The 72,089-nt window shown below is 46.6% G+C and overlaps 3 protein-coding genes across 3 annotated transcripts; 2 read left to right on the top strand and 1 right to left on the bottom strand.

The window, feature by feature from the left end:
* Positions 1-19,996: 19,996 nt before the first annotated feature.
* On the bottom strand, positions 19,997-44,698 carry LOC118472293 (uncharacterized; the record flags this gene model as incomplete). Its single annotated transcript, XM_035960276.1, has 2 exons — positions 44,633-44,698; positions 19,997-20,455 (listed from the first exon to the last, which is right to left on the bottom strand). Coding segments are annotated over exons 1-2 (525 nt in total), but the record flags the coding sequence as incomplete, so codon positions are not given.
* A 35-nt stretch (positions 44,699-44,733) lies between these two features.
* LOC103631016 (thaumatin-like protein 1b) lies at positions 44,734-45,566 on the top strand. The gene is made up of 2 exons (XM_008652037.1): positions 44,734-44,791; positions 44,869-45,566. The coding sequence occupies exons 1-2, from the start codon at positions 44,734-44,736 to the stop codon at positions 45,564-45,566; spliced, it is 756 nt and encodes a 251-aa protein (XP_008650259.1).
* A 6,882-nt stretch (positions 45,567-52,448) lies between these two features.
* LOC103629247 (uncharacterized) lies at positions 52,449-57,147 on the top strand. Its single transcript, XM_020539300.1, has 8 exons — positions 52,449-52,497; positions 53,308-53,510; positions 53,621-53,870; positions 54,084-54,232; positions 55,088-55,300; positions 55,609-55,701; positions 55,784-55,888; positions 56,788-57,147. Exons 1-8 carry the CDS (start codon positions 52,449-52,451, stop codon positions 57,145-57,147), a joined length of 1,422 nt encoding a protein of 473 aa, XP_020394889.1.
* The last annotated feature ends 14,942 nt before the right edge of the window (positions 57,148-72,089 follow it).

Raw genomic sequence — 72,089 nt, forward strand, 5'->3', positions numbered from 1 at the left:
TGGATTTCACACCTTGAAATCCTACACCTATGATATTTTAAGAGATAGGGAACCTAAGACAAAATTAAAATTATTTTCTCTATTAGAAATGTTGGGTGATTGTTCTGATGATCAATGCTTGATTTGCTTCTTTGATTGATTGAAATAGTATAGACGGACATCTTAGCTTGTACCACCATAAGGTAATGAATTAGCTTTAGTAGGTAAATTACCAATCTGCTTAGCTAATAAATCCCCCAAAGTAACATGAATTCGTAACTACCTGCCTTGTGTACTATCCTTTCTTACCATATATTTCTAACTCAGATGGTCAATACCAGGAAGGGTGGTAGAATTGATCTACCTCCCAATTGACACACTCGGTGGATATATAGACAACCCCAACCGCAACTGCAGAGATGGATCCTCCACTGTTGCCTCCACCAGGTGGAGTTGACCCAATGGTTGCAGCTCAGATGAGGATGATGCAACAGATGGCGGATACTATGGCAGATATGCGTGCGCAGATGTAGCAAGAACGCCAGGAGATGCACCAAGAGAGAGAGGAGATACACTGGGAGCTGCGCCAAGAACGAGAAGAGATACGCCAGGAGAGAAGGGCGCAGCAGCAGCAATAGCAACAGCAACAGCAAGAAGCACCACTGCCTCCACCACCACCACCAGTTCCACCTCGTGATAAGCACCGGGAGTTTATGAGCCATAAGCCACCGACCATCGCCAGTTCGCCAGACCCACTAGATGCTGATGATTGGCTGAAATCAATTGAGAAGATGCTCAACATCGCCCAATGCTCTAACCGGGACAAAGTTCTTTATGCTTCTGGTTGTCTGACAGATCCTGTTGCTGACTGGTGGGATTCTTATGTTGCTGCCCATGATGCTGGTGACACTATTACTTGGGCGGAATTCAGCACACAGTTCAGAAACTACCACATTCCTGCTGGATTGATGAAGATCAAGAAGGAGTTTCTATCATTGAAGCAAGGCAACATGTCTGTTAGCGAGTACCGTGATAAGTTCATTCAGCTCTCCAGATATGCTCTGGATGAAGTTGCTGAGGATGAGAGGAAGTAGGAGCACTTTATTGAAGGACTTAATGGACCCCTACAGTATGCACTGGTTGCACACACATTTCCATCGTTTTAGAGACAAGCGTGTTCAACTGGGAGACTTGAAGAGGAAGGCTATCTCACAGGGGCAGGGTAGCAGCAGTGTTCGTCCTCGCTATGTTCTGCCATAGGGTACACCTACTCGTCTAGGAGGGGGACCATGTCTAGCTCAGTACGCTCCACAGGGGTCTCCACGAACACCTCCCACTCGCCAGGCTGCTCCCACTGGCACCTCGACAAGGTCTGCAGGACAGAAGATAGGCCCTACGTGCTTCATGTGCAGCCAAATTGGGCACTATGCTAATGCTTGTCCGGTGGGGAATTCTGGTACACCAGCTAAGAACAAGCAACAGACTCCTAGCAAGGGATACTCTATTGCCAGGGTTAATCAAGTCAGCCTTGATGCTACTCCTGATGGTGTTGACATCATACTTGGTATGTTTTACATTAATGCTATTTCTGCAACCATATTATTTGACTCTGGTGCTAAACATTCATTCATGTCTGCTCGATATGCCAACACAAATGAGATACCACTGCTAAATATGAGAAAACCAATGATAGTAATCACACCTAAAGGGCCTGTTGAGGCAAATCAAATGACACGTAGATTGACATTAACAATTATGGGAAGAGAATTTGGGGCTACTGCTATAATATTAGAGGCAAGCAGTATAGATCTGATCCTTGGTATGTTATGGTTAAGAAAGGCAAAGGCCATTATAGCATGTGGTAGGGGTACCGTAGAACTCACCAGCCCTAAAGGAGAAAGATTTCAAGCTCAAATTGCAGTAACCACCTCTTCCAGACGTGCGATGTACTTTATAGCTGAGGAGTTTCTTGGTGACAACATCCATGTGGTTAGAGATTTTCCGGATGTCTTTCTAGAGCAGTTACCAGGGATGCCGCCAGATAGGGAAGTTGAGTTTGTTATTGATCTCTTACCTGGGACTGCCCCTATATCTAAACGGCCATACAGGATGTCTATAGAAGAGTTAAAGGAAATGAAGAAGCAGTTAACAGAGTTACAAGAGGCTAGGTACATTCGATCGAGTTCCTCACCTTGGGGAGCACCGGTTCTGTTTGTACAAAAGAAGGCTGGATCGCAACGGATGTGTGTGGATTATAGATCTCTTAATGATGTTACTATGAAGAACAAGTATCCGTTACCCCCACATTGAGGATTTATTTGATCAGATGAGTGGTGCTAGGGTATTCTCGAAGATTGATCTCTGATCGGGATACCATCAAATGAAGATTAGGCCATCGAATATTCCCAAGACAGCTTTCTCGACTCGATATGGATTATATGAGTTCACGTTATGTCATTTGGACTAACTAATGCACCAGCTTATTTTATGAATTTGATGAATAAGGTGTTTATGGAGTATTTGGACAGATTCATCGTAGTATTCATCGACGATATTCTTATTTATTACAAGAGTGAGAGTGAACATGAGGAACATCTGAGATTGGTGCTACAGAAGCTACGAGACAATCAACTTTACGCAAAGTTTAGCAAGTGCGAGTTTTGGATTGGTGAGGTGCCATTCCTTGGACATATCATTTCTAATGGCGGAATATCAGTGGATCCTGCTAAGGTCAAGGAGATTATGGAGTGGAGCGTACCCACTACAGTTACGGAGATTCGGAGTTTCTTGGAACTAGCAAGATATTATCGGAGATTTATTGAAGGATTTTCTAAGGTTGCTAAGCCTATGATCTCACTTCTGGAGAAGGGAAGAGAATTTAAGTGGGACGAGAAATGCCAAGACAGCTTTGATCAATTAAAGAAGAGATTGATGTCACCACCAGTGTTGGTTATGCCAGATCTACAGAAGGGATTTGATATTTATTGTGATGCATGTGGCCAAGGATTGGGATGTGTGCTCATGCAAGAAGGACATGTGATCGCCTACGCGTCTCGTTATTTGCGGAAACATGAATTGAACTACCCCACTCATGACTTAGAACTGGCAGCCGTTGTACATGCGCTTAAGATTTGGAGACATTATATCATGGGAACTAAGTGCCAAATGTACATGGATCATAAGAGTTTGAAGTATATATTCACTCAGAAGGATTTCAACCTTAGACAACGTCGTTGGTTGGAGCTTATTAAGGATTATGATTTGGAGATTCACTATCACCCGGGCAAGGCGAATTTGGTTGCAGATGCCTTGAGTCAGAAGGAGCACGTTCACTCCGCTATTGTTGTCCAGCTACCCGATGAATTAGCAAAAGATTTTGAGAGACTCAACCTGGGAATTGTTACACACACTTAAGGAGTTACCATTGAATTGGAACCTACCTTGGAGCAAGAAATTCGTAAGGGTCAGGTTGGTGATGCTAAAATTCAAGACATTAAGGATCTGATTACTGAAGGTAGAGGTCCAGAATTCACGGAGGATGAGCAAGGCACTGTATAGTTCAAGGATCAGATATGTGTTCCAGAGATTGATAGCCTTCGTGAGACTATATTGAAGGAAGCCCATGATTCTAATTACTCTATCCACCCTGGTAGCACTAAGATGTATTAGGATTTGAAGCAGAAATACTGGTGGTATGGATTGAAAAGGGATGTTGCTGCACATGTGGCTAAGTGTGATGTGTGTCAAAGAGTCAAAGCCGAACATCAAAGACCAGCTGGACTTTTGCACCTGCTTAAGATACCCGAGTGGAAATGGGAAGAAATAGGCATGGATTTCATTGTTGGACTACCCCGCACTCCTGTTGGGTATGACTCTATTTGGGTGATTATGGACAGATTGACAAAAGTGGCTCATTTCATACCTGTGAGGACTAATTATACGAGAGCCAAGCTAGCAGAATTATATATGGCTCGGATAGTTTGTCTACATGGAGTGCTTAAGAAGATTGTGTCTGACCGAGGATCGCAGTTTACTTCTCGGTTTTGGAAGAAGTTGCATGAGTGCTTGGATACACAGTTGAATTTTAGTTCAGCCTACCATCCTCAGACTGATGGGCAGACAGAGAGGACAAATCAAGTGCTGGAGGATATGTTAAGAGCTTGTGCTCTTAAACATGGTGGAAGTTGGGATAAGAGCTTGCCATATGTGGAGTTCTCTTATAATAATAGTTACCAGGCCAGTTTGAAGATGTCACCATTTGAGGCTTTATATGGCAGGAAGTGCAGGACTCCTCTATATTGGGATCAGACTAGAGAAAGACAGTTCTTTGGGCCTAAACTTATACAAGAGGCAGAAGAACAAGTTCGAATGATAAGGGACAATTTGAGAATTGTACAATCAAGGCAGAAGAGCTACGCTGATAATAGAAGGAGACTACTAGAGTTTAAGGAGGGTGATCACGTGTATCTAAAGGTGTCATCGATCCAGGGTATGAGGAGATTTAAAGTTAAAGGAAAATTGTCCCCTCGCTTCATTGGGCCTTTCTTGATCTTAAAGCGAGTGGGAGAAGTTTCATATCAACTAGAACTACCTGATCACCTGGCAGATGTACATGATGTATTCCATGTATCTCAGCTAAAGAAGTGCCTCAGGGTACCTGAAGAGCAGCTACCAATGGAGGACCTTAGTGTTCAAGATGATCTGACTTATGCTGAGTACCCTATCAAGATTCTTGACACTTTGACTCGAGTTACAAGAAATAAGGTGATAAAGATGAGCAAAGTACAATAGAATCACCATGGGGAAGATGAAGCTACTTGGGAGAGAGAAGAAGAGCTTCGCATATTTTTTCCCCATCTTTTCCCTAGTCCTTCCTAAATCTCGAGGACAAGATTCTTGTTAAGGGGGGGGGGGGGTAGGATTTGTAAAACCCACTTTGTAAGAAAATCTAAAAGGAGAAAATTATGTTCCTTCGTATACAGGTGTCTCATCTCTATTTGTCATTTCATGTGAACACCTTATTTAAAAACAAAGGATTAATAAAAGTCATTAAATGGTGCATCATGCTGAGACTTTATTGTGTGTGTATGTTGTGACTATATAAAATAATGTCGATAAAAATATATTAGAAGCCAATTTGGAAATAAATATCAAATTGGAAACATTATAATTTGAGGAGGAAAAGCATTAGCCACCACCAAATAAATTTCTTAAAAATAAATCAATTCATCTCATGTCATATTCAAGTGGGATATTTAATTTGGAGACAAGTTTGCCACAGAATTCGAATTTAAATTCAAATTAGAGTTTGAATTGGGAAAATTAAAAGAAAATAAAATAGAAAAGAATAAAACATGCATATCTGGGCCTTGTGCGGGTATTCGACCCACTCCCAAATTCCAATTGTGCGGCCCAAACATCCCCTTCACCCGCGCGCGCGTATCAGCTGCAGGCCCGACTGGTGGGACCCAACATGCAGACTCACGCTGCACCGCGATCGCGCGCGCGTACTCACTGGCTTGCGGGCCCTCCTTGTCAGGCACCCACCTTCCCCTTCCTTCGCCGCTCGGCTCGGGCGAGCTCGGCCACGGCGGGCGATGCGGAATCCGTTGTGGGCGCGCGCGAAGTAATCTCGGGCGGCCATAAAAGGGGCATAGCCGGGCCCTTATCCACCCTTTACTCCGTCAACGCGCAATTAATCCCATCCAAAACCAATCTCCACCGCCGCCGTAAGAACCGTGGGGGCCGAGTGCCGCCGCATGGGGCAAGCCTTACCCCTCGCCGATCTGGGCGCGTTGTCGGGCCATGGAGCATCGCAGGTGCGTGGTGAAGCCGTCCGAGGTCTCGGCGGGGCGAATCAAGAATGAGGATAGGAGGAATCGCTCATCGGCGTGTCACCGACGACGAAAACCGCACCGTCCCGTGGGCAGCCTCTTCCTCGCCTCTATCCCCGGTGAATACCTCCCCTGGGGCTTGGTGTTTATGTTAGAAATATGCCCTAGAGATAATCATAGAGATGAGCATATTTCTTTGTATCCATGATATATATATTGCTTAATTGAATATCCATGGAAGGCACCTTGTATTGATTAGCAATTATGTGAATTGTTTGTGAGATTCTTTACTTATATGGTTATTCTAAATGATGTCCCTAGTCAGAGTCGATGACTAGCACATGTATTAGTTGATGACTACATTTCACAAGTCATGAACATGGAGATGTTAAATTAATAATGTGGGCGCATGTATGACATAAGGCTGGACCGACCCAACGTGAGATATTGTAATATAGTTCTCTTCTTGCAACATGAATATTGTATCCTTAGACCTGAGATTGTCGCATGTTCTCAAGATGTGAATTCACTTACTTAGGGACTATCAAACGCTATCCCGTAACTGGGTAGTTATTAAGGTAGTTTTGGGTTTGTCAGGAAGCATGCTATGAGGCATGGTCAGTCAAGATGGAATTTGTCCCTCTCTTTGTGAGAGAGATATCTCTGGGCCCCTCGAGTGATTGGATCAAGAAATGCATGGCCGTGCTAGGGTTAAGAGTTAACCATTGAAAGGATTCCAATTCACAGTATCGAGAAAGAGAGGTCAGCTTAGAGCCAGACCAAATATCGTGAGACAAAGGGAACAACATGTACTTAATGTCGCAATGGTTCGTCTAATATGATCTTTACGTACACATAGGAGTTGACATGTCTTGCTAGAGGCCGCTGTCAATTATTGGGCCAAGTAAGAGTACTCGGGCTATGTCTATTTGTACGTGAACCTATAGGGTCACACACTTAAGGGGAAGGAAGCCTAATTCGGATTAGATCCGAAATTAGACTGGGCTTTAGGGTTAATGATGGGCCTCGGCGTCAGAAGCCCACCATAACGCCTATATAATGAGGGGCGGGGGCGCGGTTAAGGTATAACCTAATTCGCCACCTGCAAATCAGCAGCCGCCGCTCGCCTCTCGCCCTCGCCAAGCCGCCGTCGCGAACCTAGCAGTTCGGTACGCGGCGCTTCCTCCCTGTACGTGTGGATACCTCGGAGGTGCTGCATCTGGAGCACTTGGACAAACCGTGCGAGGACGTGAAGGACGCTGGCGACTGCACGGCACTGCTCGACACGTTCGTCTACATCGAGACGTCTTCCGCTGCTCTGCGCGTCTAGTGGTAATTCCATGACCTATAACCGCAGTAGTTCTTGGTATTATAGGGATGAAAATTTTGTTTTGCGCTAGCGTAGCCTCCCCGTAATCCTACAGTGGTATCGGAGGCAGGTTCTGCGTAGTTTTAGGTCTGGATCTAGGTTCATGAGATGGATCTACTTGATGCACGGTTTGATTAGATCAATTGGTAATAAAGGGTTGAAGTAGATTACATCGGATATGACTGGAGAGATCAGTTCGTCCTTCTCTGTTGTATGCGCGACTTGCCCCTACCGGCTGGAATCACCATCGGGGCTAACTGCGTACACAACCAGCAGATTGACGTAACAGATCAACGTCATGAGTGTAATCTTCTTCGGGTCGAAAGTCTCGGATTTGGGTTGATTTGATCAACCGCCGTGGCTATCTGCTGAAGTGGCGAACGTATAGAGACGTGTTTGTCTAACCTGTTTTTGCAGGACATCTTGTGATCGGTATGGCTATTGTGTATATGATGCATGTTAATAAATTATTCATGACCTGCGTGTCGTGACTAGGGCAATACGGCTGGAGCCACATGTATTGTCCAAATTTAATGTAATGACCTGCGTGTCAACATGTGATGGTCCAAAGCGTATATGTAATTTGTTTACCAGCATACGTTAGATAGGTCTTGAAGGACTCATCACCTGGAGGATGGCATACCTATATCATGGAGATGGAGATCATCGTGATGGACAGATTATTGGAGATGGGGATCACCATGTGAAAACATGCCATACCGAATCACAACTGTTGTGTGAATGCCATTCTTATTGTTCTACTTGTTTATATTGCATATATGTCCTTGCGTGCGATGTTATAAGTAGGACGATCCCTCATAAATGTTTAAGCTTTAATGCCTCTCCAAACCTTGCACTATCATAAGTCTTGTACAATTGGTGGTGGGTCTATGAAATTAGGGTGCCACCAGTTTTCCTTGACTAGATAGGTTTGTATCGGATACGAACTGCAGAAAGGGTTGGTTAACTTAAACAAAGTCAGCTTAATGGTTAAGGACTTTGAGGCATAAGGTTGAGAGCCGAGACATAGAGATGTCACCCAACAACAGGAGTCATATATATGATATGATTAGCAAGGAGTTGCTTACCGATCTACCTTGTCTTCTAGCGGTGATGCTAAAGCTCACTAGTAGACTTGTTAGTTGTGGGTTCTGAATCACTAAGTATCAATCGAGGGATATTGATTTTAGTGGGAGTAGACTATTAAATGTTTAATATGATTTACTCTGTCATGGATATTTTTGTCTTAGTATTTTGCATTATTTTGTTGTAGATAAATGGCACCTAGCACACCAACATTTACTTTGCGATCAATTCTTGAAAAGGATAAGTTAAATGGAACAAACTATACGGATTGGATCCGTAACCTGAGAATTGTTCTCAGGGCTGAAAAAAAAGGAAGACGTTCTAGACACCCCACTACCAGAGGATCCTGGTGAAAATGCAACTGCTGCAGCTAAAACCGCTTACAAGAAAGCAATGGATACTAATCTTGAAGTGAGTTGCCTAATGCTTGCTTGCATGGAGCCTGAGCTGCAGATGCAGTTTGAGACAAACCATGAGGTACACGATATGATCGTGGCGCTCAAGGATATGTTCCAGACTCAGGCTAGGACTGAAAGGTTCAATGTGTCCAAAGCCTTTCTGGAATGCAAGCTAGCAGAAGGCGCAGCAGTTGGGCCACACGTAATCAAAATGGTTGGTTACAGTCAGAGGTTGGAGAAGCTAGGCTTCCCAATAAGCCAAGAGTTGGCCACTGACTTCATTTTGGCATCTCTTCCGCCCAGCTATGGAAACTTCATCACGAACTACCATATGCATGGGGCGGAGAGGGGCCTCAATGAACTATGTGGCATGCTGAAAACTGCAGAGGGGGACATAAAGAAAAGCGCTAGCAGCAGCGGCCATGTGATGGCGGTCCAAAACAAACCCAACTTTAAGAAGAAGGGTAAAACTCAAAAGAAGAAGGGCAAGGCAAAGGATACAGTATCCAAGCCAAATCAAAAGCCCAAGGCTGGACCAGCTGCAGATGCAGTGTGCTTTTATTGCAAAGAACTTGGTCATTGGAAAAGGAATTGCAAGCAGTACTTGGCCTCTATTAAGGATCGCGGCGGTAAGGGTACAGCCACAGCAGGTACACTTGCTATTCACATTACAGAAATTTTTCTTGCTGATTCTTATATTAATTCTTGGGTATTTGATACCGGATCGGTTGCCCATATTTGCAATTCGATGCAGGGAATGATAAGAAGTAGAAGCGTGAAAAGAGGAGAAGTTGATTTCCGGGTAGGCAATAATGCAAGAGTTGCTGCGTTGACCGTCGGGACGATGCAACTCCACCTCCCATCAGGATTTATTTTGGAGTTAAATAATTGTTATCTAGTTCCTAGTATGAGTCGAAACATTATGTCTCCTTCATGTTTGATGAAGGATGGTTATTCATTTGCGAGTGAAAACAATGGTTGTGTGATCTCTAAGAATGGCATGTTTGTGGCTTTTGCATCCACTATGAATGGGTTATTCATTTTAAATCTTGATGATGCACCTATCTGTAATATTAGTGCTAAAAGGCCTCGGCCTAATGATTTAAGTCCTACCTACATGTGGCACTGTCGTTTGGGTCATATAAGTGAGAATCGCATGAAGAAGCTTCATTCTGATGGGCTTTTAACTTCGTTTGATTTTGAATCATACGAGACATGTGAAGCTTGCTTACTTGGTAAGATGACCAAGGCACCCTTCACGGGTTTACCGGAGAGGACGTTAGTTTTATTGGAACTCATACATACTGATGTGTGCGGACCAATGAGTACGACAGCTAGGGGAGGATTCCAATACTTCATAACCTTCACTGATGATTTTAGTAGATATGGGTATGTCTACTTAATGAAACACAAGTCTGAATCCTTATAAAAGTTCAAAGAGTTTCAGAACGAAGTAGAAAATCAGCGTGGCAAGAAAATTAAAGCACTGCGATCAGATCGTGGTGGTGAATATTTGAGTCATGGGTATAGCAATCATCTAAAGAGTTGTGGAATTGTTCCACAGCTTACGCCGCCTGGAACGCCTCAGAGGAATGGCGTGTCTGAGCGACGTAATCGGACTTTATTGGATATGGTTCGATCAATGATGAGCCAGTCGGACCTACCTTTGTCGTTTTGGGGGTACGCTCTAGAAACAGCAGCTTTCACACTAAATAGGGTACCGTCTAAGTCCGTAGTTAAGACACCATATGAGATGTGGACTGGGAAGACTCCCAGCTTGTCTTTTCTAAAGATTTGGGGTTGTGAGGTTTACGTCAAGCGACTACAGTCGGATAAACTCACTCCAAAATCGGACAAGTGCATGTTCGTGGGATATCCAAAGGAAACTTTAGGATATTACTTTTACCACCGGTCAGAGGGCAAAGTGTTTGTCGCCCGGAACGGTGTGTTCTTAGAGAAAGAGTTTCTCAAAAGAGAGAAAAGTAAACAAAAGGTGTATCTTGAAGAAGTTCAGGATGAGCCAGTGGGACAAGATTCAACAAGTGATGCTAATGTAGCAGAACAAGTTGAGACGTCTATGGCAAGAGAATCACCACCACAACCACGAAGGTCAGCAAGGCTTCGCGAGGCACGAGGAGAAGTGCTATTGTTGGGCAATGGGGAAGTGTTGTTGTTAGACAACGACGAACCTGCAACATATTCAGAAGCGATGATGGACCCAGATTCCGAGAAATGGCATGTCGCCATGAGATCCGAGATAGATTCCATGGGAGAAAATAAAGTTTGGAACTTGGTTGACCCGCCTGATGGTGTTAGACCTATAGAATGCAAATGGATCTATAAGAAGAAGAAAGACATGGATGGAAATGTTCACATCTATAAGGCTCGACTTGTTGCAAAGGGTTTTCGACAAGTTCAAGGAGTTGACTATGACGAGACATTCTCGCCAGTAGCGATGCTTAAATCTATTCGGATCATTCTAGCTATTGCCGCATATTTCGATTATGAGATTTGGCAGATGAATGTCAAAACAGCTTTCCTTAATGGAAACCTAGATGAGGACGTGTATATGATACAGCCCGAGGGTTTTGTCGATCCGATCAATGCTGGAAAGATATGCAAACTTCAGAAATCCATTTATGGGTTGAAGCAAGCATCTCGGAGTTGGAACATTCGTTTTGATGAAGTGATCAAAGGGCTTGGTTTTCATCAGAATGAAGAAGAAGCTTGTGTTTACAAGAAGGAAAGTGGGAGCGCTGTTGTATTTCTAATCTTGTATGTGGATGACATATTATTGATTGGGAATGACATTCCTATGCTGGAGTACGTCAAGGCTTCACTGAAAAAGAGTTTTTCTATGAAGGACTTAGGGGAAGCAGCATATATTTTGGGCATAAGGATCTATAGAGATAGGTCGAAGAGGCTTATAGGATTAAGTCAAGATACGTACATTGACAAGGTTTTGAAACTGTTCAACATGGAACAGTCCAAGAAAGGGTTCATACCTATGTCACACGGTAAACACCTTAGCCAGATGCAATGTCCTGCAACGGCTAATGAGCGGGAGCGCATGAGTAAGGTACCATACGCCTCAGCAATTGGTTCAATCATGTATGCCATGATAAGTACACGCCCAGATGTTTCATACGCTATAAGTGCTACGAGTAGATACCAGGCTGATCCAGGTGAGGATCACTGGACAGCGGTAAAAGGCATTCTTAAGTACTTAAGAAGGACTAAAGATATGTTCCTGGTATATGGGGGTAAGGAGGAGCTTGTTGTAACTGGTTACACCGATGCTAGCTTCCAAACTGACCCAGACGAGTTAAAATCGCAATCAGGTTTTGTGTTCACAATAAATGGTGGTGCTGTTTGTTGGAAGAGTTCCAAACAGGAGACTGTGACTGATTCTACAACAGAAGCCGAGTACATTGCAGCTTCTGAATCTGCGAAGGAAGGTGTTTGGATAAGAAAGTTCCTCATCGAGCTTGGTGTGTTTCCTAATGCATCTAGCCCATTGAACCTCTACTGTGACAACAATGGGGCTATTGCGCAAGCTAAGGAGCCAAGGAACCACCAGAAAAACAAACACGTACTGCGGAAGTTTCACCTCATACGGGAATTCATTAGGCGGGGTGAGATAAAGATATGCAAAATACATACGGATTTGAATGTTGCTGATCCTTTGACAAAACCTCTTCCACAACCTAAGCATGAGGCACACGTGAGATCTATGGGTATTAGATATCTTCTAGATTAACTCTAGTGCAAGTGGGAGACTGTTAGAAATATGACCTAGAGATAATCATAGAGATGAGCATATTTCTTTGTATCCATGATATATATATTGCTTAATTGAATATCCATGGAAGGCACCTTGTATTGATTAGCAATTATGTGAATTGTTTGTGAGATTCTTTACTTATATGGTTATTCTAAATGATGTCCCTAGTCAGAGTCGATGACTAGCACATGTATTAGTTGATGACTACATTTCACAAGTCATGAACATGGAGATGTTAAATTAATAATGTGGGTGCATGTATGACATAAGGCTGGACCGACCCAACGTGAGATATTGAAATATAGTTCTCTTCTTGCAACATGAATACTGTATCCTTAGACCTGAGATTGTCGCATGTTCTCAAGATGTGAATTGACTTACTTAGGGACTATCAAACGCTATCCCGTAACTGGGTAGTTATAAAGGTAGTTTTGGGTTTGTCAGGAAGCATGCTATGAGGCATGGTCAGTCAAGATGGAATTTGTCCCTCTCTTTGTGAGAGAGATATCTCTGGGCCCCTCGAGTGATTGGATCAAGAAATGCATGGCCGTGCTAGGGTTAAGAGTTAACCATTGAAAGGATTCCAATTCACAGTATCGAGAAAGAGAGGTCAGCTTAGAGCCAGACCAAATATCGTGAGACAAAGGGAACAACATGTACTTAATGTCGCAATGGTTCGTCTGATATGATCTTTACGTACACATAGGAGTTGACATGTCTTGCTAGAGGCCGCTGTCAATTATTGGGCCAAGTAAGAGTACTCGGGCTATGTCTATTTGTACGTGAACCTATAGGGTCACACACTTAAGGGGAAGGAAGCCTAATTCGGATTAGATCCGAAATTAGACTGGGCTTTAGGGTTAATGATGGGCCTCGGCGTCAGAAGCCCACCATAACGCCTATATAATGAGGGGCGGGGGCGCGGTTAAGGTATAACCTAATTCGCCACCTGCAAATCAGCAGCCGCCGCTCGCCTCTCGCCCTCGCCAAGCCGCCGTCGTGAACCTAGCAGTTCGGTACGCGGCGCTTCCTCCCTGTACGTGTGGATACCTCGGAGGTGCTGCATCTGGAGCACTTGGACGAACCGTGCGAGGACGTGAAGGACGCCGGCGACTGCACGGCACTGCTCGACGCGTTCGTCTACATCGAGACGTCTTTCGCTGCTCTGCGCGTCTAGTGGTAATTCCATGACCTATAACCGCAGTAGTTCTTGGTATTATGGGGATGAAAATTTTGTTTTGCGCTAGCGTAGCCTCCCCGTAATCCTACAGTTTATGCGTGCATCGTGTAGAGGGCAATAGGAGGGAGTTTTGGGCTCGAATTTGGCGGTTTGGCTATCCGCGGCCAGGGCGCCGCCGTGGACATCGGGTGCCACCGTCTCGGGTTGAACGGAGAGAGGAGAGAGTGGAAGAGTCATGGGCATCGTTGATTCGATTCCCGACGGTTAGGATTAAATCCACCGTACCCCCTTCGCGGGATTTGATCATGGCCGTCGGACGATTGTCGATCAACATTGATACTGGACCACATTAAATCACGAGCGTTGATATTGGATCGGACGGTGCTAGTCGCGTACCGGTTCAATGTGTGGCCGATCTAATCTGGGCCGCAGATTTGAAATCGGACGGTTCGGAACCGCGCATAACCCTTCGACTAGTCAAATTGACAACTAGGCCCCTCTGTTTTCAGGAAACCAACCCGGGGCCCATGGACACTGTGCGCGGGGTCTCTGGTTTCTTGCACTGAGGCCCCTAACCTTTCTGAAAATTGGCGCCCAATCCATAAACCCAAGGAATGAGTTAATTAATTACATAAATGAGTTTTTAATATAAAAACAATTCTTATAACTTGTATAAATCATAGAAAATTCATATGAACTCCAAATTGATCCATTCTAATTTCTAAAATTTTGTAATATTAATGTTTATCACCTAATGTCTCTGTTTTGACATGAAAGACACATTAAAAGGTATCTCTTACTTAACCTTGTATTAAAAATATAAAACCTTTGGAAATTCATATTTTAAAATCTATAACTCCAAAATTAATGATTCCTATTCCTATGATCTCATTTTAATGTGTATATTATTATCATGTATTTTGTTTACATGTTTGGTGTGATATTAATTTTCTCTTTATACTATGCATGTTTGTATTGACGTAGACAAGCAAGTCGCTGAGGATCCTGGTACCCAACAGATAGAAGTTGATGAGCAGGAGCTCATTGCAGGCAAGTTGTGCCCTTGACCACTTCCTTTTTACCCAGTCATGTTCTTATTAATCATAATGATCTGCATAGGTAAATGTTGATGGGATCCAATAGGTTACCCTAGTTTTGGCTATCTTTATACCTTATTTTACCACTGAATATTTTTAGGTAGTATATGCTATTGCTTTATGTGGTTTTGGGTATGGAGATATACATCACTCATTGTTATACTTTTATTATCAGTTATTATTTACTGTTCATGATAAGATCATTATGTTAATGTGAACATGGAGAACCACCCGGGAAAACAGTGCTACCACAAGGGTGGTATGGGACGCGCTTGGCTGATTAACTAGGAAAGCTAGTGGGTAACTACCTTACCCGAAAGGGGCAAGGGCAGTTGGGGAGTGGTCAGTGTAGGGAGGTCCATGGGTTGATTTTGCTGGAATGGCGGTCAGGCGAGGGATTCCTGCACTGGAGCTTCCCATAAACTGTAGCGGGTTTTCTAAAACTAGTGGAACTTTGTAAAGGCCTCATAGTGGTATCCTGCCTCACTTTCTTGGTAGAGGTGTATGGGGTCTGATCAACTCCGTGGCAAATGGATAACACGACTTGTGGGTAAAGATGCACAACCTCTGCAGAGTGTAAAATTGGTATACTAGCCGTGCTCACGGTCATGAGCAGCTCGGACACTCACATGATTAATTTATGGAATTAACTTTAATTTGTCATTTCATTGCATCTGAGATTATTTTATTATTACTTTTACTTATTATTACTATGGTTTGGTATTTACTTACACTTAGTAACTGCTAATAAAACTTTGACCAACTTATAAAAGCAATGCTCAGCTTCAGCCTTTATTACATTGATTTGCCTTACACTTCATATGAACACTCACCTTTGGTGAGTTCATGCACATTATTCCCCATAACTTGTTGAGCGATGAACATGTGTGAGCTCACTCTTGCTGTCTCACACCCCCCACAGGAGAAGAACAGGTGGTCGAAGAGGAGCCGCCTAACACTGAGGCTTTCGACTTGATCTAGGTGGCGTCTCACAGTCAGCTTTGTGGCGCCAGGGAATATTATTTAGTTCGCCTTATTTTATCATTTATTTTTGTAAGACTTCCGCTATGTAATAAGTACCTTTATGACATTTATCTCTATGCACTATGTTATTATATGTGTTGTCTTCTCTGGCGCATATATGAGATGCACCCGACTTTGTTCCTTAAAGCCCGGGTGTGACATCTCATAAACTATATAATTAGAAATACCTAAAACAAATTAGTTGAATTAAAGTGAACCTTGGTAAAAGATATGTGTTGAGATCCTCCAAAGTAAATAATTGATGGATATTCATTTTTGAAGAAGCTTACAATTTTATCACACATTCAAAATACTATTTTCCTGTAAGGAGTAATATATAATTCATACTTGGAATATTGCCTAATAAATTAATAAATACATTTAAAATATTTACATCCCATGTTGGGTTTTTGAATTGTGTATTCAATTTGAAGTTTGAAACTCAACTTAGAGTTAAAAGTAAATTGGAAGTGAAGTTCAAAATCTAAAATCAAAAATAGAAAAACAGAATAGAAAATAAAGGTAAAATAAAAGAAAAAGGGAGTTGTTCCTGCGTTGGGCCGAAACCTGGCATTCTGGCCTAGTAGCATGGGCACTCAGCCAAGCTAACACACAGGCTCGTCGTGGCGGGCTCTCAGTCCCACACACGCTTATGATGCCTCCTCTAGCTGACATGTGGGCCATCTTGGTCAACGCCTCAGGCCCACGCACCGGATGCTTCCATAGTCCGTGCACATCAGACACTGCCAGGCGGGGCCCGCCAATCGACCACCGTTCGCACTCCCGTCTAACGCATGCTTGCGGACCCACTCGTTCAGCGGCTACATCACATACATCGTGTTCCGTTTCACTGATTCATGGGGTCAAGTCACCAGACGCTTCGTCCTTGTAATCACAACAAACTTGCGCCACGCCTCAATAGAATGTCCAAGCCGCCCTCCTATCCATTGTCAGCAGTCCGATCCCAATCCAACCCCATCGCTATCGGGAGCACCATGTGCATAAATATCGAACGCCCTCGTCCCCTCAACCCATAACTAGGGCGCATCCTCGTCAAGAGTTCCCCTTCGATGCTAACAGAGAGAGAGCGTGAGGACCGGAATTCGCCGCGATGTATCTTGCTCGAGCTACCGGTCTGTGGCCAAAGTGGGACCGTGGGAGATCACCGGGTCATGGAGAACTTGGGCGCGGTGTCGTGGGAGCCGGAAATCAACTGGGTTGTCCCCAATTCCTCGTGCGGATGCACTGCCGCCGGGCCACCATCCGCCATGGGCATGACTTGGCACAACACGATTCACGGTAAGAAACCTCTCGTGGTGTTCTCACACACCCCTTCTCCGTTTTGCACCTCTACGTACCTAGGTTGGAGCAACAAAAGTCGTTTGGGAGTCTTTGAGCTATTTCTATGTGTTTTGGAAAATATGCCTTCACGATTCACGATAAGAAAGGGGAGATTGAAAGGTAAATATGCCTTTGAGCTATTTCTAAGTGTTTTGGTGATTAACTGCTCAACACACCACTGTGAATTAACACTCCTGATATGAGCATGAGCGCATGTGTTTAGAAAGCAAATTGAAGCAATCAAGTCCAAAAAATTGAGGAAAATAAGAAAAGCACTTTTGGGCTTGAGAATGGGCATATTGCAAACCACTACGAATCAAAGTGATAAAGGTATGTTTCTAGCACTTAGTAAATTGTTTTAGGTGCTAACAATGTTCATCTAAGTGCTAGGGAACTTCTCAGGATGAGATACAAAGAAGGGAAGATGTTTGGATCAAGACAGGAGAAGTTGGGCCACATTGGGCACTACCTGTAACACCCCACTGATCCCACACAATGGATGATACCAAAAAAAACCTTTCTACAAAACTTATGCAGCACCTAGAGAAAGAAAGTATTGCAAAATCCGGCAGCACCTCCCTTGAAAGTAGCATAACAAGGGAAGCATATAGTTTATACAGGATATAAAAGAAAGATAATTGCCATAGTATAATCAAAATGCAACGGTAGAAAAGAACATTCATGACCAGACAAAAGATAGACATCTCAGCCCACCAAACTAAACAGTTCAACTACCATGAAGATTAGAATGTAATAATTCCCTAGACTTGACCCTTCCTGTTTAACATCATTAATAATCAGTTATTCCTTTATTTAAAAGTGTGGTGGCCGTGCTGCTACATCCCTTCTTTCCCAAAGCAAAGATCAGGTGCCTGCATCAGACAATGCAAGAGTGAGATGACACATCTCAGCAAGTAAAAAAACAAACAACAGTTGGACAATGCAAGCCAACCGTGCATAAGCAACCACATGGTTCCCAACTTCTTCCTTAAATATTAATTTGCAGCAAGTAAGCAAGTAATCAATCACTCAATGCCAAGATGAACTACAAAGTAAAGATCCACCTTATCCACATCACCAAAATAGGTTCCACACTTCACCCATGAATGCACATGGCTACAGATGCAACATGACTTCTGCCTTCATACCTCTAAGGATATGAAGCTGCATCATACCCCTTCTCGGGACACATATGATGCTCATTGTACCGGTACGGTCGGACCATAAGATCGCGACGAAAACTTCAATGCAATGGATGATGAATGCATTATGCATGTCAACAACATGAGTTCGTCCCAAATAAAATGTGCTAGACATATACTTCCACCCATTTCACATCAATAACCACATGGGTAACATGATCAACCCACACCCTCCACATGTATAATCAATAAAGCATGAATAATTTCAAACGATGGTACCCAATTAGGAATATGGATACGACCACAAGTAGCACAAACATAATCAAGTATGAGACTCTTCAATCAAAAGACGAAATAACCATCACTGTTTTACTTGCCTTTACCGAAGTTCGGGCAAAATCCCTAAGAACGATCCGGAAGTCCACCACCTGTTTTTTTTGACACCCAACTTAGTGCACCAAATTCTCATGAAAAAAAACTCAAAGACAACACCGCACCTACGCGCAATCTCAAACCCCGCCGCGGTAACAATTCTCCCCTCACTAACCAAACTGCAGCGGCACTGCTTAACAATTCCATAACTCAAAATTTAGGACAGCAGTGATGATAAACAAAAACTTCAGAGACAACTACATAAAATTCCCCACAAGTTTTGTATACAACTCATGATTGAATTCTAACATCTACTTACCTCTAAACGGTCCTCAAAATAAACCCTGCAATCTGTTTTTTTTTCTGATTTGAGCAGCGACATACGCGGATTCAAACAACGATAACTTTTAAAATATAATTCCGATTTGAGCGCATAAGTACTTGTTGGAAAGATAAGAAAAAGCCCTACATGATTCTCATACTGATTAACACTAATTACTCCCGAAACATCCCCAGAAACTGCTAACACTACTGCTGTTCATCACTCTGAAAAATCTATTTTCTGGACAGCCACATACCCGGATTCAAACGATGATAACTTTTAATTTATAACTCCAAATTGAGCGCATAAATACTCGTTGGAAAGATAAAACAAAGTTCTACAGGATTCCCAAATTGATCCCCATTAAATCTTCACGAAAAAAAACTAAAAACTGCTGGAACTACCGCTGTTCATCCACCACGCAAAATTCTGGACAGCCCCCCCTCTATCTAATCGCAAACGCAACATCTAATCAATTGAATCGCAGCGCAAATGAACAAGGGATGAACACAAAAGAAAAATCACCTTGGGTTCTCCCCTTTTCCTTCCTCCCTTCTTCCTTCCACCAAAACGATTGGAGATTCACACCAAAGGACGATGATCCGAGCGGCACGGAGTAGCACCTAGGGAGGAGGGGATTGGGGGGGGGGGCGGCTAGGGTTTTGGTGGCTGCAACAATGGAGGGAGGAGGAGGTGGGCAGGGGGGGCGGCTGCACATGGGGGGGGGGTAGTTAGGAGGGTGGCGGCTAGGGTTTGGGAGGGCTAATGGGCCGAAACACCAATTGCGGCCCAACTAACCCACGCGACAGCTCCCGACCGCAACGCAAACGTCAAACCAAATAAATTATACTGCCCTAGTTGCGAATGTTGTTCACAAAATTCCAAATCCCCAAAACGACAACTGGATGAGGGAAAAAACAAAAAGAACAACCCCCAACTTCTCTTCTTTGCAAACCGGGTATCACATTCTACCCCTCTTAAAAAGAATTCGACCTCGAATTCTGACGCTTCTATCGGAATGACACAAGAAAAGATTAGCGAATCAACAACACTTACCCACAACGAAAAGTTCCGGGTACTTCTGCCGCATCAACTCCTCAAGTTCCCACGTAGCCTCGCGCTCTGACTGATTAGACCATAAGACCTTGACATACTTAATTGATCTCTTCCTCAACACACGCTCCGAGAATTCCAATATACGCACCGGACGGCACTCCAGAGTCAGATCCTGCTGCACCGCAATTGGTTCCATCTCAATCTGATGGTCCGGATCCCGCAAGAACTTCCTCAACATAGAGACATGAAAAACCGGGTGTACCCCTGCCATGGAATCCGGCAGCAGCAAGCGATAAGCCAGGCTGCCCACTCGGGCCAAGATAGTGAACGGTCCAATGTATCTTGGGCTGAGCTTCCCAGAGACACCGAACCGAACAACTCCCTTAGTGGGTGATACCCTGAGAAGGACTTGGTCACCCACAGCAAATTCCAGATCCCGCCTCCTCACATCAGCATAACTCTTCTGACGACTCTGAGCTGCCAAAATATTCTGACGAATTTCCCGAACCTTTTCAGAAGTTTGCTGAACCCAATCAGGACCAACCAGGGATCTCTCTCCCAAAGTCTCCCAGCACAGAGGAGAGATACACCGCCTGCCATACAAAGCCTCAAATGGTGCCATCTTGATGCTAGCTTGGTAGCTGTTGTTATACGCAAACTCTGCCAGAGCAAGATGGTCCTCCCAGCTACCCTTCCATGACAGAACACAAGCACGCAACATATCCTCCAAGGTTTGGATTGTTCGCTCTGACTGACAATCCGTCTGAGGGTGAAAAGCGACACTAAGCGAAAGCTTGGTGCCCAATGCACTGTGGAGACTCTCCCAGAATTTGGATACAAATTTGGAGTCTCGATCAGAAACAATAGACTTAGGTACCCCGTGAAGCCTGACTACTTCCTTCATATACAAGGGAACCAAATCTGAAGCTGAATTCGTGGTCTTCATGGGAATAAAATGCGCAGACTTAGTCAAGCGATCCACTACCACTCAAATAGCATCCCTGCCACGAGGGGAACGAGGTAGACCCACCACAAAATCCATGGTGATATGCTCCCATTTCCACTCTGGAATTTCCAATGACTTCAGCAAACCTGCAGGCCGCTTATGCTCGGCCTTCACGCGCTGACATACTTCACAGGCGGCCACATACTTAGAAATGTCAACCTTCATCCGCTTCCACCAGAAGTTTTGCTTCAAATCTCGGTACATTTTGGTTTCGCCAGGATGGACGGTGTAAGGCGTTTTATGAGCTTCTCGCAGGATATCCAGCTTCACCTCTGATTTCTGAGGCACACAAAGACGGCCCCTGAAACGAACCAAATCATTCTCATCAATGGTGAACTCCCGCGGTTTACCATCACCAACCCTCCTTCGGGCTTCCTGCAAAAGACGATCCTGCTGCTGAGCCGCACGCACTCTCTCCATAAGAGAGGATTGAATAAGCATCTGAGTCTCCTCGCTAGCGGTGTCGACATAACACAAAGCGATCCCTAAACGGTCCAGATCAGCGATCAACGGCAAGGCCACCTTTGGAACCCCGGACCTGCTAAGGGCATCCGCCACCACATTAGCCTTCCCCGGGTGATAATGAATGGACAAATCATAATCTTTAATCAATTCTAGCCACCGACGCTGCCTCAAATTCAGCTCCTTCTGAGTAAAAATATACTTGAGACTTTTGTGATCAGTGAAAATGTCACAAGCCTCGCCATAAAGGTAATGCCTCCACGACTTTAGAGCAAAAACCACCGCAGCCAATTCCAGATCATGAGTTGGATAATTCCCCTCATGCTTCCTCAACTGCCTTGAGCCATAAGCAATCACCGTGCCTTCATGCATCAGCACACAGCCAAGGCCAATACGCGAAGCATCCGTATAAACTGTGAAACGCTTACCGCTCTCAGGCAAAGCTAGGATAGGGGCGTCCACCAACTTTCTCTTCAATGACTGATAACTGATCTCACAATCGCCGGACCAGACGAAGGGAACACCCTTCCCCAAGAGCCTAGTCAAAGGCTTAGCAATGCTGGAAAAATTTGGTACGAAACGCCGATAATACCCAGCAAGCCCCAAGAAACTTCGGATTTCAGAGACACTAGAAGGTCTCTTCCACTCCACTACAGCCGCAACATTCTTGGGGTCAACCGCAATACCCTGCTGATTAATCACGTGCCCCAGGAAAGCCACTTCAGATAGCCAAAAGGCACACTTCTTCAACTTGCCATAGAATTGATTCTTCCTTAGGGCACCCAGAACGAGACGGAGATGCTGATCATGCTCGGCCTCGGTCTTTGAATAAATCAAAATATCATCTAGGAATACGACCACAAAATCGTCCAAGAATTCATGCAGCATCCTATTCATTGCTTCCATAAACGCAGCAGGGGCATTAGTTAAGCCAAAGGACATGACTACGAACTCATAATGCCCATACCTGGTGCAGAAGGCCGTCTTCTCAATATCCTCCTCACGAATCCTCAATTGATGATAGCCAGAGTTCAAATCAATTTTGGAGAACACCTGGGCACCCCTCAACTGCTCAAAGAGGACCTCAATTCGGGGAAGCGGATATTTATTCTTGATTGTCACTTGATTCAAAGCGCGATAATCCACACACAGCCGCTTGCTTTTATCCTTCTTCTCAACAAACAATACTGGGGAAGCCCATGGAGACCTGCTAGGCCTAATGAAGCCCTTAGCCAGCAGATCCTCCAATTGCCGCTTTAATTCAATCTGCTCCTTTGGAGCCATTCGATACGGGGCCTTATGAATAGGCTGCGTACCCGGGATCAGCTTAATCTCAAAAGCTGCATCGCGCTCCGGAGGAATGCCTGGAAGCTCTGCTGGAAACACGTCAGCAAAGTCACACACCACCCGGATGTCCTGCACCCGCAAGGCAGCCTCGCCCTCCACCACCATAGAGAAAAAGATCCCCGACTTCCTTGACCAGCGATCAGGAAGCAATTGCGCCAACAAGGATAATGTGAACTTCGGAGAACTTCCCAAGAATACCACCTCCTTACCCGACGGCGCCTGCAATAACACTGTCTTCCAGAAGCAGGATATAACCGCGCGATACTGGGATAACCAATCCATACCCAAGATAACATCGAATGCACCCAAGGAAATCACCACCAGATTAGCCGAAAAAACCTCATCAGCAAGAATGACGGAACACCCCTGACAAACTGAACAGCTACTAATGGAGCCATTAGCAGAACTGACCAAAATTGGGTGACCCAACCTCTGCACCGAAAGACCAGCCCGCGACACAAAATCCTCCGAAACAAACGAATAGCTAGCGCCAGAGTCAAAAAGAGCATGGGCTGCAAAAGAATCAACTGAAATCGTACCTGTCACCACGTCTCCTTGCTCCCTGCCATCTGTAGCGGGTAGCACATAAGCTCCAGAAATACCCGCAGAAGAGGAAGCTCCCGGAGTGAAATTAACAGAAGAACCCCACTGAGCCACCGGAGGAGGCTAGCGCGGAGCTCCAAACTGAGACAGCACAGGGGTAGACGGCGCAGGAGTAGGCACAACCTGATACTGCGGAAAACCTTGCATCGACACGAACTGAGAAGTCCCGGGCACATGAAGCTGCTGTGGAGGAAGAGGAACTGAAAACTGCTGCTCAGCACTTGACATCATATTGATAGTGCCCTGAGAAGAGGAGGAAGCTATCGGCTCCCATCTGAGCTTCCCATTGGGATTCCTCCTACACACCACATCCTTGTGGTCCTGACTGCAGATAGAACACCTGCCACTCCACTGACACTCTGCACGGCGATGCGCATCTCCACAGCGGAAACACACCAGCCCCAACCCGGGCTTAGGAACGGCCCGAAACCTCTGAGTACTTCCTCCTGAAGTACCTGAGTCAGAAGATTTGCCACGGTAAGGATGGTGGCGCTGATGCTGAGACTTGCCCCTCTTGTGAGCGGGACCTCCAGTGTTGCCCCTCCTCGTGTCCTGGCTACGAGGTTGATCAACACCCGAAGACTTCTGCGACTCCATGGTGTACTGGTGTTGCATCTCCACACCCAGCGCCTGCTCCACTGTGGTACGGAAGTCCACCAATGGAAAGGCCCCCAGAGCATGCCTGATAGAAGGCTTCAAACCCTGACAGAATTGGCTCGCCTTCTCCATCTCATTATAAGCCACATGAGGGACAAAGCGGACCATTTTGTTGAAGCCCACCTCATACTCTGTGACAGACTTCTTCTCCTGCTTGTAGGACTGCAAGTCAATCTTCATTTTCTCCAGAAAGGTGACCGGGTAGAATCTCCTTTCGAACTGCCTAATGAAAACATCCCATGATAGGACTCCTGGTGAGGAGGAGTGTGCTGCCTGCACGCCTCTCCACCAAATCTGCGCCTCACCCTTCAGCAGCTGAGTGCCAAAGCGAACCCGATCTTCATAAGCAATCTCGAAGACATTCATCTTATCCTCCACATAAGTCAGCCAATCTGCCGCCTCGACCGGAGTACCACTGCCATCAAAAGAATCCAACTTCATGCCCATCCACTGCATCAGAGAAAGACCACTGACAGGATGAGGCACCCCGGCCCCGCCACCAGGAACAGCACCCGCAGGGACAGCGCCCCCGGGCACTTCTCCACCTCCAGCTCCCTGAGCAGCACCTGCAGGGGCGACAGGAATGGCTTGCCTCAGAAGGGCCAACTCCTGCTGCATGGCCTGCATCGCGGCTAACATTGCCGCTGGACTCATCGAGTCCCCACTAGGAGCTTGCGGACTACCCCGAGCTCTACGAGGCGGCATAGCTGTATCCACAGGGATGAGAATAATAAGTATATGAGATAAGCATAGCATCTCTCTAGATAATGTCAAAACTAGCACAGAGAATAACATAATCATATCAATAGCAAGACCGAAAACCCATCCTACATGTGCAGTGTGTCAATTTATTACTACTCCACTTGCTAGGACCTACAGCCTATTCCTTTGATACCAACTGTAACACCCCACTGATCCCACACAATGGATGATACCAAAAAAACCTTTCTACAAAACTTATGCAGCACCTAGAGAAAGAAAGTATTGCAAAATCCGGCAGCACCTCCCTTGAAAGTAGCATAACAAGGGAAGCATATAGTTTATACAGGATATAAAAGAAAGATAATTGCCATAGTATAATCAAAATGCAACGGTAGAAAAGAACATTCATGACGAGACAAAAGATAGACATCTCAGCCCACCAAACTAAACAGTTCAACTACCATGAAGATTAGAATGTAATAATTCCCTAGACTTGACCCTTCCTGTTTAACATCATTAATAATCAGTTATTCCTTTATTTAAAAGTGTGGTGGCCGTGCTGCTACATCCCTTCTTTCCCAAAGCAAAGATCAGGTGCCTGCATCAGACAATGCAAGAGTGAGATGACACATCTCAGCAAGTAAAAAAACAAACAACAGTTGGACAATGCAAGCCAACCGTGCATAAGCAACCACATGGTTCCCAACTTCTTCCTTAAATATTAATTTGCAGCAAGTAAGCAAGTAATCAATCACTCAATGCCAAGATGAACTACAAAGTAAAGATCCACCTTATCCACATCACCAAAATAGGTTCCACACTTCACCCATGAATGCACATGGCTACAGATGCAACATGACTTCTGCCTTCATACCTCTAAGGATATGAAGCTGCATCATACCCCTTCTCGGGACACATATGATGCTCATTGTACCGGTACGGTCGGACCATAAGATCGCGACGAAAACTTCAATGCAATGGATGATGAATGCATTATGCATGTCAACAACATGAGTTCGTCCCAAATAAAATGTGCTAGACATATACTTCCACCCATTTCACATCAATAACCACATGGGTAACATGATCAACCCACACCCTCCACATGTATAATCAATAAAGCATGAATAATTTCAAACGATGGTACCCAATTAGGAATATGGATACGACCACAAGTAGCACAAACATAATCAAGTATGAGACTCTTCAATCAAAAGACGAAATAACCATCACTGTTTTACTTGCCTTTACCGAAGTTCGGGCAAAATCCCTAAGAACGATCCGGAAGTCCACCACCTGTTTTTTTGACACCCAACTTAGTGCACCAAATTCTCATGAAAAAAAACTCAAAGACAACACCGCACCTACGCGCAATCTCAAACCCCGCCGCGGTAACAATTCTCCCCTCACTAACCAAACTGCAGCGGCACTGCTTAACAATTCCATAACTCAAAATTTAGGACAGCAGTGATGATAAACAAAAACTTCAGAGACAACTACATAAAATTCCTCACAAGTTTTGTATACAACTCATGATTGAATTCTAACATCTACTTACCTCTAAACGGTCCTCAAAATAAACCCTGCAATCTGTTTTTTTTCTGATTTGAGCAGCGACATACGCGGATTCAAACAGCGATAACTTTTAAAATATAATTCCGATTTGAGCGCATAAGTACTTGTTGGAAAGATAAGAAAAAGCCCTACATGATTCTCATACTGATTAACACTAATTACTCCCGAAACATCCCCAGAAACTGCTAACACTACTGCGGTTCATCACTCTGAAAAATCTGTTTTCTGGACAGCCACATACCCGGATTCAAACGATGATAACTTTTAATTTATAACTCCAAATTGAGCGCATAAATACTCGTTGGAAAGATAAAACAAAGTTCTACAGGATTCCCAAATTGATCCCCATTAAATCTTCACGAAAAAAAACTAAAAACTGCTGGAACTACCGCTGTTCATCCACCACGCAAAATTCTGGACAGCCCCCCCTCTATCTAATCGCAAACGCAACATCTAATCAATTGAATCGCAGCGCAAATGAACAAGGGATGAACACAAAAGAAAAATCACCTTGGGTTCTCCCCTTTTCCTTCCTCCCTTCTTCCTTCCACCAAAACGATTGGAGATTCACACCAAAGGACGATGATCCGAGCGGCACGGAGTAGCACCTAGGGAGGAGGGGATTGGGGGGGCGGCTAGGGTTTTGGTGGCTGCAACAATGGAGGGAGGAGGAGGTGGGCAGGGGGGGCGGCTGCACATGGGGGGGGTAGTTAGGAGGGTGGCGGCTAGGGTTTGGGAGGGCTAATGGGCCGAAACACCAATTGCGGCCCAACTAACCCACGCGACAGCTCCCGACCGCAACGCAAACGTCAAACCAAATAAATTATACTGCCCTAGTTGCGAATGTTGTTCACAAAATTCCAAATCCCCAAAACGACAACTGGATGAGGGAAAAAACAAAAAGAACAACCCCCAACTTCTCTTCTTTGCAAACCGGGTATCACACTACCGGACACTGGGCACTAGCTACTCCCTAAAAAACGTCGAGGCTCGTTGGCTAAAAATCACCGGACAGCTATATGTGCACCAGAAATGTCCAGTGCCCACCCCAAAAAGGAAGGCATCCAATCAGGTGATTCGGTGGCCATTGCACAGTGGTTGTCTGGTACACTCGCAAACAGAAGGCAACCAGGGCCTTCCAAATGGGATTTCTATGGCTCCTTGGACCGTTGGGGCTATAAATGGACCCCTAGGCGCATGGAGCAGTACACTAAGCAAACTTTGAGCACACTACAACTCCGAGACTCCGCGACCACGCCTCCAAAGTGTTCTAGAGAGATTTCAGTGCATTTTCTGAGTCGTTACTCTATCGTTTTGTTGTTGCGCTCTCTTCTTTGCATTTGTGCATGTTGATGTTGTATTGTGCTCTTGTGTGTGTATTCTATTCCCTCCCTTATTCTCGTTTTGATTGTGATCATTTGTGTAAGGCTCGAGAGACCCCAACTTGTGGGATTCCTCACAACCAGGATTTTGTGAAACATAAGGAAGAACCATGATACTCATGTTTGATCTTTAAATTACTTGAGAGGGGTTGAGTACAACCCTCGTCCATTGATACACCATAATATGGAGTAACCAAGCATATTACGCTTGACCGAACCACGGGATAAAAATTTTCGTGTCTCTTGTGCCATTTACATTATTGCCATTTTTATCTCTTCTTCTTTTCAATTCACCACTTTGTTTAAATTAAAACTTGAAAGAGCAATCAAGTGAAAGGAACTTCTCCCTTCTCTGTACTCTCAAACTTTGTTTTATTTCTCTCTAACTCATATTTTAGACCAAGTTTGTGCGGTTTGAGTTAAGTTTTGCAGGATCGCCTATTCACCCCCTCTTGATGCTCTCATTATTAGATGGGTCCAACATGATATAGTCTTCATGTACGTGGTTGGGGGCCTCCCCCGTAGCTGCATGGCAGGAGTTATGGCCATGCATTCTTAGGCCATGTTTGAATGCACTAGAGCTAATAGTCATGTCGGCGTCTCGAGACCGGGGGTCCCTAAGCCGACGAGTGAGTGTGCCGCGTGCCCCAGCCCAGATGGGTCGAGCGCGTGGGCGAGCGCGAAGGGGGGAGGCGAGGTGGTCGGAGACGGGCGTGAGAGAGGTGGAAATCCCGCGGCCTTCGTGTTCGTCCCGCGCCCAGGTCGGGTGCGCTTGCAGTAGGGGGTTACAAGCGTCCACGCGGGTGAGGGAAGCGAGCGGCCCCAAGAGAGCGCCTGCCCCGTCCTCGTCCCCGCGCAGCCAACCTTCTCTAAGAAGGCCCTGGTCCTTCCTTTTATAGGCGTAAGGAGAGGATCCAGGTGTACAATGGGGGTGTAGCAGAGTGCTACGTGTCTAGCGGGGGGAGAGCTAGCGCCCTAAGTACATGCCGATGTGGCAGCCGGAGAGATCTTGGCACCCTGCTGGTGTGATGTCGTGGCTGTCGGAGGAGCAACGGAGCCTGGCGGAGGGACAGCTATCGGAGCGGTTGAGTCCTTGCTGACGTCCCCCTGCTTCCGTAAGGGAGCTGAGAGCCACCGTCGTCACAGGGCTGACGGGGCGCCATCATTGCCTTTCTGGCGGAGCTAGCCAGACGGGACACCGATCTTGTTCTCTGTGGCCCGAGTCGGCTCGGGGTAGGGTGATGATGGCGCTTCCTGTTGACGTGGCGGGCCTGTGCCCTAGGTTGGGTGACGTGGAGGCTCCTCCGAAGCCGAGGTCGAGTCTGTCTTCCATGGTCGAGGCCGAGCCCGAGCTCCTGGGTCGGGCGAGGCGGAGGTCGTTCGGCAGAGGCCAGGGCGGAGTCCGAGCCCTGGGGTCGGGCGAAGCGGAGTTCATCGTCTTCTGGGGCTGAGCCCGAGTCCGAGCCCTAGGTCGGGCGGAGCGGAGTTCGCCGTCTTCCAGGGCCTTAGCCCGAGTCCGAGCCCTGGGTCGGGCGGAGCGAAGTTCGCCGTCTTCCGGGGCCTTAGCCCGAGTCCGAGCCCTGGGTCGGGCGATGCGGAGTTCGCCGTCTTCCGGGGCCTAGCCCGAGTCCGAGCCCTGGGTCGGGCGGTGCGGAGTTCGCCGTCTTCCGGGGCTTAGCCCGAGTCCGAGCCCTGGGTCGGGCGGAGCTTCCTATGGCGCCTTTGGCAAGGCCTGACTGCCTATCAGTCTCACTCTATCAAGTGGCACCGCAGTCGGAGTGGCGCAGGCGGTGCTGTCCTTCTGTCAGACCAGTCAGTGGAGCGGCGAAGTGATGGCGGTCACTTTGGCTCTGCCGGAGGGCGCGTGTCAGGATAAAGGTGTCAGGCCACCTTTGCGTTAAACGCTCCTGCGACTCGGTCGGTCGGCGCGGCGATTAAGTCAGGGTCGCTCCTTAGCGAGGGCAAGGCCTCGGGCGAGCCGGAGATGTGTTCGCCGTTAAAGGGGGGCCTCGGGCGAGACGCAAACCCCTAGGGGTCGGCTGCCCTTGCCCGAGGCTAGGCTCGGGCGAGGCGTGATCGAGTCGCTCGTATGGACTGATCCCTGACTTAATCGCACCCATCAGGCCTCTGCAGCTTTATGCTGATGGGGGTTACCAGCTGAGAATTAGGCGTCTTGAGGGTACCCCTAATTATGGTCCCCGACAGTAGCCCCCGAGCCTCGAAGGGAGTGTTAGCACTCGCTTGGAGGCTTTCGTCGCACTTTTTTGCAAGGGGACCAGCCTTTCTCGGTTGCATTTTGTTCCGGTGGGTGCGCGCGAGCGCACCCGCCGGGTGTAGCCCCCGAGGCCTCGGAGGAGTGGTTTCACTCCTTCGAGGTCTTAATGCCTTGCGTAATGCTTCGGCTGGTCTGGTTGTTCCCTCATGCGAGCAGGCCGTAGCCCGGGTGCACGGTCGGGGCCCAAGTTCTCGGGCTGGTATGTTGACGCTGTCAACGGTTTGGCCGGAGTCGGGTTTGCGAGAGCAGCCCCCGAGCCTCCGCACAGGGCGAGAGGGCGATCAGGGACAGACTCGGCTTTTTTACATACGCCCCTACGTCGCCTTTCCACAAGGAGGAGGGGGGAGAGCGCCATGTTACCCTCGATGGGCACCGAACATGGTGTCTCCGGTGAGCTGCAAGCGGGTAATCCGAGTGGACGTCCGTGCCCCGTTCGTTGGGGGTCGGCTAGGGGCCCAGAGGCACGCCCAAAAGTACCTGCGGGTGATCTGCCGGACTCGGTCCCCTGGCGACGGGGTCCGAGGGCTCGATGCCTCCCTCCGATGGGATTCCGTTACAAGATCGCTCCCGCTGGTCTCGGAAATGTCCTAGGGTACCTCGGGAGCGCAGCCCGAGCCTTGGTTATGTATCGAACGTACCCCTGGTCATCCCTCGCTCGGGGTCTGAGGCGATTGTGAACCCTTCGGGGGCCAGCCTTCGAACCCCTGATCAGTAATGGGCGCGGAGCCCGAGTAGCCTGAGGCGGTCGTGGAACCCTTCGGGGGGCCGGCCTTCGAACCTCTGACCAGTAGTGGGTGTAGGGCCCACGCGATCTGAGGCGGCTGTTGAACCCTTCGGGGGGCCAGCCTTCGAACCCCTGATCAGTAAAGAGGCTCGGAGCCTGGTTCCTTCACGGGGAAGGATCCCTTTCGGGGTATCCCCCTTTCCCGGTCCCTGTCGCAAGAGATAGAGAAAAGAGGAAAAAGGGAAAAGGATACGAAACCGAACGACGCGGCGTACCTTTTTTGGCGCGGTTGTTTCGGCGAAGGCGAAGCGTCGCCTGCTGCTCCTGCCAGAAGCGCCGCCTGTCCAGTCGCGGAGTTACTGCGACGGGGCGAGTAGTTGGCGGGGCAGCCGTTGCGCGTGCGCGAGCCGTTCGAGGAACGGATCACGGGCGCGTTGTCTTCACGCCGTGAGAGGGGGTTCTCTTGCTGCCCCCGGATGGGACATGAGCTTGGCTGACGACGTGACCGCCGCTCCCACGCGCCTGCCACCGCCATTACTGCCGGTCCACTTTTGGCCGCGTTGGCTGCCGCGTCAGGCTGGCGCCGCTGGGTCGCGCGCTGGGTCGCCTCGAGTCGCGGTATTAGTTCCGCAATCGAGGAGGCGCGGTGGTGGCGCAGGCGGTGCGGTTGCTTGCATGCAGCATCCGGCGCGCCGGTTGCGCGACGCGTGGGCCTGGGCCTCCATGCTGGCGTGTCGGGAGTCGGAGAAGCGCGTCCACTTGGAGCGGTTGCACGCCGCCTGCATGGCTGCCTGCCCCTTTCGCCCGTTGGTCTGGGCAAAAGTGGAGGATCACTTGTGACCGCTGGGCGGTTGCGTGCACCACGCGCGGCGGTTTGGCTTCTTCTGCTCGGAGCCGGTCTGCATGACATGCGGGACCCAGCCCCCGCGCCGCAGGGGTGGGCTTTGGAGCGTGTTGGAGAAGACTCTGCCCGTGACGGTTGGGGGCGCACGTAGGGAGAGTTGCCTTTAAAAGGAGGGCGACCCCTTTCGTAAGGCGACCATGTCTTCTCGCTCCCTTATGCGCCGCGCCTTTCCACTTTCCAAGCCCCCGGATGGGGGGAACCCTCCGTCTTTTCGCCTCATCATTGGAGGAACGCAACTCCGTGGGAGTTGGTACCTTTCAGCCATCGTTCGGCTTCAAGGATTTTCATCACACAGCCCGATTGCTCCCCTCCGCTGGTGGTCACCCGAGACGGTGACCACCAGCTCCTGGGTGGGGAGGAGCAAGCCGGGCTACGATCTTGGTCCCACCCTCAGCTTCAAGGATGTTCATCATCCTCGCTGGGGTGGGTGCCGGGCTGAGCCGGCGCTCTACCTCCCGCGCGGGTTCGTGGGTCATCCTCTCCCGCGGCATTCGAGGGAGAGGGCGCTCACTGGCCCTGCGGGCGGCCCGGACTTCGACAACGCGGGGCTAGTCGACGGCAGGCGTCGTCACCTCCAGCGTGTCGGGTTCGTCGGCTGGGCTCCCGGCGGCCCCTTCTGCAGGAGGGCGGCTGCCGCGCCGTGTACACGGGAGGACCACCCTAGATGTCGCGCGCTGCTAGGGCGGCGTTCGTGTTCTGGGGTGGTCCCGCCTTTGCACCGGGACGGCGCCTTCACGCGGAGGCCGGCGCCCCACTCGTCCAGGAGGATTTGAGTGGGGATCTTCCGGAGGGCTGATGGCTCCTGCCATCGGTGCCGAGGCGGAGGTGGCTCGAGAAGTCCCCGTCGCTGACGGGATCACCGCCACCATCCACGCTTCGGGCCTCCGACTCTTTGTACTTGTCCTCGCCCCTCGAGCGTTGGCGTGGGCGAGGGCAAGATTGCAGCAGTGCCTACCCTGAGGCCTGCGCTGCTGCAGTTCGGCCATCCGGAGTGGGGGCCGTTGTCGTCGTAGTCAGAGCAGGCGGCGGCGAGCTGCTCGTCAGTCTTCTGTTGCTCCGCAGGTCTTTCCCCATGGAGTGGGGTTGTTCGTACCTTTGGAGGGGGGAACCGGGGTTCCGTTTGTAATGGCACTTCGAATGCCAGTGTTTTTGTTCATTACGGCTTTCGGGGCCTGAACATGTATGTAACGTCGGCACGGAGCCGTGTTTTTTCCTCATTTTTGAGCGCTAAGACTCGTCTGTTGATTATCTGAATCGCTTCACCAAGCATGAGTCGCCCCGTGTCAAGGTGACGAGTGAGGTATCCGTATCCCGGAGGCGTAGGAGTCCCTCGGCTCGGTCGGCCTTGCTGTCCGAGGCTCCTCTAGCTTAGTTAAAGAAACCCTTCAGCCGCTTTTCGACGAGCCGAGGCCGGGGGTAGCGATATCAGTATGAACAGAGGCGGAGTCGGCTCGAAAACGAAACCTGGTTGGCCGGAGCCTAGCCGGGTTGTCCATCAGCGGGACCGATGCCGAAATTGATCAGCCGAGGCCTCGGACCGGGCTGGCGCCCTTGGAAGATGGTTGGCCGAGGCCCCAGGGGTAACCGGCCGAGCCGCCTGCTCGGGCCGAATTCCCGGAGAAGTCCCTGGCAGCGATTGCCCGGGCGTGGTGATGACGTCGTCCTTCGGAGCGGAGAACCTCAGACTGCGTCGCCATCTGAGGCTAGGTCGGGCCTCGCCGAAGGTGTCGTCGATGCCGAGGGTGTTGCTGCCCCCTTCCAGCGTCAAGACCCGAGCCTGCAGGGTCAAAGTGTCTTGTAGCGTGTGCCTTCTGCAGCCGCCGAGGCCAGAACACACACCCTCGCTGCATTGTAAAGCTGCGTTTTTTTCCTCTTGTTTCGAGTATTTGGACTTTTTGTCGGTAACAGGGATGTTTGTGCGAGCGAGAGTTGCTTCTCACGGAAGGTGATGAGTGAGGTATCCGTATCCCGGAGGCGTGGGAGTCCCTCGGCTCGGTCGGCCTTGCCGCTTACGCGTACTTTCACCCGTCCATGAGGCCCTGTCACCGACTCGGTCGAGAAGGCCCGAAGGATCGCTTCGGCAGAAGGGCTTCCGAACGTAAAGACTTGTCCGATCCGCGGAGCCACTTTATCCGAACGCGAGTTACTTATCGCAGAAGGTGATGAGTGAGGTATCCGTATCCCGGAGGCGTAGGAGTCCCTCGGCTCGGTCAGCCTTGGCTGCTTACGTGTACTCCGTCGTTTCCAGGACCCACTTTTCGAAGTAGTCAAAAAGCACGAAAGATATTCTGGTAAAAGAGATCTTTTTTCGAGGAAAATTTTGACGCAGGGGGGGTTTCCCCCCTTTTAGCCCCCGAGGGAGGGTCGGGCTTTGCCGAGGCGAGGCCGACCCTTCCTTGTTGACTAAACTTTGCGTGGGTGCGAGGTATATGAACAACTTGGAAACATCTTAAGGGTAGAAGCGACGTAGCTGTTGGATGTTCCAAGCGTTGTCGTAGACCTCGCCTTGACTGTTGGCCAGCTTGTACGTTCCGGGCTTCAGAACTTTGGCGACGACGAATGGCCCCTCCCAGGGGGGCATGAGCTTGTGCCTCCCTCGGGTGTCTTGCCGCAGCCGAAGCACCAGGTCGCCCACCTGGAGGTCCCGGGGTCGGACCCCTCGGGCGTGGTAGCGTCGCAGGGATTGCTGATACCGCGCCGAGTGTAGTAAGGCCCTGTCCCGAGCCTCTTCCAGCTAGTCCAGCGAGTCTTCTCGGCTAGCTTGGTTGCTTTGATCGTCGTAGGCCCTCGTCCTCGGGGAGCCGTATTCCAGGTCGGTGGGCAAGACGGCCTCGGCCCCGTAGACCAGGAAGAACGGCGTGAAACCCGTGGCTCGGCGTTGTCCTCAGGCTCCAGACCACCGAGGGGAGTTCCTTCATCCATCGCTTGCCAAACTTGTTGAGGTCGTTGTAAATCCGAGGCTTGAGCCCTTGTAGAATCATGCCGTTGGCACGCTCTACTTGCCCATTCGACATGGGATGAGCCATGGCGGCCCAGTCCACCCGGATGTGGTGATCCTTGCAAAAATCCAAGAATTTCTTGCCGGTGAACTGGGTGCCGTTGTCGGTGATGATGGAGTTTGGGACCCCGAAGCGATGGATGATGTTGGTGAAGAACGCCACCGCCTGCTCGGACCTGATGTTGTTCAGGGGTCGGACCTCGATCCACTTGGAGAATTTGTCGATGGCGACCAGCAGGTGCGTGTAGCCCCCGGGCGCCTTCTGCAAAGGGCCGACGAGGTCCAGACCCCACACAGCGAAGGGCCAGGTGATGGGTATCGTCTGAAGAGCCTGAGCGGGCAGGTAGGTCTGCTTCGCGTAGAATTGACACCCTTCGCAGGTGCGGACAATTCTAGTAGCGTCGGCCACCGCCGTTGGCCAGTAAAAACCTTGCCGGAAAGCATTCCCGACGAGGGCTCGGGGCGCTGCGTGATGGCCGCAAGCCCCCGAGTGCATCTCTTGCAGGAGTTCCTGACCTTCGGCGATGGAGATGCATCGCTGGAGGATGCCCGAGGGACTGCGGTGGTAGAGCTCTTTCTCGTCGCCCAGCAAGACGAACGACTTGGCGCGTCGCGCTACCCGCCGAGCCTCGGCTTGGTCGAGGGGTAGCTCTCCTTGGTGAAGATATTGCAGGTACGGGGTCTGCCAGTCTCGATCAGGCGTGGCCCCGCTCCGCTCCTCCTCGATGCGCAGCGCCTCGCCCTCGGGGGCCGAGGGTACCTCGGGCTGAACCGAGGATGCCTCGGGCTGGACCGAGGGTGCCTCGGGCTCGGGTGTGTCGTTGATCTTGACGGAGGGCTGATGCAGATCCTGGGAGAAGACGTCCGGGGAAACCGTTGTTCGCCCCGAGGCTATTTTTGCCAGCTCGTCCGCAGTCTCGTTGTAGCGCCGAGCGATGTGGTTAAGCTCGAGCCCGTAGAACTTGTCTTCCAGGCGCCGAACCTCATCGCAGTAGGCCTCCATCTTCGGGTCGCGGCAGTGGGAGTTCTTCATGACTTGGTCGATGACGAGCTGCGAGTCGCCGCGAGCGTCGAGGCGTCGGACCCCTAGCTCGATGGCGATTCGCAATCCGTTGATCAGAGCTTCGTACTCAGCCACATTGTTGGATGTCGGGAAATGGAGGCGTAGCACGTAGCGTAGGTGTCTCCCGAGGGGCGAGATGAAGAGTAGGCCCGCGCCGGCTCCCGTCTTCATCACCGACCCGTCGAAAAACATGGTCCAGAGCTCCGGTTGGATCGGAGCTGTCGGCAGCTGGGTGTCGACCCATTCGGCTACGAAGTCCGCCAATACCTGGGACTTGATGGCCTTCTGAGGCGCGAACGAGATGGTCTCGCCCATGATTTCCACCGCCCACTTTGCGATCCTTCCCGAGGCCTCTCGGCACTGGATGATCTCCCCCAGGGGGAAGGATGACACCACAGTTACCGGGTGCGACTCGAAGTAGTGTCGTAACTTCCGCCTCGTCAGGATCACTGCGTACAGTAGCTTCTGTACTTGTGGGTAGCGGATCTTGGTTTCGGACAGTACCTCGCTGACGAAGTAAACTGGCCTCTGAACGGGCAATGCATGCCCCTCTTCTTGCCTCTCGACCACGATCGCTGCGCTAACCACCTGAGTGGTCGCGGCGACGTAGACCAAGAGGGCTTCTCCATCAGCTGGGGGTACCAAGATAGGCGCCTTGGTGAGGAGCGCCTTCAGGTCCCCGAGAGCTTCCTCGGCCTCAGGGGTCCAAGTGAAGCATTCGGCCTTCCTTAAGAGGCGGTATAGAGGCAGGCCTCTTTCGCCGAGGCGTGAGATGAAACGGCTCAGGGCCGCGAGACATCCCATGACCCTCTGTACACCTTTTAAGTCCTTGATGGGCCCCATGTTGGTGATGGCTGCGATCTTCTTCGGGTTGGCTTCGATGCCCCGCTCGGAGACGATGAACCCCAAGAGCATGCCTCGGGGCACCCCAAAGACACACTTCTCGGGATTGAGCTTGACGCCTTTCGCCTTGAGACATCGGAATGTCACTTCAAGGTAGGAGAGGAGGTTGGAAGCCTTCCTTGTCTTGACTACGATGTCATCGACGTAGGCCTCGACTGTGCGTCCGATGTGTTCGCCGAACACATGGTTCATGCACCGCTGGTACGTCGCGCCCTCATTCCTCAAACCGAACGACATGGTGACATAGCAGTACATGCCGAAGGGCGTGATGAAAGAAGTCGCGAGCTGGTCGGACTCTTTCATCCGGATTTGGTGATACCCTGAGTAGGCATCGAGGAAGGATAGGGTTTCGCACCCAGCAGTGGAATCCACGATTTGATCGATGCGAGGTAGAGGGTAGGGAACCTTCGGACATGCTTTGTTGAGACCAGTGTAGTCTACACACATCCGCCATTTCCCCCCTTTCTTTCTCACAAGCACAGGGTTGGCAAGCCATTCGGGATGGAATACCTCTTTGATGAACCCTGCTGCCATTAGCTTGTGGACCTCCTCGCCTATCACTCTGCGCTTCTCCTCGTCGAATCGGCGCAGAGGCTGCCTGACGGGTCGGGCTCCGGCCCGAATATCCAGCGAGTGCTCGGCGACATCCCTCGGTATGCCGGGCATGTCCGAGGGACTCCACGCAAAGATGTCGGCGTTTGCGCGGAGAAAGTCGACGAGCACTGCTTCCTATTTGGGGTCGAGCCCGGAACCGATCCGGATCTGCTTGGAGGTGTCGCCACTGGGGTCGAGAGGGACGGCCTTAACCGTCTCCGCTGGCTCGAAGTTGCCGGCATGTCGCTTCACGTCCGGCACCTCTTTGGAGAGGTTCTCCAGGTCGGCGATTAGGGCCTCGGACTCGGCGAGGGCCTCGGCGTACTCCACGCACTCCACGTCGCATTCGAACGCGTGTTTGTACGTGGGGCCGACGGTGATGACCCCGTTGGGGCCTGGCATCTTGAGCTTCAGGTAGGTGTAGTTGGGGACGGCCATGAACTTCGCGTAGCATGGCCTCCCCAATACTGCATGGTAGGTTCCTCGGAACCCGACCACCTCGAACGTCAAGATCTCCCTTCGGAAGTTGGAGGGCGTTCCGAAGCAGACGGGAAGGTCGAGCCGTCTGAGGGGCTGGACGCGCTTCCCAGGAATGATCCCGTGGAAGGGCGCAGCGCCTGCTCGGACGGAGGACAGATCAACGCGCAGGAGCCTGAGGGTCTCGGCGTAGATGATGTTGAGGCAGCTGCCTCCATCCATCAGGACCTTGGTGAGCCTGACGTCGCCGATGATGGGGTCGACGACGAGCGGGTATTTCCCCAGGCTCGGCACGTGGTCGGGGTGGTCAGCTTGGTCGAAGGTGATAGGCTTGTCGGACCAGTCTAGGTAGACTGGCGCCGCCACCTTCACCGAGCAGACCTCCCGGCGCTCTTGCTTGCGATGCCGAGCCGAGGCATTCGCCGCATGCCCCCCGTAGATCATGAAGCAGTTGCGGACCTCAGGGAACCCTCCCGCTTGGTGATCTTCCCTTTTGTCGTCGTCGCGGGCCCTGCCACCCTCTGCGGGTGGCCCGGCCTTGTGGAAGTGGCGCCGAAGCATGATGCACTCCTCGAGGGTGTGCTTGACGGGCCCCTGATGGTAGGGGCACGGCTCCTTGAGCATCTTGTCGAAGAGGTTAGCACCTCCGGGGGGCTTCCGAGGGTTCTTGTACTCGGCGGCGGCGACAAGGTCTGCGTCGGCGGCATCGCGTTTCGCTTGCGACTTCTTCTTGCCTTTCTTCTTGGCGCCGCGCGGAGTAGACGCCTCGGGAGCCTCTTCCGACGGGCGGCCCTGGGGCTGCTTGTCCTTTCAGAAGATGGTCTCGACCGCCTCCTGGCCAGAGGCGAACTTGGTGGCGATGTCCATCAGCTCGCTCGCCCTGGTGGGGGTCTTGCGACCCAACTTGCTCACCAGGTCGCGGCAGGTGGTGCCGGCAAGGAACGCGCCGATGACATCTGAGTCGGTGATGTTGGGCAGCTCGGTGCGCTGCTTCGAGAATCGCCGGATGTAGTCCCGAAGAGACTCTCCCGGCTGTTGTCGGCAGCTTCGAAGGTCCCAGGAATTCCCGGGGCGCACGTACGTGCCCTGGAAATTGCCGGCGAAGGCTTGGACCAAATCATCCCAGTTGGAGATCTGCCTCGGAGGCAGGTGCTCCAACCAGGCGTGAGCAGCGTCGGAAAGGAACAGGGGGAGGTTGCGGATGATGAGGTTGTCGTCGTCCGTTCCACCCAGTTGGCAGGCCAGGCGGTAGTCTGCGAGCCACAGTTCCGGTCTCGTTTCCCCCGAGTACTTTGTGATATTAGTCGGGGGTCGGAACCGGGCCGGGAACGGCGCCCGTCGGATGGCCCGACTGAAGGCCTGCGGACCGGGTGGTTCGGGCGAGGGACTCCGATCCTCCCCGCTGTCGTAGCGTCCCCCACGCCTGGGGTGGTAGCCTCGGCGCACCCTTTCGTCGAGGTGGGCCCGACGGTCGCGACGATGGTGCTCGTTGCCGAGGTGGCCCGGGGCCGCAGGCGCGGTGTTGCGCGTGCGCCCGGTGCAGACCGAGGCTTCCCGCATGAATCGGGAAGTCGCGGCATGAGGTTCCGAGGGGTATCCCTGCCTTCGGGAGGCAGAGCTCTCGGCCCGTCGGGCCGCAGCACCTTCCAGGAGATTCTTGAGCTCTCCCTGGATTCGCCGACCCTCGGTGGTTGATGGCTCCTGCATCGCGCGGAGGAGTATCGCTGCGGCTGCCAGGTTCTGACCGGCCCCGCTGGATGCGGGTGGCGGCCTGACCCTGACGTCGCAGGCGACGCGGTGCTGGAAACCCTGGGGCAGGTGACGTATTTCTCCGGCCGGGGATTGGCCCGCCCATACCTGCCCGACGTCCCGGCGGATCGACTCGAGCGCTCCTGCTCCCTCGTCGAGCCTGGCCTGCGCCCCGCGGACTTGCTCGAGCTATGGGTCGTGACCCCCCGCCGGAACGGGGACCACAGCTAGCTCCCGCGGGATGTCGGCGCGAGGCGCCGGCCTAAGAAGATCACCGTCCTCCGGCATGCCGAGACGGTTGCCTTCGGGGGGATCCCCTAGCTCGACGTGGAAACATTCGCGGCTTGGGCCGCAGTCCTTGTCGTCAAGGCTGCGGCTACCGTCGGAACAGTCGGAGAGGCAGTAGTCACATGCGGTCACAAAGTCCCGCATGGCACTGGGGTTGCCAAGTCCAGAGAAATCCCAGCAGATGCTGGGATCGTCATCTTCCTCGGACCCAGAGGGCCCGTAGGTCGAGACGTCCGTCAATCGGTCCCAAGGCGACCGCATTCGAAACCCCAGAGGGGTTGCACTCGCCTCAACGAGAGCGCCCGCCAAAGCGAGGTCGCTAGGCGGGTTGAGGCCGAGTCGGAATGACGTAGGATGGGAATCAGTCAGTACCTTTTGATCGACGAGGAGCGACATAGTCACGTCGGGGGCTGATCGCGCCGTCGTCCTAGGTACGAGGGCGACGCCCTGCAGGCCCTCCGCGAGCGCGCTGGCGTCGTCCACTTGCTCGGGATTGGCGTGTCGCGGGGGGACGGCGCTCGCCTTCGTCTCAGACGTGAGGTCAACGCCCGACGCGCCCCCCGTTGGGGCGCTGGGGACGTCGATTCGCTCGACAGCCGACGAAGCGCGGCCTCCCGCTTGGCCTTGGTTGCCCCGCCTCCTCCTCCGTTGGCGAGGGAGAGGATGGGGCGAGCTCGAATGTTGTTCTTCCACCACGCGGGGAAGATGTCATCGATTCCGCCGTCGGCGGGCGGGTTGTCGGCCGCCATTGTCGTCGTCGCGCGGCGGTGGAAGGAGTATCATGTCGTAGCTGCCGTCGAGGGACATGAACTCAAGACTCCCGAAACGGAGCACCGTCCCGGGATGGAGGGGTTGTTGGAGACTGCCCATCTGGAGCTTGACGGGAAACTGCTCGTCAAACACGCAGCAGGCCCCTACCTGGCGCGCCAACTGTCGGCGTCTCGAGACCGGGGGGTCCCTAAGCCGACGAGTGAGTGTGCCGCGTGCCCCAGCCCAGATGGGTCGAGCGCGTGGGTGAGCGCGAAGGGGGGAGGCGAGGTGGCCGGAGACGGGCGTGAGAGAGGTGGAAATCCCGCGGCCTTCGTGTTCGTCCCGCGCCCAGGTCGGGTGCGCTTGCAGTAGGGGGTTACAAGCGTCCACGCGGGTGAGGGAAGCGAGCGGCCCCAAGAGAGCGCCTGCCCCGTCCTCGTCCCCGCGCGGCCAACCTTCTCTAAGAAGGCCCTGGTCCTTCCTTTTATAGGCGTAAGGAGAGGATCCAGGTGTACAATGGGGGTGTAGCAGAGTGCTACGTGTCTAGCGGGGGGAGAGCTAGCGCCCTAAGTACATGCCGATGTGGCAGCTGGAGAGATCTTGGCACCCTGCTGGTGTGATGTCGTGGCTGTCGGAGGAGCAACGGAGCCTGGCGGAGGGACAGCTGTCGGAGCGGTTGAGTCCTTGATGACGTCCCCCTGCTTCCGTAAGGGAGCTGAGAGCCGCCGTCGTCACAGGGCTGACGGGGCGCCATCATTGCCTTTCTGGCGGAGCTAGCCAGACGGGACACCGGTCTTGTTCTCTGCGGCCCGAGTCGGCTCGGGGTAGGGTGATGATGGCGCTTCCTGTTGACGTGGCGGGCCTGTGCCCTAGGTCGGGCGACGTGGAGGCTCCTCCGAAGCCGAGGTCGAGTCTGTCTTCCATGGCCGAGGCCGAGCCCGAGCTCCTGGGTCGGGCGAGGCGGAGGTCGTTCGGCAGAGGCCAGGGCGGAGTCCGAGCCCTGGGGTCGGGCGAAGCGGAGTTCGTCGTCTTCTGGGGCTGAGCCCGAGTCCGAGCCCTGGGTCGGGCGGAGCGGAGTTCACCGTCTTCCGGGGCCTTAGCCCGAGTCCGAGCCCTGGGTCGGGCGATGCGGAGTTCGCCGTCTTCCGGGGCCTAGCCCGAGTCCGAGCCCTGGGTCGGGCGGTGCGGAGTTCGCCGTCTTCCGGGGCTTAGCCCGAGTCCGAGCCCTGGGTCGGGCGGAGCTTCCTATGGTGCCTTTGGCAAGGCCTGACTGCCTGTCAGTCTCACTCTATCAAGTGGCACCGCAGTCAGAGTGGCGCAGGCGGCGCTGTCCTTCTGTCAGACCAGTCAGTGGAGCGGCGAAGTGACGGCGGTCACTTCGGCTCTGCCGGAGGGCGCGTGTCAGGATAAAGGTGTCAGGCCACCTTTGCGTTAAACGCTCCTGCGACTCGGTCGGTCGGCGCGGCGATTAAGTCAGGGTCGCTCCTTAGCGAAGGCAAGGCCTCGGGCGAGCCGGAGATGTGTTCGCCGTTAAAGGGGGGCCTCGGGCGAGACGCAAACCCCTAGGGGTCGGCTGCCCTTGCCCGAGGCTAGGCTCGGGCGAGGCGTGATCGAGTCGCTCGTATGGACTGATCCCTGACTTAATCGCACCCATCAGGCCTCTGCAGCTTTATGCTGATGGGGGTTACCAGCTGAGAATTAGGCGTCTTGAGGATACCCCTAATTATGGTCCCCGACAAGTCAGATGCTAAAATTAGTTGAAGACATCTAAACAGTCTAGCTAATATAGTTCAGTTATTAGCTACTTTTAGCAAATTAGCTAATAGTTAGCTAATTATTTGTTAGTTAGCTAATTCTACTAGAGGTTTTTTAGCCAACTAACTATTAGCTTTAGTATGTTCAAACAACCCCTTTATTTTTGCAACTTGGGTCTTTCTGATTTAACCCACCGTAATGGTCGCAGTGGTGGCCCTAAGGGTGGGGCAGAGGGACGGTCATCCCGGCCCCCGAATTCATAGGGCCCAATTCTAATCATGTGATCGAATAGCCCATCAATAAGATAATGAATATCTAAATATATTAGAAGAAAATTTCAAGGTGATACTATAATATATATCCTTTTATTTACTTATTATATGATATAAATAATTTTAGATGTATTTTGAGTATTTAATTAGTAACATTTATATATTAAAAATAATTTGAAGATCCTCTATTTAAAACCTTGTCCTGGCCCCTAAAATATTAGAACCGCCGCTTGTAACGGTGGAGTTCATTCTCTATCATCTGTGTCGGGTGACCTCACGATGTACCTGTACCAAGCGGCTGACACTTAAGAATTCAAGATCAATCTCCGTGTATTGTAATAAAATAGCTAGGCTGAGCTAAGTCCTACATGCTTGCTGGTCCGTTTGACACGCATCGTCCCAGCAGCGGCAAACTGATCGAGCTGATTAGTTTCTAGATTTTTGTCGTGGGCGAGCCAAATCTTTAGTTGGAGTTGAGAATTCTTTTTGAAAGAACCGGTAGCAGATGTGCCCGTTATATTAAAAACAGAGGAGCCTAAAGTGGTAAGGTTTAAAATACAAAGACACCCCACAAAAGCATGAATAAACCAAAAAACACAAACACACAAGACTAATCTAAAAGAAGACTAAGAAAAAAACCAAGCTCAAACACACAAAACTAAAGAGATGCTAGGAGATTAGCCAGCTGGTTGGCTCCTGCACGTATCGAGGCTGATGCCTCAAATATAATAGATGTGAGAATCTGAGCACATGTAGAGGACTTGTGGTCGTAAATCCTAGCATTTCTCTCACGCCAGACTGTCTAATTCACTAGAATTAAGAGGCTTCTCAAGCCCTTCCTGTTGCAATCTTGAGTTGTAGCTAGGGACGTCCACCATTGTAGGATAGACTCACTGCGGTCCCAGTTACTTGGACTAAGGCCCTCCACCGCTGCCCATACAGCCACCTCTCCCCAAATCCACTTGGTTAAACAACACTCAACGAAGAGATGGAATCCTGACTCCAAAGTTTGCCCACACAATGCACAGGCAGCGTTGTGGGGCCAATCCCTCTTCGCAAGACGATCCGCTGTCCAAATTTTATTTTGGATGGCTAACCAACTGAAGAATTTACATTTTGGTGGCGCCCATACCTTTCAAATGATCCAATTCATATTTGTAAGCTCAGAGCTGAGGAATTGGGCAAGGTATGCTGATTTCGCCGAATACTGTCGATCTTCTGATAGTTTCCAACTAATAGAGTCGCAAATACCCGGTTGCAAGGATATTCTTTGCAAAATTGACCAAAGCCTACAGTACTCCACAATGTGTTGCTCTTTCACCTCAGCATAAAACAGGTTGAGGTCCCTAATCCAAGTATGCTTCCACAGCGCTTCACTCAAAGATCTGTTCTTTCTTCGGGACACATTAAAAATGAGAGGCACAATGTCCTTCGGTCTAACCCTTGCACCCACGCATCATTCCAAAAGGACACCTTTGTCCTGTCTCCCACCAAATCGATATCGCTGCTGCGAAGAGCTGTCAATCTTTTGTCATGCAAGGGAGTTCCGAGGCCGTCCAGAACCTAGCTGATGAAGCCCAATCTTGCCATAGCCAACGCAAACGCAAAGCCCTTGCAAATTTGGTTAAATGAAGCATACCCAAGCCTTCACACTCTTTTGGCCTTACGGAACGGATCCAATTTACCTTGCATTTACCTTCCGTAATTTGCGCACACCCAGTCCAAAGGAATTTTTTCCTTCTCAAGTCAATTAAATTCAATATTTCCTTAGGAGCCCGTAAAGCAGAGAGAAGGTAGATTGCTTGGGAGGTTTTGACTGACTTAACTAAAGTCAGTCTGTCAGCCATAGAGAGGTTTTTCCCATTCCAGCCATTAAGCTTGTTCGAAATTTTGTCAATTAAGAACTGAAAATTGCTCTTCTTCAGTCTGGATGATGATAGCGGGAGGCCCAGGTATTTTAAGGGGGAAGGTAGCTCTTTTGGCCGGCATATTTCTTAGGACCACGTTGAGGTCAATACCTTGACAATGGATAGGCACAACTGTGGACTTATGGAAGTTTGTCAACACCCCTGACGCCTCACCAAATAGGCCGAGCAGTTTTATTATTGTCTCGACCTCCTCTTGGAGCTGAGAATTCTTAAGACACAAGAAGAGTGTTGTCACTTGCCAGTTGTAGAAAGCAAATCTGGACGTGTCCACTGCCACCGATAGATAAATAGCGCCCCCCATCCACCACCAGCACCACAACACACACACTAGTTCATATGGCCCGCCATTCTCTTGCTCTAGTTCTGCTCGTCGTCATCGCCATCTCGGTTACCGGTACGCATATGTCCTTTTGTTTACTTGCCGGCCGTGAAAGAGCTAGCCAACGTAATTTCGTGCTTGATTGCAACCAGGTGTTCAGTCCAAGATGTTCACCATCACCAACAACTGCGTGCACACGGTGTGGCCGGGGATCTCCACCGGAGCGAGTCCGGCGCCGCCGCTGGACACCACGGGTTTCGAGCTCGCGCCGGGGGAGTCGCGTGCCTTGCCGGTGCCGTCCGGGTGGTCGGGCCGCGTATGGGGCCGAACCCTGTGCTCCACCGCCGCCGGTACGGGCAAATTCACCTGTGTCACTGGCGATTGCGGCTCAGGTCTCCAGGAGTGCGCGAGCGGCAACGCCGCGCCGCCGGTGACGCTCGCGCAGTTCAGCATGGACGGGAGCGGCGGCATGGACTTGTACGACGTGAGTCTCGTCGACGGATACAACCTGCCAATGGTCGTGGTGCGCCAGGGCGCCGCCGCGGAGGGGAACTGCGTGCCGGCAGGGTGCGTGGTGGACCTGAGCGGCGCGTGCCCGGCCGAGCTGCGGGTGCCCGGCGTCGTGGCGTGCAAGAGCGCGTGCCAGGCGTTCGGCTCTCCCCGGTACTGCTGCACCGGCGAGTACGGCAACCCCGACACCTGCAAGCCGTCAGCCTACTCGGAGTTCTTCAAGAAGGCGTGCCCGCGGGCATATAGCTACGCGTACGACGGCAACACCTCCACCTTCGGTTGCTCCGCCAGTGACACCGGCGTCTATATCATCACCTTCTGCCCAAGCACGTCCAGGTAGACTAGATCACTAGACGCACTAGTTTTTTTTTTTAACTTAACCGATCGACATGTCGACATTTATTCATTGAGAAACTAGGGGTTTTTTTATAGCTGACTTCGTCTTGTCCTAATGGAGTACGACAAACGTTACCTCAAGTTCAAATTTGAAACCGGGATAAAATCATAAAATTAAGCTCTTATGTCATATCTGAACTAATTAATCAAAGAGCCACACTACACTTTCACAATTTATGTGACCTGCATCAGTTCGCAATCTATCTCGCTCAGTAAGTACCGGTTTTCGATAAAATTTACCGTTATCGGTACTCACCGAGGAACGAAGACCGGTTCGGTTTGTTTTATATTTCGGTTTAGAATTTGATACCATAAAAGCCAAGCTTTGATCAGTAAAACGGTTTTTGAAACTTGCAAAACGAAAATTTAATCCCTGCACTGCATGCAGGGGCCTAACGGGGGCGGGAAGTCTGCAGCCGCACACCGACGGCAGCCTGGCCGGCGGTGCTACGGCACCGTGGCGCATCGCCCTTATCGTGGCCGTCTTGAGTGTGGTGACAGCCGCGTTGGGTGTGCTAGCAGCATTCTTAGGCCTCTTCAAGCATTGCTGCAACCAAGGTGCCGGCGCGGATGTGGCTAATCTACCGACATGAGGAGGGAATATAGATATTGCTTGTGGTGTCAGCACCATGCTGTCCACCGTTGCCCGTTGTCATGCTGTTGATTTTTTCATACGATTATCCATTGATTGAATAGGTAGTGTTTGATTGCGGAGCTGTAATACCCACTTTGTAAGAAAAAAAAACCTAAAAGGAGAAACTATATTTCTTTATATATACATGTGTGCCATCTCTATTTATCATTCCATGTGGACACATCACTTAAACAAATAAATGACTAACAAAGGACACCACTAAATCATGCATCATGCTTGTTTTTTTTTCTTTTATGCGCATTCTGTGACAATAATGTAAAAATAAATATGTTAATACCCAAATTAGAATTTAAATCCTAAAGGAAAATGCTAGAATTGAAACAAGAGAAGATAATATTTACACATAAGATCAAATAAATATATAAAATAATCCAATCAGACTTATATTGGTATTTGGAATTACAGTTGATTTAAGTATGAACTTCACACTTATAAATGCAAATTTAGGGTTAAATTCGAAATTTGAAAGAAAAGAAAATAGGAGATAAAAGAAAAAAAAGAGAAAAGGGGAAATAGGAATGCCTCACATGGGCCAATTTGGCCTAGCCGGCCCATTTGGCTATCCCTCAGCGCGGCCCAGTCCTCATCCACACGCAGGGACGCCGACAACCTGGGCCCGCTTGCAAGCCGGCCACCGCTGCGTGTGCTCCTCGCGTCTCGCTTACGGGTAGGGCCCACACGTCATCCCTAAGAGACCGCCCGCACCAGCCGGGATGGTTGCTCGTGGCCGCGGCAACCTCGGGAACAGCCTCGTCCCGAGTCCGTGGCCTTGACCAGGGTTATAAGTGCTACGCGCCGCCCTCCCCTGCTCTATCCTATCACCAGGCCGCCCCGTGCGCCGCCTCCATATGTGAAGTGCACCGCCATTGACGTCAGGAAGCGATCGACGCCGCAATCGCGCCTTCCTATGCGTTCCTTGACGGTGATCCCCTCCCCCTCGCTTGTGGAACCTTCTTGGATCAATAGAAGTTCATACCGCGCCGTAGCCGAACCGTAGAACCTTAGTAATTGCTTGACGGAGTGATTGGCTCCGTCGTGGCTTGATTGTGTCGTGGGCCGGGGGTCTGCGTTGTTTCACGGCTGGAATTGAGAGGCAACATAGGTGCGGGCCGTCATGAATCTCACGAGGGTCGAGCGAATTTGAGGTTGGAGCGAGGGTCGGCCGAAATTTCGGGTACTCCGGTGAACCACCGCCGTGTGCGGCGTCGGGTATGCGCGGGTTTGAGCTGGATGGGAACGATGGCGCGTTGGCCGTTGATCTTTTCAGCAGCGGTCACGATTAGATGCTAAGGCACCGGTTCGATGGGCTCAATTCGGTCCGTCTGTTTCCGATCGAGCGCGTGGGATTCATAGAGGGCAACATAGAATCCGGACCACTGATCTTAAATCGTGCGGTCGGCATGGGATATTGGTTTATTTACAACTAAGATCTAATCTGGATCACACACTTATGATCCGACGGCTGTAGACTCCCGATACCCCTTTGGCTCGGCCGATTAGCAACTAAGCCCCTCAAAAATTTAGAAACCAACCCGCCGTCCTCGGCGACTATAGCTTGAGTCTTAGAAAACTTCGGTTTAGGCCCTTGACTTTTCTGGAAATCGAGGCCCAGTCCAGAGATGATTAAAAATAGAGAAATAACTATAGAATTTAGTTTTTAATACAAAAACAATCCTAGAAACTTGTAAAATGCATAGAAAATTCATTTTTAATCCAATTTGATTCATTCCAGTTTCTAAAATTTTGTAATATTAATGTCTATCATTTAGTGTCTCTGTTTTGACATGAAAACAGTAAGTAAATTAATTTCTCATTTAATCCTATTTCAAGCACATTAGACCTTAGGAAATTCATAACTTGAAATCCATAACTCCAAATTTAATGATTCCAGTTCCTATGATCTCATTTTAATGTGTAGATTTTCATTGTGTATTTTATTCACATGTTTGGTGCAATGATAATTTTTGCTATACTATGTATGTTTTGTGTTGATGCGAGTAGACGAGCAAGCCACTGTGGATTCCAAGGTTCAACAGGTAGAAGTAGCTGAGCAGGAGCTCATTGAAGGCAAGTTGTGCCCTTGTTCACTTACTTTTCCCAGCCATGTTCTTATTAATTATAATGATCTGCATAGGTTGATTTTGATGGGATCCAATAGGTCACCCCAGTTTTGGCTATCTTTATACCTTGTTACCATTGAAATATTTTTGGGTAGTACCTGCTATTGCTTTATGTGGATTTGGGTATGGAGATACACTATTCATGATTTTTCTTTTATTATCTTTTTATTATTACTGTTCATGTTAAGATCATTATGTTAATGGGAACATGGAGCAACCACCCGGAAAAATAGTGCTACCATAAGGGTTTAATGGGACGCCCTTGGCAGATTAACTAGGAAAGCTAGTGGATGACTTCCTTACCCGAAAGGGGCAAGGGCAGTAGGGGAGTGGTCAGTGTAGGGAGGCCCTTGGGTTGATTTTGCTGTGATGGCGGTCAGGCGAGGGATTCCTGCACTAGAGCTTCCTATAAACTGTAGCGGGATTTCTGAAGCTAGTGGAACTTTGTAAAGGCCTCGTAGTGTTACCCTACCTTGCCTCCTCGGTAGAGGTGTATGAGATTGGTCGTCTCTTGGCAGATGGGTAACATGACTTGTGGGTAAAGATGTGCAACCTCTGCAGAGTGTAAAACTGGTATACTAGCCGTGCTCACGGTCATGAGCAGCTTGGAACCTCACATGATTAATTTATGGAACTTAAATTTAATTTGACATTTGCATCACATTTGGGATTATTTTACTATTACTTTTCTTTATTATTATTAAGGTTTGGTATTTACTTACACTTAGTAACTGCTAATAAAATTTTGACCAACTTATAAAAGCAATGCTCAGCTTCAGCCTCTATTTTGTTGATCAGCCTTACACTTTACATGAACTCCCACCTTTGGTGAGTTCATGCACATTATTCCCCATGACTTGTTGAGCTATGAACGTATGTGAGCTCACTCTTGCTGTCTCACACCCCCATAGGAGAAGAACAGGTGGTCGAAGAGGAGCCGCCTAACACTGAGGCATTCGACTTGATCTAGGTGGTGTCTCCCAGTCAGCTTTGTGGCGCCAGGGAATAACAATTAGTTCATTTTATTTTATCATTTATCTTTGTAATACTTCCGCTATGTAATAAGTACATTTATTATATTTATGACATTTATCTCTATGCACTCTGTTATTATGTGTGTTGTTCTTTCTTGGCGCACATATGAGATGCACCCGGATTTGTTCCTTAAATCCGGGTGTGACAGAAGTGGTATCAGAGGAAATATTGACTGTAGGATGAAACCTAGATAGAAATGGACAAAACCCTTACCTACTTACCTTACTCTGATTCTTTCTATACTTATCTTGATCCTGTCTCACCTTCTACTGTTCCACTCTGATCATTCTTATCTTCTCTATTCTAAGACAAGATGGATTTCACTCCTTGGAATCCCTACCCCTATGACATTTTAAGAGATAGGAGGCCTAAGACAAAATCAAAAAAACTATTTTCTCTATTTAAAAACTGTTGTTTGATTGTTCTGATGATAAATGTCTGTTTTGCTTCTTTGATTGATTGAAATATTATATATGGACATCTTAGCATGTGCCACCATAAGGTAGTGGATTAGCTATGGTAGGTAAAACATTAATCTGCTTAGCTAATAAATTCTCTAAAGTAACATGATTCGTAACTACCTACCTTGTCCACTTTTCTCTTACCATATGTATCTAACTCAGATGGTCAATACCAGGAGGGGTGGTGGAATTGATTTACCTCCCAGACGACACACTCGGAGGATATTTAGACAACCCCAGCCACAACCAGCAGAGATGAATCCTCCTAATCCTCCACCAGGCGGAGTTGACCCACTGGTTGCAGCTCAGATGAGGATGATGCAACAAATGGCAGACACTATGGCAGATATGTGGGCTCAGATGCAGCAAGAACACCAAGAGATGCGCTAGGAAAGAGAAGAGATACGATAGGAGTTGCACCAGGAGCGAGAAGAGATACGCTAGGAGAGAAGAACGCAACCGCAGCTGCAACAACAATTTCAACAGCAACAACAGCAACAAGTACCATTGCTTCCACCACCACCACCAATTCCACCTCGTGATAAGTACCGGGAATTTATGAGCCATAAGCCACCGACCTTCACCAGTTCGCCAGATCCACTTGATGCGGATGATTGGTTGAAGTCAATTGAGAAGATGCTCAACATCGCCCAATGCTCAGACCGGGAGAAAGTTCTTTATGCCTCTGGTCGTCTGACAGGTCCTGCTACTGACTGGTGGGATTCTTATACTACTACCCATGATACTGCTGATACTATTACTTGGGCAGAGTTCAGTACACAGTTTAGAAACTACCACATTCCAGCTGGATTGATGAAGATCAAGAAGAAGGAGTTTCTGTCATTGAAGCAAGGCAACATGTCTGTCAGCGAGTACAGAGATAAATTCATTCAACTGTCAAGATATGCTCCGGATGAAGTTGCTGAGGATGAGAGAAAAAAGGAGCACTTTATTGAAGGACTTAATGGACCCCTACAGTCACTACAACACATGTAGCCTTTTATGACGAATACCCCATGACAATGAAGATTTTCGTCATTGGCTATTTTGTTTTATGACATTTTTTTCGTGGCAAGACAACTTTATGATGAGTTTATGCAAGCGTCACTAATAGCATTGAGAAAACGTCACAACACTAGTCAATCGCCATAACGTAACGAACATCTTGTTGTCACAAGATACTAGCAATAAACATCATAACTATATGAAAATTCTATATCGTCATAAATGTTACAAATAATTAATGGTTTAAAATATTTGTTGTAGTTATTAATAAAAATCAATATATATGTTGAAAATTGGCTATGATTTTTAACTGACGGCCATACTATACTACAAATTCGAGGGGGAAAATTCTCTAAAAAAATCAAAATGTTTAAATGAGAAAAAGTACAAATAAAATCCATTATAAAAGGAATCAAACTCCCAACGTCTTGGCACAGGAAAACTTGCTATTACCACTAGGCTGATCAACAATATGTGGTAAATAAGGACACCAAAGTTCTATAACGTGTATTACGGGTTTAGTCCTCCAAACAAACTCTGTCTGTTCTGGTGTTCGTTCGACACCACGCAGTTGATAATCTTCAATTCCATTCCACGCAGGACTGCTTTCACGCAGGCTGTGAAACTGAAAACTTAAAATGCTACCTTGTAAAACACATGTTTGTTGGACAATAGCATGAATTTAGTTCGTTCAGGCATGAAACAATCTATTTTATTTCATTCATGAAGCATTTTTTAACTCAACTGTTATTTGTATTTCATATGGTCTGTACAATCATTTTACAATCAGTATATGGTCTAAACAATCTGGGTACTAGTTTCTGCAATTGAAACTTGTTGGATACTTGTTTCTGCAAATGAAGCTTACTAGGTACTTTTTTCTGCAAATGAAGCTTGCTGGGTACATGTTTACCCTTCTGCAATTGTATCATTGAGACCACATGTGCCTTCGCAAATATATCATTGAACACACACATTTCAGAACTTTTAGAAGTGAACTCATTTTTATGTGCTTGTGAACACCTTCTATGCAACTCAGATTTCAGAACATATTTCTGTGCAACTCAGATTTTCAGAACACGTGTGTGCATCACAGAATTCACATTTCATAATACATTTCAGAGAGTTTATTAAATACGAGTCTATAGTTTAATAATTGTTAAATAGCCTCTAAATTTTTATGCACGCCAAAAAATCCCACCGAACCCCTGCCTGCCAAAATTACAGAAATTTGAATATACCATGACCCTAAACTAATCCATTCCTTCCCACCACGAGGCCACGACCTGACGACCGTCCTCCTCACCCCGGCGCCGCCGCAAAATCCAACTGCCTCGGCACCGTCGTCCCCATCTACCTCGGCGCTGTCATCCATCCATTTGCCTCGGCGTTCGTTCCCAGCCACTACGCCACGAGCCCACGACCGTCCTCCTCGCATCGCCGCCGCCGCATCCAATTGCCTCGGTGCCGTTGTCTCATCCATCCACCTCGGCATCGTCACCCATCTATCCACCTCGGCATCTGCTCGTCGCTGCCTAGTCGTGATCAAGATGCCCCCTGGAAGGATGGCTGGGGCAAGGACACGCACAGACATTGGTGGTAAGTGACTTCAAGTTCTTCACGCGTTTATTGTTTTGCTGTAGAGACATTTTAGGTGATCAGATCAGTTCCCTCTATTCTCATTTTTATGGCTTAAACATTAGTATTTGTTGGTCGCAAGTTTTTTTACCGTTGTACCAGAGCATGATCGGGCTTTTGAATTACCATGCGATGTAGAGGCATGCTTGTGCATATGGTTGCATAAAAAAATTCAGAATAGGACTAGTAACCATAAAAGCAATTTTCAGGTTCATAATAATAACAGAACAATTCAGATAGTTGCATAGCAGTTCATAAATTACTATAAACAATCGATGGCAAAGAAATGACCGATCATAATCATTCAAGTCGTCATTACAATTTCACCAGTCAAGGCTACCATTAACATTCACCGATCAAACTTTGGAAGGGTTCTCCGATGATCCAAATGCAGTTAACACACAACCATGCAGTACAAACAGTGTGTGGCTGCTGCACGCAGGCCCATTATATATTCTGTACTGAGCACCAATAGTTACTTTACAACTGTTTCCTACTATGTTCCACCAATCGTCATGTTGTTAGCACGGTGGGAAGGGAAGAGGGTTCAGAGAGTAGAATTCCGATATTTTATCTAGTTCAACAGAATTCCAATTAGTTTACTTGCTGCAATTAGTTCAGTAGCTGTGTCCTATTCACTTGCTACAATTAGTTAATAGGACTTGCAGCAATTAGTTCACTTGCTGCAACACTCATATTTTGTTGCGTTCAGCAGGCATGCCCTAGTTAACAGGAGAACACTCATATTTTGTCTATTAAATGTTTGTTTAGAAGAACCAATTACTGAGTATGAAAAGGAGAGGGCTTTAAAGGTGATGAGGAACAACAAAATGTTGAGCAGCCTTGGTATAACTGGATTAACATCACTTATTCGATCAAGTAATACAAGGAAGAACTCTATCACTCAAGAAGACTTTGATCCATTGTATGAACCTGATCATAGTGAGGACAATGGTCATCATGTGTCTGATAAGGTACTTAGATTTCTATTTGTACCCCTTTGGTGTTATTACTTATTTGTGCTCAATGTGCAGTAAGATCAATTTGGGTTTAATTCTTTTATTATGCATACGAGGCCATGCAGGATGTACCTTACATCTGTGAAAGGAGGAACACTAACATGTCTACTGGTTCTGGAGGAACAAAAGGATCCAAGAGAGTGCTAGCACCTAATGCAGAAGACCAAGTTGGTAGAGTAACTAGGCAAAAGACAAAGGAACAATCCTCAGCAGAGAAAGATGTACGTGGTTCGACTACAAATACAGAAGAGCAGGCATTGATATCTGCCAATTGTCCTGCACAACATGATGATGAGATTCAGATCTGTGATGAAGGCAATAAAATAGTGATCCATTATACAACAAATATGTTATAGAAATTTGCATTAAATTGATTATAATCTGCACTAATTGTGTGAAAATGTTCATTATTTTCAGGTCAAACAGATGCCATGATGGATAAATGGATAAGGGGGAAAAGTATGGGCAGGCAATTGGAACGGATAAGCCGAGGCTTAAATACAAAGATCCCATTGGTCATCTCTGAAGGCAAAAGACGTCCAGAGGTTCCTATGCAAGCTGCAATGCTTGCATCGGAAGGAGGAATTTCACTTAGGCAACATATACTGATCCTAACGCACTGGAAGGATTACAAGAATGACAAGTCCTATTTAGAAGACTTCGTCGGAAGAATTGGTGTAAGTAAATAGTCTTCCTTCCTACAACATGTCTTGGTTCCTCTTTCATTGTGTTTGTGGTACATATATTGTTTGCGCTGGTTTGTGTGCCCTATTTCTGTAAATTGTCTAAACAGCGTCTAGTTGTGTTGTAGAGCACATCGATTGGTATGCTTCAGTCCACAAAGTGAGTTGAATCTGAACACTAAATAAATTATGTGGTACTAAATGCAGGAGGGGGTATTCTGAAATCTGCTATATGTTTGACTCTAGATGTTGGAGATAATTGAGGAGTTTGTTGCTAGAGCATGCTAGAGGAAATTGGAGTTAGTATAATCTCTCAACTATACAATAATCACACAGCATAGCTGAATGCAAGTATTTTAGGACTCAAACAAATACAAGTGTTGCTACATGTGAACAAATTATTAAACTACATGAACGAAAGCATGTGCTAACTAGTACTGTTGCTTCCATTTTTGCGCTGCAAAGCTACAGACCCTGCATTGTAGAACATGCCTTCTTTGTGCTCGTGCAGGATTGTTGGACCTCTATTTTGGTGATGCACTGTAGATCATGCCTCTTGTTTTCAACAAGGCTGCAGCTCTTAGTTAAGTTAGGATATAGATAGCAGGTGCACTTGATCTCATACATTGCTTTACTGATATTACTAAAAGGTATAATAGCCTCTTATATGACTAATGTTGAGTATTGTCGTTCACTTCTTGATGAGACCATTCTATCAGATTCTATTCTATTATTAAAGAACTAAAAAATTTGGCTACAAGAACTGCATATGTTTCCTCTGTTCCAAATGGCACATTACCTTCATTGGACACTGAATTACTCTATTCTAATATGCTTGCTCTTTACTAGGGTCAATTTGCTGTCGACACCAAAAACAAAGATGTCAGATTTGCATGTGCTGATGTGATGAGGTGTGTGCAGCGACAAATGAGATATAAGCTCAAGAAAGCTTACTTTAATGGTGTGGCTGCTGACAAAGTGAGAACAACATCACCATTGGGTACTATGACAGATGAGCAATGGATGCAACTAGTGAATATGTGGTCTACCCCAAAGCACAAGGTATAGAGTTACAAGCTGCAATTCGTGTTCTCTACTAATGTCAACATGAAATAAGATAGAAACTACCCTATGCTATGATCTATTTCCAGTTGTGGTCTGTACTTAAATCAAAAGATTTAGATTCAGATTTTGATTATAATATCTACTTTAGAGGATAAAGTGTTGGATACTATTGTTTTTCTTAAGTATACTCAACAAAATGTTTTCTTAGAGGATAAAGTGTTAGATACTATGAATATCTACTTTTGGCTTTGTACTTTTGTCTCCACTTTAATGTATGTTTCCTATTTTACAAAATGGTTGTATAGGACAAGTGTGAGAACAACAAAGTGATTCGTGGCAAAGTTCGGTTCCAACAAAAGATAGGATCTCGGAGTTACATTGCACATTTGCATTCTGTGGTATTATACATAAATAATGTGTGTTCATCACTTATCATTATGTTCCAAGCTTACATTTAGAAATTGTTTGCATGTACTTTAGAAGCAAGCCAAATATGGAGATGCACCACCAACTGCGATTGATCTTTTTAAAGAGTGCCATTGTAGCAGCAAGACTGGTTTTGCTGAGCCTGTAAAGGAAGCAATTGTAAGTGAATGCTCCCTTTTCAACTATAGTTTTATTTATTGATTTCAGATAATGTTGTTGTAGTGTTGTTCATTGATTTCAAATAACCGTACAAAATCATGATTGCTCCTTTTCTGTATAACATTGTATCTATATGGAAGCATCACTCTTGGACCATGCATACTGTTTTGGGTACTGTTCTGTTCTGAATTAAGGAATTGTTCTATTCCAAATCAAACATTTGTTCTGCTCTATTCTGTTCTAGGTACATCTTATTAAGGAACTTTTCTGTTCTGTTTTGATCAAACATCTATTATGTTCATCTATCCAAGTGTGTTGTTCTGTTCAGCTGAATCAAACATTTATTTTGTTCATCTATCCTTGTGTGTTGTTCTGTTCAGCTAAATCAAACATCTATCCATGCATACTGTTCTCTTCTGAATTAGTTTAGTGTTCTAAATAAAAATTTAAGTAACTTTGTTGGCTCAGAAATGACAATGCATTTTGGTACGCTACCTATATAATATAAATGATATGCTACTTGTATAATAGAGAGCAACAAAACAATAGTGATGACTTGTACAATAGAGATGACAATGGTACTTGTGCATTTTGATCGGTGAGGAACCATGCTACTTGTATAATAGAGATGACTTGTATAATAGCGAACACTTCCCTGTATTATACAACTAGCATTGCTTCTTTTATAATAGAGAACACTTGACCAATTCTACTTATAGGAACATGACTTGTATAATAGAGATGACATATACTAGGTAGAATGCTACATTGCTACTTGTATAAAAGAGATGATGTGCTACTTGTATAATAGAGATGACTTATGCATTTTGATATGCTATTGCTTGTTTTGGTTTCATTTTATCACCTCTTGTCTTATTTTTAAACCTCCTCATTCATAGGACACAATGGAATCACTTGTGGGTGGACATGGAGTAGAAGGGAAAGAATCCAAGACCCCTATAGAAGCAGTTGCTCAAGTGTTGGCTTCATCAAAATTTCTTCAAAATATTGGTCTTGTACCTGCCACAAAGAAAAGCGGCAATGGTGGTGATCCTACACGTGTGGCAGACCTTGAGGCAGAACTTGAATCAGAGAAGCAAAATACATTAGAAGTTAGAGCTCAGTTAGATGCCCTCAAGAAGAAGGTAGAAGAATCAGAACAAGCAAGGGATAAGGAGTTAGAAAAGATTAATGATCTACAAAAAGGAGCAGATGAGACCAATGCTCTCCTTCGTCGTCTCTTTAGCCTCAATAAGTAGTTGGTCGATTCATTTTTGTGTGGCCCTTTGCTACTATATGACCCTTATTTTATTTTTCTTTTGGTACTATCCTTTGTAGCTAGTGTAATGAAAACATGGCATTTTTTAATTTTGCTATGTTCTTTTGGTACTGTCCTCGGCACTCTACGTGAAGCTGATGATAAAACATGATGCTAGTATTGAAAATTTTGAAGGATTTGGTTTTTGATAAACGATATCTATGATAATATGTTGCTAAGTATATTTGATGGTCATTTATTATTTGTTTAATTACAATGGATTTTGCTTATAGTACATTGTGATTTGTGAAACAAATTGGCTGGTGCAACCCAACGCTAGTTCCACCAGGGCACTACAATTTCTACGCCTGTTAACAACGGTTGGTTACAGATTTGAAAATAAAAAGGCAAAAAATAGGGTACAATAAAATGGATGCAATGTCTATGCGCTGGGCTACTATATTAAAAAATAAAAATACAAAAAAATAGTGAAACAAATTGGCTTACGACCAAATATTTTGTGACGAATAAAATTGTCATAAGCATAGATGCCACGTAAGATCCCAGTCATGCCATGTAATTCGCATGTTTAATTTTATGACGTTTTCTATCCTACGTGTAAGTATGATGTGGCGTTTTTTAGTGATGGTTAGTGACGAAAATAGCATGTCACAACACTATGACGACATATATTATGTCACTAAATTTATGACGAAAGAACATGAAACGTCATAGATCAAGCAATGCCACGCATGATAGGTGACGAAGTGATTTTCGTCATGGAGATGTCATAAATTTCAAAAAGTGACATAAATTCAAAGTTTGGTGACATAAAGAGAACGTCACAGAAGGTCACAAGTGTTGTAGTGAGTATGCACTGGTTGCACACACATTTCCATCATTTCAGAGGCTGCTGGATAAGGCTCTTGCTATTGAACACAAGCGTGTTCAGCTGGGAGACTTGAAGAGGAAGGCTATCTCATAGGGGCAGGGTAGCAGCAGTGTTTGTCCCCGCTACGTTTCGCCACAAGGTACACCTACTCATCCAGGAGGAGCACCACACCCAGCTTAGTATGCTCCACAGGGGTCTCCACGGACACCTCCCACTCATCAGGCTACTCCCACTGGTACCCCGACGAGGCCTACAGGACAGAAGATCGGCCCTACATGCTTCAAATGCAGTTAGATTGGGCACTATGCTAATGCTTGTCCGATGGGGAATTCTGGTACACCAGCTAAGAACAAGCAACAGACTCCTAGCAAGGGATATTCTATAGCCAGGGTGAATCAAGTCAGCGTTGATGCTACCCCTGATGGTGCTGACATCGTACTTGGTATGTTTTACATTAATGCAATTCCTGCAACAATATTATTTGATTCTGGTGCCACACATTCATTCATGTCTGCTCGATATGCCAACACAAATGAGATACCACTTCTAAATATGAGAAAACCAATGATAGTAATCACACCTAAGGGGCCTATTGAGGCAAATCAAATGACACGTAGATTGACATTAACAATTATGGGAAGAGAATTTGGAGCTACTGCTATAATATTAGAAGCCAACAGTATAGATCTGATCCTTGGTATGTCATGGTTAAGGAAGGCAAAGGCCATTATAGCATGTGGTAGGGCTACTATAGAACTCACTAGCGCTAAAGGAGAAACGTTTCAAGTTCAAATTGTAGTAACCACCTCTTCCAAATGGGCTATATACTTCATACCTGAGGAGTTTGTTGGTGACAACATCCGTGTGGTTAGAGATTTTCCGGATGTCTTTCCAGAGGAGTTACCAGGGATGCCACCGGATAGGGAAGTTGAGTTTATCATTGATCTCTTACCTGGGACTGCTCCTATTTCTAAGCGACCATACAGGATGTCTGTGGAAGAATTAAAGGAACTTAAGAAGCAGCTAACGCAGTTACAAGAGGCTGGGTGCATTCGTCCGAGTTCCTCACCTTGGGGAGCACTGGTTCTGTTTGTACAGAAGAAGGATGGATCACAAAGAATGTGTGTGGATTATATATCTCTTAATGATGTTACTGTGAAGAACAAGTATCCATTACCCTGTATTGAGGATTTATTTGATCAGATGAGAGGTGCTAGGGTATTCTCGAAGATTGATCTCCGATCGGGATACCATCAAATAAAGATTAGACCATCGAATATTCCTAAGACGGCTTTCGCTACCCGATATGAATTATATGAGTTCACTGTTATGTCGTTTGGATTAACCAATGCACCAGCTTATTTCATGAATTTGATGAATAAGGTGTTTATGGAGTATTTGGACAGATTTGTCGTGGTGTTCATCAACGATATTCTTATCTATTCTAAGAGTGAAAGTGATCATGAAGAACATCTAAGGCTGGTGCTACAGAAGCTATGAGATAATCAACTCTATGCCAAGTTTAGCAAGTGCGAGTTTTGGATTGACAAGGTGCCATTCCTTGGACATATTATTTCCAATGGAGGAATAACAGTGGATCCTGCTAAAGTGAAGGAGATAATGGAATGGAGCGTGCCCACTACCGTCACTGAGATTCGGAGTTTCTTGGGGCTTGCAGGATATTATCGAAGATTTATTGAAGGATTCTCTAAGATTGCCAAGCCTATGACTTCGCTTCTGGAGAAAGGAAGAGAATTTAAGTGGGATGAGAAGTGCCAAGAAAGCTTTGATCAATTAAAGAAGAGGTTGATGTAGCCACTAGTGTTGGTTATGCCAGATCTACAGAAGGGATTTGACATTTATTGTGATGCATGTGGCCAAGGATTAGGATGTGTGCTCATGTAGGAAGAACATGTGATTGCCTACGCGTCTCGTCAGTTGCGGAAACACGAGTTGATCTACCCCACTCATGACTTGGAACTGGCAGCCGTTGTGCATGCGCTTAAGATTTGGAGACATTATATCATGGGAACCAAGTGTCAAGTATACACGGATCATAAGAGTTTGAAGTATATATTCACTCAGAAGGATCTCAACCTTAGGCAACGCCGTTGGTTGGAGCTTATTAAGGATTATGATTTGGAGATTCACTATCACCCGGGCAAGGCGAATTTGGTTGCAGATGCCTTGAGTCGGAAGGAGCACGTTCATTCCGCTATTGTTGTCCAGCTACCCGATGAATTAGCAAAAGATTTTGAGAGGCTCAACCTAGGAATTGTTACACATACGGAAGGAGTTACCATTGAATTGGAACGTACCTTGGAGCAAGAAATTCGTAAAGGTCAGGTTGGTGACACTAAATTCTAGAGATTAAGGATCTGATTACGGAAGGTAGAGGTCCAGAATTCATGGAGGATGAGCAAGGCACTGTATGGTTCAAGAATCGGATCTGTGTTCGTGATATCGATAGTCTTCGGGAAACCATATTGAAGGAGGCACATGACTTAGTTTATTCTATCCACCTTGGGAGTACTAAGATGTACCAGGACCTGAAGCAGAAGTATTGGTGGTATGGACTAAAGAAGGATGTTGCTTCTTGTGTTGCACTTTGTGATGTTTGCCAAAGGGTGAAAGCGGAACATCAAAGACCTGCTGGTTTACTGCACCCGGTTAAGATACCTGAGTAGAAATGGGAAGAGATTGGCATGGACTTCATTGTTGGATTACCCCGCACATCTGCTGGATATGATTCTATATGGGTGATTGTGGACAGGCTAACTAAAGTAGCCCACTTTATTCCAGTGAAGACCACATATTCAGGAGCCAAGTTAGCAGAGTTGTACATGGCACGGATTGTATGCCTACATGGTGTGCCAAAGAAGATTGTGTCAGACCGGGGATCACAGTTTACTTCTCGGTATTGGAAGAAGTTGCATGAGTCCTTAGATACAAGATTGAATTTTAGTTCGGCTTACCATCCCCAGACTGATGGGCAGACTGAGAGGACCAACCAAGTGCTGGAAGATATGTTAAGAGCTTGTGCCCTTAAGCATGGTGGTAGTTGGGATAAGAGTCTACTGTATGCGGAGTTCTCTTACAATAATAGCTATCAGGCCAGTTTGAAGATTTCACCGTTTGAGGCTTTGTATGGCAGAAAGTGCAGGACTCCACTGTATTGGGATCAAACTGGTGAAAGGCAGTTGTTTGGGCCTGAGATTATAAAAGAGGCAGAAGAACAAGTCCATCAAATAAGGGAGAATTTGAGAACTGCACAATCCAGGCAGAAAAGCTATGCTGATACCCGGAGAAGACTGCTAGAGTTCAAGGAGGGTGATCATGTCTATTTAAAGGTGTCACCACTCCGGGGTATAAGAAGGTTTAAAGTCAAAGGAAAGTTATCCCCTCGCTTTATTGGACCCTTCTTGATCTTAAAGCGAGTGGGAGAGGTTGCATATCAATTGGAATTACCGGATCATCTTGCGGATGTTCATGATGTCTTTCATGTATCTCAGCTGAAGAAATGTCTTAGGGTACCTGAAGAGCAGTTACCAATGGAGGACCTTAGTGTTCGAGATGATCTGACTTATGCTGAGTACCCCATCAAGATTCTTGATACACTAACTCATGTCACAAAGAATAAGGTTATAAAGATGTGCAAAGTGCAATGGAGCCACCACGGTAAAGATAAATCTACTTGGGAGAGAGAAGAAGAGCTTCACATAGATTTTCCCCATCTTTTCCCTAGATCTTCTTAAATCTTGAGGACGAGATTCTTTTTAAGGGTGGTAGGATTTGTAATACCCACTTTGTAAGAAAAAAACCTAAAAGGAGAAACTATATTTCTTTATATATACATGTGTGCCATCTTTATTTATCATTCCATGTGGACACATCACTTAAACAAATAAATGACTAACAAAGGACACCACTAAATCATGCATCATGCTGGTTTTTTTCCTTTTGTGCGCATTTTGTGACAATAATGTAAAAATAAATATGTTAATACCCAAATTAGAATTTAAATCCTAAAGGAAAATGCAAGAATTGAAACAAGAGAAGATAATATTTACACATAAGGTCAAATAAATATATAAAATAATCCAATCAGACTTATATTGGTATTTGGAATTATAGTTGATTTAAGTATGAACTTCACACTTATAAATGCAAATTTGGGGTTAAATTCGAAATTTGAAAGAAAAGAAAATAGGAGATAAAAGAAAAAAGAGAAAAGTGGAAATAGGAATGCCTCACTTGGGCCAATTTGGCCTAGCCGGCCCATTTGGCTATCCCTCAGCGCGGCTCAGTCCTCATCCACACGCAGGGGCGCCGACAACTTGGGCCCGCTTGCAAGCCGGCCACCGCTTCGTGTGCTCCTCGCATCTCGCTTACGGGTGGGGCCCCCACGTCATCCCTAACAGACCGCCCGCACCGGCCAGGATGGTTGCTCGTGGCCGCGGCAACCTCGGCAACAGCCTCGTCCTGAGTCTGTGGCCTTGACCAGAGTTATAAGTGCTACGCGCCGCCCTCCCCTGCTCTATCCTATCACCAGACCGCCCCGTGCGCCGCCTCCATGTGTGAAGTGCGCCGCCATTGATGTCAGGAAGCGACCGATGCCTCAATCGCGCCTTCCTCTGCGTTCCTTGATGGTAATCCCCTCCCCTCGCTTGCGGAACCTTCTTGGATCAATAGAAGTTCATATCGCGCCGTAGCCGAACCGTAGAACCTTAGTAATTGCTTGCCGGAGTGATTGGCTCCGCTATGGCTTGACTGTGTCGTGGGCCGGGGGTCTGCACGGTGTCGCGGCTGGAATTGAGAGGCAACATAGGTGCGGGCCGTCGTGAATCTCACGAGGGTCGAGCGAATTTGAGGTTGGACCGAGGGTCGGCCGGAATTTCGGGAACTCCAGTGAACCACCGTCGTGTGCGGCGTCGGGTATGCGCGGGTTTGAGCTGGATGGGAACGATGGTGTGTTGGTCGTTGATCTTTTCAGCAGCGGTCACGATTAGATGCTAGGGCACTGGTTCGATGGGCTCAATCCGGTCCGTCTGTTTCCGATCGAGCGCGCGGGATTCACAGAGGGCAACATAGAATCTGGACCACTGATCTTAAATCGTGCGGTCGACATGGGATATTGGTTTATTTACACCTAAGATCTAATCTGGATCACACACTTATGATCCGACGGCTGTAGACTCCCGATACCCCTTCGGCTTGGCTGATTGGCAAATAAGCCCCTGAAAAATTTAGAAACCAACCCGCCGTCCTCGGCGACTATAGCCTGAGTCTTAGAAAACTTCGGTTGAGGCCCCTGACTTTTCTGGAAATCGAGGCCCAGTCCAGAGATGATTAAAAACAGAGAAATAACTATAGAATTTAGTTTTTAATACAAAAACAATCCTAGAAACTTGTAAAATGCATAGAAAATTCATTTTAATCCAAATTGATCCATTCCATTTTCTAAAATTTTGTAATATTAATGTCTATCATTTAGTGTCTCTGTTTTGACATGAAAACAGTAAGTAAATTAATTTCTCATTTAATCCTATTTCAAGCACATTAAACCTTAGGAAATTCATAACTTGAAATCCACAACTCCAAATTTAATGATTTTAGTTTCTATGATCTTATTTTAATGTGTAGATTTTCATTGTGTATTTTATTCACATGTTTGGTGCAATGTTAATTTTTGCTATACTATGTATGTTTTGTGTTGATGCGAGTAGACGAGCAAGCCACTGTGGATTCCAAGGTTCAGTAGGTAGAAGTAGCTGAGCAGGAGCTCATTGAAGGCAAGTTGTGCCCTTGTTCACTTACTTTTCCCAGCCATGTTCTTATTAATTATAATGATCTGCATAGGTTAATTTTGATGGGATCGAATAGGTCACCCCAGTTTTTGCTATCTTTATACCTTGTTACCACTGAAATATTTTTGGGTAGTACCTGCTATTGCTTTATGTGGATTTTGGTATGGAGATATACTATTCATGATTTCTCTTTTATTATCTTTTTATTATTACTGTTCATGTTAAGATCATTATGTTAATGGGAACATGGAGCGACCATCCGGGAAAACAGTGCTACCACAAGGGTTTAATGGGACGCCCTTGGCTGATTAACTAGGAAAGCTAGTGGATGACTTCCTTACCCGAAAGAGGCAAGGGCAGTAGGGGAGTGGTCAGTGTAGGGAGGCCCTTGGGTTGATTTTGCTGCGATGGCGGTCAGGCGAGTGATTCCTGCACTGGAGCTTCCTATAAACTATAGCGGGATTTCTGAAGCTAGTGGAACTTTGTAAAGGCCTCGTAGTGTTACCCTGCCTCGCCTCCTCGGTAGAGGTGTATGGGATTGGCCTTCTCTTGGCAGATGGGTAATATGACTTATGGGTAAAGATGCGCAACCTCTGCAGAGTGTAAAACTGGTATACTAGCCGTGCTCACGGTCATGAGCAGCTCGGACCCTCACATGATTAATTTATGGATCTTAAATTTAATTTAACATTTGCATCGTATTTGAGATTATTTTACTATTACTTTTCTTTATTATTATTAAGGTTTGGTATTTACTTACACTTAGTAATTGCTAATAAAATTTTGACCAACTTGTAAAAGCAATGCTCAGCTTCAGCCTCTATTTTGTTAATCAGCCTTACACTTCACATGAACTCCCACCTTAGGTGAGTTCATGCACATTATTCCCCACGACTTGTTGAGCTATGAACGTATGTGAGCTCACTCTTGCTGTCTCACACCCTCCACAGGAGAAGAACAGGTGGTCGAAGAGGAGCCGCCTAACACTGAGGTTTTGACTTAATCTAGGTGGCGTCTTCCAGTCAGCTTTATGGCGCTAGGGAATAATAATTAGTTCGTTTTATTTTATCATTTATCTTTGTAAGACTTCCGCTATGTAATAAGTATATTTATTATATTTATGATATTTATCTCTATGCACTCTGTTATTATGTGTGTTGTTCTTTCTTGGCGCACATATGAGATGCACCCGGATTTGTTCCTTAAATCCAGGTGTGACAGGAGCCTACTTGAATAAAGCAGTTATGTTCTAGATTACGAGGATAAAATGGCTCCGATCCGATCTGTGTTTGGGAAGTCAGGTTGATGGGTGTAACTAAATAATTACGAGCTATTGTGTTCTTTCACCCTAAACACCTAACAATAAAACTAAAAAAATACCATGATGTTCTGTTCGTCACACAATTGAGTAACATTTGTCTTCATCTTCCATCATAAAAAAACTATATTTATCAATCAAGTTAAAATCCCTAACAATCGAGTTTAAGGATTGTACAACAAAAGCAATGACATTTTTTCGATAAAGAGCGTTTTATTAAAACTCAATAAGTAGCATCAAGCTAATACAGACATACGAGTTTTAAACGCCCAGCCTCTGCATGACTAGGATGCACACGGCCTAGAAAAAGTTAAAGTTAAAGAAGAAGGACATCCCAAAAGAAACATAAGTGGACTATGAAGGACTGATACAAAGACTATGCCGCCATCCACGTCGGGTAAAAATATCTCTCACCGCTTGCTCCAACCGTGTAGACACCTCCATAAACAACTCTTTGTTCTCCACACACTGTAATGGTAGCCACAAACGGAGCAAAGAATTATACCGTTAAATTACTTGCAAAGGAGAAGAATTTTTACCATTAAAAAACAAATCATTTCTACATAGCTAAAGCGACCATATCATGGCCAGTGCTCCTACCCTAATGAGAATCATATACTTGTTATCTATCCCTCGTAGCCACTTGCCAAACATATTAATAACGTTATTCGGAGGGTACAAGTTGGAAGCCATTTGGATGTCTGACCATATAGAATGAGCAAAATTGCATTGGAAGAACAAATGTTTGATTGTCTCATTTTGGTGACAAAATACACATTTTATAATCCATTCTAATTCCGCTTGGCAAATTGTTCTTTGCCAGGATAACCCCTCTTCGAAGGTACCACACAAAAAATTTAATTTTTAGTGGCATCTTCAATTTCAAAAATTTGTGATAATTGTTCACTGTCACAATGGTATCAAGAAGCGCTCTATACATAGGCTTCATTGAGATTTTTTTTGTTTGCATTCAAATTCCAATGGAATTCGTCTGATCCTTCTATCAATTGAACCGTGTCCAACCTCCCAAAAATATCAAACCATGCCACTAGTCTCAGACCGATTAAATCTCATCTCAAAGAGTATCATTTTTGTGGCGAACAATATTATACAGAGCAAGATATTGTTCTCAGAGAGTGTTGTGCTCCAGCCACTTATCCTTCCAGAACCTTATTTCAGAGCCATCCTTTATATTAAAGGATCCAAAGTGATAGAAGTCTTTCTTAATCGCCATTAGATCCACCCAAAAGTGTGAATCCCCTAGTTTCAGTAAACCTAGGACAATGCTTTTGAGCCCACATATATTCTTCACAAGAGGTCCTACCAGACCCCATTCTCAGTAAGAAGCCCGAATAGACATTTACCAAGAAGTGCTGAATTTTTTATTAGTAAGTCCTGAACGCCAAGCCCGCCTTGATCTTTCGGGAGACAAACAATGTTCCACCTTGTTAACCAATATTTCTTCTTCTTACTATCTCCTTGCCAAAAGAAGCGCGATCAGAAATAATCCAATCTCTTCAGAATCCCTTTTTGTAATTGGAAGAATGATATCATATAAAGTACCATATTGCTTAGCACCGAATTTCTATGTACCAATATTCCACTGTTAGATAGCAATTTTCCTTTCCATCTATTGAACCATTATTCAAGGCGTTCCTCTATGTGTTTCCATTCCACATTTGTGAGCTTCTAATAGTGTATTGGAATACCCAAATACCGGATTGGAAAATGGCCTTGCTCGCATCCGAATATCTCGGCATATTGAGAGACATTTTCTTGAGCTCCTCCAAAGCAAAATTTTCACTTTTATGAAAATTAAATTTTAGCCCAGAGGTTTGCTCAAACGCTAATAGGATTAACTTCAAAGTCTTTACCTTTTCAATATTATGGTCCATAAAAAGGATTGTGACGTCTGCATATTGAAGGATGGATAATCCACCATCTACTAAGTGCGGGACCACCCCTTCAATTTGTGCACCCTCTTTTTCCTGGTCAATCAAGACTACTAACATATCAGTCATAATATTAAAAATTATTGGTAATAGTGGGTCGCCTTGTTTTAGTCCCTTTTTCATCTGTAAGTAATGACCAACGTCATCATTGACTTTGATAGCCACACTGCCCAAAGACAAATGATTGTATCCATGAACGCCAAACTTCTAAGAATCCATTTATCCTCAATGTTTGATGGAGAAAGGACCATTTGACCTTGTTTCTCAAATTCTATTTTGAAACCACCATGTTTAGGTTTTTTCGATGCTGTCACACCCGAATTTAAGGGACAAAGCCAGGTGCATCTCATATATACGCCAAAGAAGACAACACATATAATAACAGACTGTATAGAGATAAATGTCACAATATTATCAGAGTACTTATTACATAGCGGAAGTCTTACAAAATAAAAGATAAATATAAAATGAACTAAAGTCCATCTTTGGCGCCATAAAGTCAACTGGGAGACACCACCGAGATCAAGTCGAACTCCTCGTTATGTGGCTCTTAAAACGAATCTCGTCCTCGAGATTAGGCAAGGTTAGCAAGAAAACAATGGTGATATATGGTTACTCGTAGGTTCTTGGTTCACCCTTTTACTCTTCTAAATATAAGGGACTTATTGTTTCTTCACTCCACATTGAATGCTAATCAAGCGATCTTCATCATCGTACTTATAACTGGTTGATCTTCTAGATTATTGTTTGGGTCTTGCTTCACCGTCTTCTTCTTTAGTTGGTCTAGACGCTTCTTGGGTCATTCGCGAATAATATGTTCTTCATTCTTGCAGTAGAAGCAAGCACCTCTTGCTTTGAGTTCTTTGCGAGTCAACTTTGCTTGACCAAGAGGTGATGAGGGATGATTGGGTGTCTGTATCTCACATAGCTGAGTCTGGCTTGATTCTTCCGTTTGGGTATCCATGTTTTTTGGGGCTTTTGCTTGTGGTTGAGGTGGACTACTCATGTATCCAAAGATTTTCCTATTCCTTTTGTTGTTCTTCACGATGTTGATAGAAGTTTTTGTACATTTTTGTTCATATTTCATGTCTGAAGACTGAGATAGCTTTATCTCGGGGGTGTCCGGTAGTGAACGCTTCTTAGGACAGTTACGACAGTAATGACCTTCACGTCCACATTGATAGCAAGCTTTTCTTGAAGTTATTTCTTGACTTTTTCCATTTTTCCCTTTTTGTTTCTTGGAACTGATGCGACGACGAGGCTAAAACTGTGTGCAGGTGATAGTCCATCCATCAATGTAACACTCATTTGCTTCTTTTTAGAGCTGGGCATCCTTGTGATGTTTCCTTTTTGGAAAACCTAGTAATTCATCATCTGATAGTGCATTAGGTATTCGAAAATCTGCTATTAGTTGTTCTTGGGGAGACCATTGACTTTTTATGCCAGAAAACAAAATCATGTTCTTCTGTTTTGTAGTTTCACTTTCGTTTGTACCGATCTGGCGATAAGGAATTCCATAGTACTCGCAACAACAACATGTTCCAAGATCATTTTTCTGTTGGTGTGCATCCTTTTGTGTCTGTTCATCAGTTGTTTCATTTCTAGTGATGTTTCGACTTGCCAGGACTTGCTGGTTTGAGGAGGTGAGTTGAGATACTTTCTGTATTATCAGAGCTTGTGCATGTAACAGCTTTTCTAAGTCAACCATCGAGGGTGAGGTTGTGGTTGATGTCATATGGTTATCGGTAGTCTGCTCATGTGCTATAATTTTTGCTAAATCAACTTGTTGGAGTCTAGCTACCACTTGAGACATTGCTTGCAGAAACTGAGCATGCGCCTTCTTGAACTGTTCCATCTGATCCTTAGCTGGAGGAGTTGCCAACACAATGTATTCTTTGCACTTAGTGACATCACTTGTAGTTGACATTCCAAGGTCTGACATCTGTATGGGTATGGAAGAATGGAAGGGACAAAAGGGTTGAGCAAAGACAGATTATAGAGAGCAGAGAAAACCCATCTATTTAAGGTTTTACCCAGCTAACTGATGTCATTATGGACAAAAGTCACACAATACACCAACAATCATTTCAAAGAAGCAAATCAAACATGAACACAAAGGACAATGAACTCAAACATACGAGGACAACACAATCCAATTCTACTCATTTAACCAAAACAACAACACAATCCAATTCTACTCATTTAACCAAAACAAAGGTGAGACAAGATTTGGAATAAGAAAGATATTATAACATCAAGGAGTTGGGTAAGAATTATCAAGGAGTTAGACAAGACATATTTATTGGTGGCCAAGAGTGAAATAAGCTAATCATAAACCATTAATCGTGAGGATAAATGATACAACCAAGGATATGGAGTTAGGGAGAAAGCTTTATCAAGGAGACAAAATAGAGAGGCAAAGGTTTAATATATCAAGGTACATATTGCGCAAGGGTGGCAATAATGGAAAGAAAACAAAAGTATAAGGAGTCAAGGGTTATATAGCAATATTAGGGATTATAAAACCACTTATAATATATTATAATATCGCCATTACCGATCTAGTCGAAAATCTTAATACTAAAGAACAATCCTTTCAACCTTGCCAAGAAGTCAAATAATAGATCCAGGGAATCCATAACAAAACTTCTTGCGGAGTGGGAATAAGACAGAGAATAGGGCATCGTCGATAGCTTCAAAAAGGTTTCTTGTGGCAAACTTCGCTTCAAATTCCTCAATCCTAGCTTGATCATCTTGTAGTGCTTCTGAGTAGAGTCTTCTGATAGACCAAAATCAGACTAGAAGAGATGAAAATAAAAGAGACGAGTTTTGATATAAAGTAAGTTTTTATGTAGCAAAATATATCATCTTTGAATGATTGACTTGGCTTTCCATTTCTAACTAATCTAGCGACCTACGGTCACATTTCTTTGATACCACTTCTGTCACACCCATTTCCAAAGGGCAGAGCCGGGTGCATAGCATATGTGTGCCAGGATCTTTTTCCACACATATGTTGACGTCACAAGTGTAATATATCAAAAGAACAATGCATAAAAGCGTAAATAACGATTATATTAACATATTACACTTCGAACAGACAAAATGTCTTAACCTTTATTCATCAAAGTACAGCAAAATAGGGACATCCATCCATAGGAAGATGACCGGGGGTATCACTAGACTAGCATCCATGGAGATCAGCATCATATCTTCATCTGCAAACTTCTGATCAAAATTAAGCAAGGGTGAGCTCACTTATGGTCGGGGCTCAGCAAGTGGGGGAAAAACTAATGCAAGGTAACAAGGTGAGGCTAAGGTTGAGCAGTAAGCATTTTAGTTGGTCAACATTTTATTAACAACACCTGTCTTACTAATAAGTGTGAATCCCAAGTATTCCCATTAAACAAAGGTATAAGAGTACATCAACAAGACTTAAGTGAAACCACTTAAGCAAACCATTGGCAGATCATCAGATCTCGATTTATTTCCATCTTCAAGTTCAATTATCATGTGAGGAGTCTAGGCAGCTCATAACCATGAGCACGGCTGATATATCAGTTTTACACTCTGCAGAGGTGGTACAACTTTACCCACAAGCCGTGTATCCCCTCTAGCCTGGGTCGGCCAAAACCCGTAAACACTTCCGAGGTGAGTGGCTAGGGATCCACTATGAGGCTTTCACAAAATACACTTAATACGAAACAACCCGCTAAGGTTTCTAAAGTCGATGGTGGTGGCCCCCTGGGTGAGGTACCTTAGCCAAGAATACGTCCCCATGTTAACATGGGCTGCCAACACCTATCGCTCCCCCTCTTGCCCATATTTCAGGTAAGGTTGCCAGGCACTAAGAATATAAAGCTAATTACCAAAGCCAGAGCCATGATAGCACTCGTGGTTGCACTGTTTTCCCGGGTGGTCACTCCATGTTCCAATTAATATGCAATAATCTTGTTTAACCATTGGGTTAACAACAATAATGTAAACTTACCATTTTGGAACACGAATATCATAAGCGGGAGTGATTGCATAAAGTTAAGTTGTAGCAATAGCATAGCTACGAAGGTAAAGTATAATTTCCAGGTTTGATCTAGGAATAAGGTTAGAAAGGTTATCTAAATAGGTAACCCGTCAAATTATGCATATATCCAAAAGAATAAACTTTATTAAATGTATTGTTTGGGATCAAACAGAGTATGCAGAGAGAGAAGTCCACTTGCCTTGCTTATTGAAAACTTGAGGTTCTTCCACGGATAGGAATAGATCTTGATTCTTAACTACTAGATCAGCCACTGAATATCACACAAACAAACAAGAAGAACAAACACCCTTAATAACATACTACATTCACCATACGTAAAGCTAAAAGAAAGCCTAACGAAAAGAGCGTTCGCTTTTAAAGACATCGCAAGTATGGTTATAATAAGAGGGTATTCTTTTTAAAATGTGTGATCTGTACTTTATAAAACAAGACATGAGCTTAAAAATATCTTAATTAAAATATACAAATATTGGGTTCATCAATTTTAATCTTTTATAAAACGTCATACGTGATACGTCTAAGATAAAGGGTTTATAAGATGATAGAACACGTAATAACAATATTAAACCTTTTTAACTTTTTAGAGAAGATATATGTTATATATCTAAGGTTAATGAGTTATAAAACACATTATTAAACATTACTTTTATAACAAGCTCATAAATAGCTTAAACAACTTTTATGTGAAAAAGATCATAGTTATATTATTAATCACCTATTTAAGACGAGTTAGGTTATGGGCCTTAAGTGGATTTTCATGCAAAAGATAATGAACGCATAACCATCATTTAATTTCATTAAAAAGCACATAGCCTATATTATTATACTTGAAGTCAATATATATAAAGTAACATTTTAAGTTATAAAAGAACTTAAACTCTTATTACTGTATTTTATCCTTTAGGAAAAGCTAAGTGATTCGTATATAATGT

Source organism: Zea mays, chromosome 6 (assembly GCF_902167145.1).
Source record: "Zea mays cultivar B73 chromosome 6, Zm-B73-REFERENCE-NAM-5.0, whole genome shotgun sequence".
NCBI classification, from domain to species: Eukaryota; Viridiplantae; Streptophyta; class Magnoliopsida; order Poales; family Poaceae; genus Zea; species Zea mays.

Bases quoted from the DNA above. Each gene is read 5' to 3' on its own strand.
- LOC103631016 (XM_008652037.1), top strand. From the start codon at position 44,734: ATGGCCCGCCATTCTCTTGCTCTAGTTCTGCTCGTCGTCATCGCCATC. The intron at 44,792-44,868 runs GTACGCATATGT...GATTGCAACCAG, and splicing joins CATCGCCATCTCGGTTACCG to GTGTTCAGTCCAAGATGTTC.
- LOC103629247 (XM_020539300.1), top strand. From the start codon at position 52,449: ATGCCCCCTGGAAGGATGGCTGGGGCAAGGACACGCACAGACATTGGT. The intron at 52,498-53,307 runs GTAAGTGACTTC...ATGTTTGTTTAG, and splicing joins GACACGCACAGACATTGGTG to AAGAACCAATTACTGAGTAT. The intron at 53,871-54,083 runs GCAATAAAATAG...TCATCTCTGAAG, and splicing joins GATTCAGATCTGTGATGAAG to GCAAAAGACGTCCAGAGGTT.